This window comes from Lycium barbarum, chromosome 9, assembly GCF_019175385.1.
Source record: "Lycium barbarum isolate Lr01 chromosome 9, ASM1917538v2, whole genome shotgun sequence".
Taxonomy (NCBI): Eukaryota; Viridiplantae; Streptophyta; class Magnoliopsida; order Solanales; family Solanaceae; genus Lycium; species Lycium barbarum.
The window spans coordinates 99657418-99714838 of record NC_083345.1 but is presented as its reverse complement, the minus strand read 5'-3'; the positions used below and the strand labels follow the sequence as shown (position 1 = coordinate 99714838).

General features: G+C 39.1%; 1 long non-coding RNA gene across 7 annotated transcripts; it reads right to left on the bottom strand.

Annotated features, from left to right (window-relative positions):
- Window positions 1-8007: 8007 nt before the first annotated feature.
- Window positions 8008-45732, bottom strand: LOC132609155 (uncharacterized). Of its 7 annotated transcripts, none has more exons than XR_009570718.1 (3): window positions 45464-45659; window positions 42958-43102; window positions 8008-8024 (listed from the first exon to the last, which is right to left on the bottom strand). It is a non-coding gene; the product is annotated as an uncharacterized LOC132609155 (long non-coding RNA). The 7 variants fall into 7 exon arrangements; XR_009570716.1 differs by lacking the exon at window positions 8008-8024 and adding an exon at window positions 29526-29766; XR_009570714.1 differs by lacking the exon at window positions 8008-8024 and adding an exon at window positions 37216-37505.
- Window positions 45733-57421: the final 11689 nt, after the last annotated feature.

The window sequence follows — 57421 nt, the reverse complement described above, 5'->3', positions numbered from 1 at the left end:
AATTGATCACCACATCCCGGTCATTCTCTCGTGTATACTTACCCATTTTCCATCAGGTTTACTCTCCCGAATCCTCAACTGATCGAGGATATGTGCCGACGTTACCGGATTTGTGTAGGGCAAATTGCTCCGCAAGTATGGCGACTCGTTTATTGCATTCAGTTTCTTGCCGACATGGCCAGAGTCCCATTTACTCTAGACCATTTAATCCATATTTATATACCCCGAGTCATTCGTGGGGGCATTATACACCTGATCCCAAGGGGCCCTCGGGACCTATCGACCCCGAAGATGACTATGATCGGGGATGGTTGCATCGATTCTTCGTCATGAGAACGGCCTAATTGCAACATGCCAACCCCGTTCCTTTACCGGAGGAGTGAAATCCCGAACCAATTGTTGTTGAGCCCGAGCTCCTGCCCAGGATATTTGAATGGCTAACTGACGTGTTGGGTGCTGCTGAACACGTAGGCCGCTCCTGGAGGGATTTGGGCCCAATTGGATGGAGGGGCAAGAACCACGGTAAATCTCAGTTTTTTGCTACCATCATATAACAACTTTTTTTAATTTATTTTATTTTTTATCTTGCTTCTCCTGTGTCAGGGCTTCTGGTGAAGAAAGCTTCGAAGGCAAGGGCTGCTCAAGTAAGATCCGAGAACACAATCGAAGGAAGTTCATCTGGTTCGACTAGGGTGCCGAAGAGGAAGGACATACCGGAGGCATCAACAGGAGGTTCGAGAATTGGTGCTAGGGTAAGATCTCGAAGGATCTCTGGAGGGGGGTCCTCCGGGAAAGGTCCTACACCGATCGTGGAGATCGATGATAAAGAGGATGTTGTGCCCCCGACTGATGCTCCCCCAGCTCGAACAACGGAGATTATTCTCAAAGTGATCGCCCGCTTTCGAGCAGAGAATGATCAACTTAAAGCGGCCTTATTGGGGAACAGTGATCAACCCAAGACCAATGAGGCATAAAGCTCGGGATTTTTAGCTTTTGCTTTGTTCGATCTTTTCGACCGCTAGTTATAATTTTGTACGGTCGCTTAGATCGGCGTAGATTTGTTAATTTCCTTTGTACGATCTTTCAGACTGATGTCAACTTTTCTACTCGAATGTTCAATGGAACCGTCTTATGAATTTATTAGTAGTTCAATTTTTGTCACCGCACTTAATTATTTTTCTCGGAGGGGCTCGACTTAAATGCGATTCATCGGGAATATGCGAGAAACCCAAACGTTGCATCACGTCATTTCACTGACACGAGGGATGCTTCGGTTCCTAGTTGGTCGCTTCGCGGCACGTGTCAACTTGTGACTGGTCGGGCAAAAGGTGTTAAATGGGAAGCATTTTGCTTCTCTTATATATAACTTTGCATTCCCTTTCCTTCTCATTTCTTCCTTCCCAATTTGATTTCTTACTAACAGAATCGTTCTAACACAACAATTCAAAGATTCAATACCACATTTTCTCCAAAAGCTTAAGAACAAGCATTAGTTCTTCGTCAGTTCGTGAAGAAACTGTCAAAAATAGCCTCTTGATCTTCATCCCCTTCTTGTTTGTTCTTTCCCCTTCTTCACGTCCCTTTCTCCGTTTGGTTTAATACTCAAAGCTTCAAAATATGGCCTCAAGTCCTAGGCGTTCATCATCACGAGAAAACACTCCATCCGATTCCCTTCGTGCCCCCAGTGTTGCTACCTGTGCAGAGGCCGAAGTAATCCTTTATGAACCCCGGGGATAAGATGCAATGCCATCAGCTTTCAACTTCAATTTCGAATTTACTTTAAAAAGCCCCCAAAGGGAGACAACGCGGACCGAGGATATGACGTCCGATGTTATCCTTTGGCTATCACTGAGGCTCTTATACCATAAGTTCGAGCTGACTGTGGTTGGGACGTAAGTCTGACACCTCCAGCTACTGGCGAGTGGCGGTACGGCCCTACGAATATTGTGATCTCAGGCCCTGAAGAAGACATGACCACGTATAAGGAGGGGTATTCGAGTGTGTACACCTTCCTCTTTACGTTTAATCTGGACTTTTCAATTGACGAGGTCATTCTAGATATGTGTCGAACATATGAATTATGCCTTGGAAAAATTGGACTGAATGTTTGGCATGTTGTTACATGCATTCGGCTCTTGGCTAACGAGTTCAATGCTCCGTTTACGCTTGATCATTTGATCCGGCTTTACTCTCCTCGTTTCTTTCACGGGGGAAATGTGAAAGTGCTAAAGCGTGCAAAGTACCCCATACTTTCTAGTGTGGATGATAAGGATCGAGGGTGGTTGGTGCGATCCATCCGTGTCAAGACCGAGGAGATTATTTCTCCGAGCCATCGCCCCTTCCCCGAGAAATGGAACAAATGACGTAAGCTATTTTAACGCTATACCCCGTTAGTTTATTTTTGCATTTTTATGTATTTGTTTTGCCTTGCAGCCTGAAAGTGGATTCCTCGGGTCATCGATGACCTCGTGGACTGGCTTGAGAATCTCATGGCTCAGTGCCTGCATCAACTACGATGTTGGGCCAAACTGTCGAAGGGCAGATGGGTGGTGAAAAGTCACGGGGGTGAGTTTTTTTCGGCAAACTCATTTTTCTTTTAAACTCCATTTTTTTGTAGTGAAACGGAAGATGACCCAACTAAGGGATCCTCCACCCACCTCTCCGAGAGGAAGTTCAATGTTCGACCCAGCTAATTCTGAACAGCTCATAGCCGAGGTAGCTCCAAGTAGAAAACGGAGTAGATCTTCCAAACCCTCTACTTCTAAATCCCTTAAAATAAAGAAACCGGCCACGAATTTAGGTGGGCCTTCACGGACTCTAAGAGACGAGTCGGACGAAAACTTCCTGGTCACTGTCCGAGTGCGCCAAACCGCACCACTTGCACCTGCGGCTATTCCTACCATGACCGGCACAGAGATGCTACCTGTAACCCTTCCATAGGGACTACCCGATGCTGCCTTCGAACAGCCCGTCCAAAGCCCGATCAGGATTGCCGGTGATGTCATTACTGTCGACGATAATCAGTCCGGAGGGGAACCTGTCGTGGATATTGCAAATGTCCCCGGGACCTCTTCCCCCACATAGGGAGGATCTTGAGCGAATGTTGGGTGAGGCTTTCTCGATAAATGTCGTTAGGGCTGCCCCTTCGGGTTTTAACCTACCAATTCCCCAAGGCAGGAGACGGCCTATGCATGTTACTGAATCAGGTTCTCAGCCCCATCTTGTAGGCACGTTCCCTGCCCTAAGTGTCGACCCGAGGAGGATACGGTCTGCCGTTGTTTCTGTGCTGGAGGACACACATTTCCTCTCTCGTCTGGTTGGTGTGGCCAGATACCTTCGTCCATTAGTCTCCCAAGAGGATCATGAAAAGATGAACGAGGTATCATGGCTATGTCTCTTAAACGAGAGCATGCATGCTAATAACCAGGTATGTACTGGTTATTTTCTCAATGCCCCACATATTTTATTTTGCCTCCCATTTAACATGTTCTTAAATACAGGTCGTGGTCTTACTTCATGAGGGATTTCTTCGGGGTTCGAGGGAGTGTGCTGAGTTGCGGAGTCAGGTGGATGATGCTCGAGGTCAATTGGATGTTCAGGGCCGAGAAACTTAGAAGTTCGAAACCCTGCTTCGTGATGCCGAGAGGAAGCTCTCGGAGTCCTAGAATGCCGCCGTCCTTAAGGTTGAAATCGATACTATTAAAGATGATCTAAATGTCTCCAAAGCTGAACTCGAGTTGGCAATAACTGAACTCGCCATTGCCAGGGAAGAAACCCTCCGAGTGAGAAATGAACTGGCATCCTTGGGTGAAAAGTATATCATCCTTCAAGTGGAAAAGGACCGGCTGGCCATGAAGGCCGATATCTCTTCCAAGGCTTTTGAGGAGCGGGTAGCGGCCATTTCCGAGGTGAGGCAGGAGCTTGACACTCTTAAGGCCAGATTTGGCAGGCTAATGGTTGATTCCTCTACACGGGGTGAGGCTCTGAAAGCGTCCCAAAAGGCAGCGGATAAGCAAGCCAAGGCTACGAAGGATCTTGCCACTCAACTGGAACAATCCTTGGTTGCTCGTCATCGTATTCAGGAGCAGACCGTTGCCAATGTAGAAGCTGCCACTACCCGTTCCATCCTCAAGGCTAAGCACATGAAGTGGTTGACTCAGGTTCATACCCTCCGTGAGATCCAGGAATAAGGCCCCGAGTGTATTGGGGACAAAATCACTAAGGCCAAAGAGATGGAAGCAAAAATGAACAGGGCCCTTAACGATGAAAGCTCCGGAGAAGACCCTTTGAATTCTAAAGAACTTGCCTCCTCGGGAGAGGAGTAATATAACCTTTTTGTTTTGGACTCGACATGTTTCAAGCCAATAGGATTTTGTAAAAGGTTTGGCAGGATTTGGGCCGATGTAAAAAATTGACTCGGCGTATTTTGGCCGGTATATATAACTTTTTGTCTGGTTATTATAAATTTACATTCACAAGTTCGGTCATCTTCGCATCAATGTGTTGAATATTTTTGGCCGATATGTTTTGGGGCCTTGACTTTATTTTTACTCCGAGTTCCTTAGGTTGTTTTGGTTCGGTCGCGCCTTTTTTGGAAAGTTGTAAGATGCATCGAAGTTCAATAAATGAAAAAAAATTAACCGAAGTGTTCTTATTTCGCAATCATAATGGTTACATAGTCCGAGATCGACTCATTCGGTTGTTTGGCCTTCACAAATAACCTATCTGGGCACGACTCATTTGGTCGTTTGGCCCTTACAAATAGCCTATCCGAGCACGACTCATTCGGTTGTTTGGCCCTTACAACTGATATAATAATAACAATGCCCTTGGCTCAACCTATCACGGGGTCATGCAAAATTTGGAACACTTTCGTTGTTATCGGGGAGTCCCCAGTCCCAGCTTGTAGCCAGTCTTCATCATAAGTAACACGTTGTATATTATTGCCTCAATAAAAACCTCGCCGGAAAACCCAAGTTGGGACAAAATCGGGCTTAAGGAAAAAAGAGTGCAACATGTGTTTTCTGACCCGTTATTAGCTCATTGTACCATTACCTACAAAGGTAACTAAGAAATTCGAGCAATTCAACAACGATGTTAAACCGTACCTTAGAAATAGTATCTCTTCAGGTGTGCTACGTTCCAATTGTTCGGCACCTGTTGTCCGTCCATTGCCTCGAGCTAGTAAGAACCTTTGCCCGTTATTCCGATGACCTTGTACGGTCCCTCCCAATTTGGTCCGAGTTTTCCTTCGTTGGGGTTTTTCGTATGCAAGGTCACCTTTCGAAGGACTAAGTCCCCGATTTGGAAATGTCGGATTTTTATCCTTTGGTTGTAGTACCTGAACATTCATTGTTTTTGGGCCGCCAAACGGACTAGGGCGGCTTCGCGCTTTCCCTCCATTAAATCTAGCTTTATAGCCATTGCTTCATCATTCATATCCTTTGTGGTATGTTGAAATCCGAAGCTGGGCTCGCCTACTTCTACCGGGATTAGGGCCTCCATGCCGTATATGAGAGAAAATGGTGTTTGGTAGGTGCTTGACTTCGGGGTTGTTCTGTACACACATAATATCTCGGGGAGGTCTTCCCTTACGTTCTGAATGATGATTTTGTTTGTGGATTCTGCTTGTTCGTTTGCACTCGGGTGATACGGAGTTGACACTATTTTCTTTATCTTCAATCCTTCGAGAAAATCGTTTACCTTGGCCCCTATGAATTGACGGCCATTGTCACATGTGATCTCGGACGAGATGCCGAACCAGCAAACGATGTGCTCCCATATGAAATTGATGACCTCTTTTTCTCGGATCTTTTGAAATGTCTGTGCTTCAGCCCACTTAGAAAAATAGTCAGTCATAAATAATATAAAGCGAGCCTTACCTGGTGCTGATGGTGGGGGATTAACTATATCTAATCCCAACTTCATGAACGGCCACGGGGAAAGTACCGGGTGAAGCAATTCACCCTGTTGGTGTATCATCGGGGCGTGTCTTTGACACTGGTCACTTTGCAAACGAAGCTTTTCGCATCCGTTTCCATATGTTCCCAATAGTATCCATCCCGAATCAGCTTTCGTACTAATGACTCGGCTCCGGAATGATTGCCACATGTTCCCTCATGTACCTCTCGCATAGAATAGTCAACTTCATCGGGACCTAAGCATTTGGCGAGGGGGCCATAAAAGGAACGCCGGTACACCTTACCATTGACTATGCAGTACCTTGCCACTTTAGTCCGTAATGTACGTGACTCCTTCGGATTCGAGGACAGCTTTCCATCCGTCAGATAATCCATGTGTTTATTTCGCCAATCCCAAGTCATGCTTATTGCGTTGACTTCGACCTGATAGCTTTCAATAACCGAACTCATCAACTGCACCCGATTTTAGTCTTTCGGCTTCGACCGAGGAACCAAGGTTTGCAGGTTTTCCAAAGCATCTGCCTCAATATTTTGTTCTCTCGGGGTATGTTGTACCGTCCACTCTTTAAACCGGTGTAAGACCACTTGAACCTTCTCCAGATATTTCTGCATTCTATCTTCTTTTACCTGGAAAGTCCCATTAATTTGGTTCACGACCAGGAGGGAATCGCATCTTTCTTCAATGACCTTAGCTCCCAGTCCTCGAGCCAACTCAAAACCTGCAATCAAGGCCTCATACTCGGCTTCATTGTTAGTCAATTTCGAGGATGTTTTTATGGATTGTCGTCTTACATCTTCGATTGGGCTTCTCAGCATGATCCCGGGTCCGGGCCCTTTTACGTTGGACGCGTCATCCCTATGTGGGGTCCACACTCCGGTTGTTTTACCCAAGGCTAGTCCTAATTCTTTTTCAACCTCGGGTATCATTGCGGGCGTGAAATCTGTCATGAAGTCTGCCAAGATCTGAGACTTTATGGCTGTTCGGGGTCGGTACTCGATGTCATACCAGCTGATTTCCACCACCCATTTTGGTAACCTATCGGATAACTCCGGTTTATGCATTATATTTCATAACGGGCAAGTTGTTATTACACATATGGGGTGACATTGGAAGAATGGTTTCAACTTTCTAGATGCACTCAACAATGCTAATGCAAGATTTCGAGGTAGGGATAACACTTTTCGGCGCCCAAAGTCCTACTAACATAATAAATCGGAAATTGTGTACCTTTTTCTTCTCGGACAAGAACACCGCTTACCTCTATTTAAGGTACGACCAAGTATAGGTACAACTGCTCATCGGCCTTCGGTGTGTGCAACAAAGGCGGGCTTGACAGGTGGTGTTTCAATTCATCTAAGGCTCGTTGACACTTGGGTGTCCACACGAAGTCATTCTTTTTCTTGAGTAGGGATAAGAAACGGTGACTTCCGTCGGAGGATCTGGAAATGAATCTACTTAACGTCGCGATTCTCCCGGTCAGTCTTTGCATACCCTTGACATCTTCGATCACTTTGATGTTCTCGATGGCTTGTATCTTGTCTGAGTTGATTTCTATTCCTCGGTTGACACCATGAACCCCAGAATCTTCCCAACCCTACTCCGAAGGCACATTTCTCCAGGTTCAGCTTCATGTTGTACTTGCGCAGGACATCGAAGGTTTCATGCAAATGCTTTAAATGGTCCTCTGTTTCCAGGGACTTAATGTCACACCCTAATCCCGCTAGGGTGTGATGGGCACCCAACCCTTACTTAGAGCCGAGCGAACCCTCTGACTCTTAATACACACATAACCTCTTTGAACCTTTAAATCAAGTAAACATGAAATACATAGTAGGCTTTCAGAAATATTCTTTTTCTTTGTTCTTAAATCAACAAAATCTGTAATCATATGGAATTTATCACATAACACAAAATGACACATCGGCTGATGGAGCCGCTTACAAAACTGACATTCTATACCCACAACTCTGTCTGCAAAGTCTCTAACATTAATCAGACATCATAGCACACACACTCTGACTCGGCAGCACTCCAGGAGCAAGTGGAGCTTTCCAACTCCGCTGGAACATCTTCTGTAATAGCTTCAACTCATGTGGGTGTACCTGCGCGGCGTGAAACGCAGCCCCCGAAGAAAGAGGGGTCAGTACGGAAAATGTACTGAGCATGTAAGGCATAGAATACAGAAAACGGAACCATAATCGAAACAAGCAGTACAAAGGTAAGTACATCATTCAGAGTACCAACATGCTTATTTTCCAAACACAAATCGTATATGCCGAAGTCATATGTCAGAAGGAGTACAGCAAGTAAGTAAATCATCCAGAGTGCCAAAATGCTTACTTTCCAAACACAGACTGTGCGTACTGACATCATATGTCATCACCTACATATCATCATATACAGATATACATATAACTGATAGTGCTGTGGAACGTACAGCCCGATCCATATGTAATATAATAGTGCCGAGGAACGTACGGCCCGATCCATATATATATAACATATACTGCCGAGGAACGTTCGGCCCGATCCATAAATATAATATATACTGCCGAGGAACGTTCGGCCCGATCCATAAATATATTATATTGCTGCGGAATGTGCAGCCCGATCCATACATATATTATATTGCTGCGGAACGTGCAGCCCGATCCATATATATATTATATTGCTGCGGAACGTGCAGCCCGATCCATATATATTATATTATTGCCGACATCATATATCAGAAGAAATACAGAGGGTAAGTAGCTTATCCAGAATATCAGAATGCTTACTTTTTGAAACACAAATGATGCATATCAAAGTCATGCATAGGGCACAGGAACATGGTCGCCACTCCTGTCTCTGGCGCCATAACACATCATACTCTAGAAGACTTCATATCTCTGAACATCTTCGTCACATAACACATCATAGCATATACACGGTACCCGGGACATATCATACTCCGGGGAACTGGACACATCATACTTCGTAACATATACACGGTACCCGGGGACCGGACATATATACACGGTACCCCGGAACCGGACACATCATACTCCGGAATATATATATGGAACCCGACCCTCAAGCAAGGGACTCAGCGAACCATACGCACGATACATACCGGCCCGGGACTCGATGAAGGAGCCAATGACACATGCACAAGCAGAGTAGTGAGAAACTATATGCATATAAATCAATTTTGAGACTCGATGGACAAGTACGCTTACCGACACCTGAAGGCTCAGAAACAGGTTTCGGATCAATCCGATTTAGTATAAGAAAGTTATGAGCGTTTGAAGTACAGAACCTTCTATGAACGTTTCAGAAGCCGTTTTTGGAAAATCAAAGCAACAACCATATCAAGTACCTTTCGGATATCGTTATGGATCAAATCAAATATAACTTTTGGAACCATATGTACGTGAAAGTTACGGACATTTTTACCACAGAACTTTTACAAACATTTCAAAGCAAATCCGAGATCTTTTACGAAAGTTAGGGACATTAAAACTTACAGAACTCTTTTAGAAACACAATTCTTTATGCTTATCTCGTTATTCAATCATATAATAAGCTCGATCATATCAGACATACTTATATCAGAAGTGAATCAGAATCATAGAAAACCTCAGAAACATATCAAACAGAGCTTCGGAATCATGGATACATATCAAAACCATATGAAGTAGCTTATTTATTTATTAATCATACAATAGACTCAACCATACGAAACATTCTCATGACAAAAGAGAATAAGCATCATAACCGAGCTCGGAATCAAAGAGTAGAGTTACCCCAAGGCGCGTGTCAGGTCATACCTTACTTAGCTCTAGGACATGCCAAAAGAAAGAAGGGGTAAGTCTTACATACCTGTTCGACCGCTTATAAGCTACGCTTATTCGTCCAAGCTTGTAAGTCTACATTTAAAAGGAATTTATGCTAATGTTATCCTTTTCATCGCACATTTGTACCATATTTCAAATCATACTATTTTATATTCTGCCGAAAATCGGGCAGCATCTCCCCTGTTTATATGCCTAGCCCGAATTCTCAATTCAGCAACCAACAACAACAACAACAATACCAACATTAATCATAATATTTCCAATACCAACGTATGCCATAAAACAACCCACACATTATTTTCTAAATTCCTCAACCAACCAAATTTGCGATATAACTATTTAATAATTTTATTTCCGTAAGGGAGTCGAAATTAATACTAACAACATCAATAATGACATCCTCCACATTCTACAAGTTGCATACTTTTATTTTCATTCAAAATTCTCTTCAAATCTCATTCCATAATTCACAACGCCAACAAACGAATTTATCACACTATTTTCTCCGTTCTAGTTCGGTAGAACTCTAAATAAACTTATTAGCAATGAAAAGGAACCTTAATCTTACCTCAAGTGTGCAGCCACCACGTCCACCCCTTCTTTTTGGTTGATTTTTAGCTCAAATTGGAGCCAACGCAACGTAGAACACTTTTCTCTTCACGGGCTTCGGGATTCGGGGCTCAGATTTTGGTCAAAATTGATCTTTTCTCTCTAAGCTCTCTTCTCTCTTTTTCTCCAGAATTTTCTGGGTGTTGTGTCCTGAAAAATGAGGAGAAAAGGCTGATATATCACTTAAATAAACATGGGTCATGGGCCTAACCCGGTTGGGCCTAACCCACTGACCTTTCTGACTTACAACGTCCATATCTCCTTATCCCGACGTCGCCTGTGGACCCACGACCTATGGTTGGAAATATAATTCAATTATATACAACTTATATTTCTTGGTATTTTTTCAAATTCCAAACTTATGATACTGTAGTTTCCCCTCGAAGTCAGATCACCCGGAAACGTTACTTAAAAATATTTGTTTGGAGGACTTTCACTTTGATTTGGATCAAGGGTCCTTCTTGAGTTGTGTTTGACTTCACATATGTGATTCATATAACTTGTCACGTGTTCCTAAAAAATCTCGATGTGTGGGCCCCATCTCCGCTTACGAATAATCCGACGTACAAAAAATACGAAATATAATACTATCAACGTGAGTTTAAATTATGTAGTAACAACGTGATTGTCAATGTTTGAGGAAGCACGTGTCATGCTCAGGATCTGAAAATGCGGGGTATAACACTTAACTAGCATGTCGTCAATATAAACTTCCATCGTTTTCCCTATTTGTTCTTCGAACATTTTGTTAACTAGGCGTTGATAGGTAGCTCCGACATTTTTTAATCCGAAGGGCATTACGTTATAACAACAAGTTCCATACCGAGTAATAAAAGATGTTTTATCCTGATCTTCCGGGTTCATTTTGATCTGATTGTACCCAGAGTATGCATCGAGAAAACTCAGCAGGGCGTGTCCTGCCGTCGCATCTATCATACGATCGATGTGTGGCAAAGGAAAAGAATCCTTCGGACACGCTTTATTTAAATCTTTGAAGTCGATGCACATTCTAAATTTGTTACCTTTGGTACGACGACTACTTTGGCTAACCAATCCGGGTATTTGACCTCCTGAATGGATCCTATTTTTAATAACTTTGTTACCTCTTCTTTGACAAATGTGTGCTTGACTTCCGACATTGGCCTTCGTTTTTATTTGACCGGGCGGATACTCTGATCCAAGCTCAAACGATGAATGGTCACTTCCGGTGGGATTCCTGTCATGTCTAAATGGGACCATGCAAAACAATCTGAATTAGCTTTAAGAAATTAAATTAACTTATTCCTGATCTCCGGGGTGAGTCCCGTGCCTAGGATTACCTTTCTAATCGGGAGATGAACGAAGAGGACAACTTGTTCCAGTTCTTTTATTGTTGACTTCGTTGCATCAGATTCGTCCGGCAGTACGAAGGATCTTGGCACACCGAAATCATCTTCCTCGGCCACCTCATTCTGTGATTTTTATTTGGTCTTTTTGTTCGCAGCCGAAGCCTTAGTGCGGTTTACTGTATCGCCTTTGGTGCCAGTTCTTTCGGTACAGCTTCCTTGACTGCGAACATTTCTTTGGCAGCGGGCTGTTCTCCACGTATTACTTTTATCCCGTCGGGGTTCGGGAATTTTAGCATTTGATGTAATGTGGAAGGTACTACTCTCACCATGTGTATCCAAGGTCCCCCGAACAGGGCGTTGTACTTCATTTCTCCATCAGTGACGTAGAACTTGGTGTGTTACACGACCCCGACTATGCTCACGGGTAGTGTGATCTCTCCTTTATTGGTTTCATAGGCCATATTGAATCCGTTCAAGACCCTGGCCATTGGTATGATTTGGTCTATCATGCCGAGTTGTTCGACGACCTTCCATCGAATGATATTCGCCGAGCTACCTAGATCAATTAAGATATGATTAACGTGAGCTTTAAAAATAAGTACTGAGATTACCAGGGGGTCATTGTGAGGCTGAGTGATGCCTTCTACTTCCTCATCATTGAACGAACTAAATCCGTCTAGTATATAGTCCCTACTCCTTTTTTCCCTCGTGATAGAGAACTTTATTCTCTTCATGACAGGTCCTCGTGGTGTTTCGACCCCGCCTACAATCATGTTGATTACGTGTTGGGGTTCTTTCGATTCAGCCTTTTTTTTTATTTCCCTGTTCCTGTAGTTATTGTTCCCCCATTCACTCAAAAATTCTCTAAGATGTCCGTTCTTGAGTAATCAGGCTACTTTATCCCTTAACCCTCTGCAATCATCGGACCGATACCCGTGGGTACCGTGATAGTCACATATCAATTTTGGATCCCGCTGTGAAGGGTCGGTTCGAAGTGGCTTCGGCCATGTTGCTCCTTCGATCTTTCCAATCGCTTCCACCGGGGTCGAGGGGTCAACATTAAAATTATATTCCGAAATCCTCAGATTTTACCCCGTATGTGAGGCAGTGGTGGAGTTGGTTTTATACTGGAGTCCCCTGCTTGATGAACCTCAATCAATCCGTCTGTCTCCTCGGTTGATCCATCTGTCTCTTCGGTTCATATGAATACCGGGGTTGCTGGTGCTTTTCTCTGATCGGAAACCAAGCCTCACGGATGGGTATGGATGATACCTGTCCAGTGCGTTGTATTCTGGTTCAAATGCCCTTTTTGATTTATCGCTTCTTGTCCGAGTTACCGGACCTGGGGGAAGGCCAAGTTGATCATCCTCTACTCTGATTTTTGATTTGTACCTGTTGTGCACATCGGCCCAAGTCGTAGTACATAATTCTAACAAGTTCTCCTTTAGTTTGAGTAAAGCGTTTGAACTTCTTAGATTAAGTCCCTTTGTGAACGCTTGGGCGGCCCATTCGTCAGGGACTGGGGGTAATAACATTCTTTCCTGCTGGAACCTAGTAACGAACTCTTTGAGCCGTTCATCATCCCTTTGGAAAATCTAGAACATATCGGCTTTCCGTGCTTGTACCTTTCGTGCCTCTGCTTGAGCCTTCACGAAGGCATCCACAAGTAACTCGAAGGAGGGGATTGAGTGTTGAGGTAGTGAACTGTAATACTGCATTGCCCCTTTGGTTAAGGTTTCACCGAACTTTTTCAAACTTACTGATTCGATCTCATCTTCCTCGAGATTATTGCCAGCAATAGCACTCATGTATGCACTAATGTGTTCTTGGGGTTCGGTAGTTCCGTCGTACTTAGGTATATCTGGCATTTTGAACCTCTTCGGGATCAACTTCGGTGCCGCGCTCGGGGGAAAGGCCTTCTCACGATGTATTTTGTTTCTTGACCAGTGAGAATCGGAGGTGCTTCCGGAATTTGATCCACTCGAGAATTGTAGTCATCCATTTTTTTCTCGTTGGAGTCTATCCGTTTAGTCAAAGCTTCGAGCATCCTTATCATCTCAGATGACTCATTGATCGGCCTGTCCTGACTGTCACCGACCTCGATTTCTCTTCGAACCTGTTCAGAAACCCTATCCAGTTCAGGTGACAGCGCATCGCTAAGATCCCTTTGGATTCGGATGATAGCCTTCTGTTGTTGTTGCATGGTGACATGGTGTTCCTACAACAAATTATAAATCAAACGTAAGTTAACTTCCTCCGCCTCTCCTCCGGGTACTCCATGCCTATCCGCATCATCAGCACGCGGGTTTTGGACGAGCTGATTGTTGACTGGATCGATGGCGGGTGCGTTATTGAGTGGCACCGCATTGAGGTTAGTGTTGTGTTCACTGGATTCATCTTCGTTGAGGTGAACGGAGTGGCTAGGGTTTGACATGGTGTAGCCTGAAATCACAAAAACAAAGAAACCAAGCGAAGGTTGTTTATATAAGCCGTCACTATTATCCTTAGCCCCACGGTGGGCGCTAAACTGTTTATCCTCAAAGAGAAATAATTGAATTTGTACGCGGTTTAAAGAATATGTGACTTGAACTTAACATCAAAGGAAAGATCTAACGAATAAGAATTAACGAAAAAACATTATGAAAATCAAACAGAGTAAATGAGCCTGAGTTTTGAGATGTCAAGTTCGGTGGGGAAAAGATCCTTGCTCGGATTACGCTCGATAGGTTCGATTTGGGGAAATTCCTTCCCCGAGCTGTTGAACGGACAGTTGAGTCCAAAGAACGAACAACAAAATAATACTAAAAACAGAGGCTTAAATGGAGAGAAACTTTTATTACCAACTCGAATGTATTGTTTAAGACGATTGTGATGCCCTCTAGTGGAGTTGATACATGCATTTAAATAGTGTAAGTGTCCTACTAGTACTAGGATACACGAGCCCTCAAGTGGGTTAATGCGGTTCCTATACAATCGGACACGTCTGTTAGTGGCGCGATCTTCGGCGATAAATCAGGGGAAGATAACCTTCTGTTGATTCGGGCTTATCCTTTTGAACATTATTCGGGTGCAACTCCTCGGACTCGCTAGCTCAGATTCAACAACGGTACCATTTCACGGACTGTTACCTAACGAACCCTCGATGAAATCGGATTGAACTTTTTATTAGGTTCTCACCGTACACACTCATGTCTGAGACCAGCAATGTTTTGCTGAACTAATTTTTTTCCCCTCAAAATACCACTTCCAGTGAGTGGTTAATATCATAAATAAAAAGAATTGTTTACAAAGAGGATGAAATAAAGAAACATAAGAAAACCTGCAGAATAAGAATACTGCAGCACAAAATTCTACCAAACAACTAAAAGGAAACCAGCAAGATCAAATGATCAACTAATCCTTGGAAGCAATAGGATGATCATGCCAATCAATGTTGATGCCTTGGACTGATGCCATGCTTGAACACCTGAAAGCTCTCGCCAGGTGCAATGTTATCAAATCCAACTGAAAATTCTTCAGGCAATCAAATGCTGGTTAGCAATCTGCAAACTATAGCTTCAATAATCTGTGATGTAGCTAACTTAAACTTAAGGACAATTGTATGAGAAAAAATAAACTCTACTATCATGATCTAGTGGAATTAACATCATAAGATGTTGATACCACCACTAGTTCAATCTATAGATTTTCATCTCACTCATACGAGCCTTAGAGCAAGCTACTTATGTACACTAGAAACACAACCGGTCTTGATTTGTAGTAGTGTTTCACTCAACTGCCCCTTTCCTAAGCACTGCTTTCTTGATATTTGGAGTCTGTTGCTTGTCCAAATTAATAAGTCTTTTTGCTGCAGTTGGCAATTGTTGAAAATCATCAAACTGATAAGCACCTGCAAAATCAAAAACCAGGTTAGTAAAATAATCTGCCAAGGAGTTGCCCTCTCTTAGCACATGCGTGATTTGCACTGTGTTCCCATCTCTCAATATATTGATTGCTTTTGTCTCCATTGCCACATGCCAAGGGACCTTCCAAATGCCATCTAAAATGTTCTTCATAGTTAATGAATCAATCTCCAGAATTACTGGAAGCAACTGTCTTTCAATGCAGAAATTTAGTCCTTCCTTAATAGTCACTGCTTCTGCAACCATATTTGTTGTATCAGACAATCTCCTACCTCTAGCATGAATCAGATTCCCTTCATGGTTTCTAATACAAAAGGCCGCTGAAGATGGACCTGGATTCCCCCTAGATGCTTCATTTGTATTACATTTGTACCACCCATTAGGTGGAATATGCCATTGCACCAACTTATAGCCCATGATAGGTTTGTAACTGCCCAAATATTGTACCAGTAGAGGCCATGATACAGGAACTTTTTCCAACCATGGAAATTTGTATCTTATCAACAAGTAAAGAGTTTGGCTAATATCATGAATTACTCTGCTGAAAGAGTAAGATCCACCATACAATATTGTATTCCTTCTCTTCCATATAAACCACAAGACCACTGCTGGTGCTGCCTGATACACTACTTTCCCCATCTCATTAGCCTTTGTATCCCACCATTTGTATATTTTTTGTTTCACTTGTATGAAAGGGCCTTGGATACCTGCTGCAGCTGAGAAATACTTTCATACATTCATGGCAAAAATCCCATTAAGGAACAAATGATCCAAAGTTTCTAATTGTGGATTAGGACAGCATAAGCATCTAGATACAACACAAAATCCACACTTTGCCAGAACTTCATCTATAAGTAACTTTGCCTTTCATAGTCTCCATAAAAAGAAAGCAATTTTGAATGGCAATCCTTTCACCCAAATTTGTCTAAAATGCTGCTCCACTTGTTGTCTAGATCTCATCAATTCCCAAGCACTACTAACTGTGAATTTCCCAGTAGAGGACTTCAGCCACCAAGGATGATCACATTCCTCACTCATTATAGGATCAGGCAACTGTTGTTGTACATGTTCCACCAGATATTCAGGAAACAAATGTTGCATTAGGCCACAATTCCACTCTTCTTCTATCATAATATCCTGGACTTCAACATTTGCATTAATGACTTGCAAACTATCAAGTTGATACAATGGTCCCAACTTAGACCAATTGTCATACCACAAGCTAGCTGTTCCATTTCTTGGTTCCCACCATATTTGTTTCTCTACTAGATCTCTATTTTCCAACATCATTTTCCACACCTGAGATCCACCTCTCCATTGAACCAGTGAAGGAATTTTCTTTTTTTACAGTATTTGTTCCACATAAATGTAGTCCATAAAGATTTACCAGTCCTAAATTTCCACCATAGCTTGAAAAACATTGCTTTGGACACATCAAACATGGATCTAAATCCCAATCCCCCTTCATGTTTAGGCAAGCAAATATTAGGCCAAGAGGACCAATGTCTGCTTTTCCCTTCTTCCTTGTTGCTCCAAAAGAACTTTGCAAACACTTTATGTATCTCATTAATCACACATTTTGGAGGTACCACTGTAGACAGTAAATGAATGGGGATACTTTGTAATACAGATGTAATTAGTACTAATTTTCCTCCATATGAAAGTATTCTACCTTTCCATGCTTGTAACTTATCTTTCACCTTTTTGATGATCTCAGCATAATAAAATCTTCTCTTCCTAGCATGAATAATAAGACAGCCCAAGTAGATAAAATGAAATTGTCCTCTAGTCATACCAATTCTTTGTTGCACCAGATGTACCAACTCATTAGACACATTTGTATGTACATAAAAGGCACTCTTCTGCTGGTTTATCTTCTGACCTGATTGTTGCTCATACTCCTGTAGTGTCTGCATTATCATATCTAAAGAAACTTGATTTGATGAGGTGAAAATGATTGTGTCATCTGCATACACAATGTGATATAAATTGACACTCCACTTTGGCATACCAAATCCAACATACATATCATTTTCAAACATAGAATTCAATGATCTTGTTAGAACTTCTGCTGATAGAAGGAATAGTGCAGGTGATAGAGGGTCCCCTTGTTTCACTCCCCATGTTGAATGGAAGAATTCATGAGCTTGACCATTAATCAAAATAGAATACCAATTATTAGCTAATAGTCTCCATATCATATCCACAAACATCTCTGAAAATCCCATTTTCTTCAAAACTTCAATGAGAAAAGACCATGACACTCTATCATAGGCATTTGTCATGTCAAGTTTAATTATAACATTTACTGGTTTACCCCTTTTTCTGATATCAGTCACTATCTCCTGTGTCAACAACACATTTTCTATAATATTCCTTCCCTTCACAAATCCAGACTGATTTGCAGAAATAAGATCTGGCAACACTTTTTCTAACCTATCATGCACCACCCTTGATAATACCTTATTGATGAAATTGCTCAGGCTTATGGGCCTCATATCAGAATAGGTTAGAACATCATTTTTCTTTGGAAGAAGAACCAGGTTTGTATGAGTTATTGACTTGGGACGAGATTGACCATCAAAGAAAGCCTCAGTGATCTTTACTATATCTATACTCACTATTTCCCAGCATGATTGGAAAAAATATCCTGTGAAACCATCCGAGCCACAAGCACTATCCCCATGCAACTCAAAAACTGCCTTCTTCACTTCCTCTAAGGTAGGAGAATCACACAACATTAAGTTTTCCCCAATAGAGATCATCTCAGGGATATGTTGCAAAAAAAATAATCTGTGTGACTAGTATCTTGAGAAAATTGGCTCTAATAAAACCTGATTGCTTCATCTGCTATTTGTTTCTCTTCCTCTAACCATACTCCTTGTTCATTCTAGATCTTTTTCAGCTGCAACCTCCTCCTTCTTCCATTCACTAGATTGTGAAAGAATCTAGTATTTCTTTCTCCTTCATAAAACCATGTAACACCATCCTTCTGCCTCCAAAACTCCTTTCAAAGTGCAAGTACCTCTTGTATTCTACATGTGCCTGATGTAGCACCATTCTATTAATATCAGTAGGAGAATCTTCAAATAATTGCTCTTTGATCTTTATAATGCCCTCCCTGATAATCAGCTGTTTAAACATATCTCTAAATGTATCTTGACTCCATCTCTTCAAAGCTAATTTGGTATTCTTCGTTTTCAACTTAAAATCCAAAAATGGATCTCCAGTTTCTGGTACCTTCCAATGTTGCAATACCACTTCTTTGAATGATGCATTATCTGTCCAAAATTTCAAAAATCTAAAAGGCCTAGAAATATATTGTCCTTGAACACCACAAGAAATAAGAAGAGGAGAATGATCTAAGCATGTTCTTGCTAAGTGTTCAACCTCCAATCTTCCAAACCAATTTTGCATCTCCTGATTGATAAGGATTCTATCTAACCTTTTAAATATACAGTCATTTCCAGCTCTGCCATTCCACCAAGTTGTTACACCTCGAAAAAATATTCGTTGATACACAGTGGATAGAATAACGAGGGGCATGAAGTATACAGTGTTTCAATAAGTAAGAAATAGCATTGGATGATCCTAATTGAGATTTTGAAGGCATTCGAGGTAATAGAAGAAAGTTTGCCAAGAAAGGCAAGGCATACGTTATGTATCGGAAAGGATTTATGAGTAACGAATTAATGATGACTTGATGATATTTTGGAGAAGAGCTATAACGTCCCTTATATTGTTAATGGGGTGTTAAACAAGTGTTAAGAAGGTTCCATAAGAATTGGAGATCAAACCAGTCGGCGAGAACGAAATCGAAATAGCTGGGCATTATACGGCCCAACATACTGGCCGTATAAATTATACTGGTTGTATTTTAGGCCGTATATTTAGCCCAGATTGGCAGCATTCACTGGACCAAATCTACGGCCAGACATACGGTCAGTATAATTTATACGGACCGTATGTTGGTCCGTAGAAACAAGACGGGACAGATTGTGTATTATTAAAAAGGGGATCAAGTTCATTTCATTTCATTTCCCCTTCACTCCCCTTCTCTCTAGAACTCTCTAAAACATTTCTCCACACTTCATCTACAAGAATCCAAGAGAGAGTAAGGATCAACTTCATCAAACCAAGGAAATCAAGTGTAAGAAACTCATTAGAGTTCATCCAAGTCAAGAAATTCCAATGGAAGTGAACTAGGGTTTTGGTGTAAGAGGAGTATTTCCGCTCAAGGCTTATTCCTACACTATCTAAGGTAAGTTTTATGATCATTCTATGTTGTTTAAGGTATTGAGAAGTTGAAACACTTGGATTGTAGAAGGATATAGAAAATGGGTCACAAAGATGAGAATAATGAGATTTTGAGTAGTAGTTTAGAATGAGTCATGAATATAGATATGTTGTGATTGTAAGTATATTATAAATGACATTTAGGACAAGGTATAGGTATTATAAGCAAGAAAACGTACTAGTATACTACGACTACGATTATGGATGAATTGAAGTGAAATTGTGGAATGTGGGTAATGTAGATGAATAAAGATTGTTGGTTATAATGTTGTTAATATTACTACAGACGTTTGGGAATTGATATATGATACGAGGAAAGTTTTATAAACTAAGGAAATGCTGCCAAATTTTCTCTAGCTTTAGTAAGCACGTTCATATAATCGGTTAGCTAATGTTAATGTGAATTCTCTTGAAGGTAGAAACGTGAGCATTAAAAGAGAACAATCAAGTGATGGAATTGTTAAACGAAAGAGGTATGTAAGGCTAGTCCCTTCTTTCTATGGCATGAATCCTCCTATCTTTCCATGATTTTCCTACATATCGCAAATTATGAGTCTACGATTTAAAGAGCTTCATACAAGATAAAGAAAAGAGATACGTTACGAGCATGACAATACTGACGATGAATCTAAGTCTAGAAGTCCTAAAGCTCATAATATGACATTCCTACGAAGCTAATGATCCTTATATGATTCCTATGATATTATTTTCCCTACCTCTCCATGACTTTCTTACATTCCGGGAACTATGAGTCAACGTTGATAAAGAGATTCTTATGAGATAAAGATGAGAAATATGTCATGAATACGATGATAATGATGACGATGAGCACGTTAAAGAATCCTAAAGTGAGATATGATACCCATGAAGTTAATGATTCTAAGTATGGTTCCATTGATGCTTTTTCTTGTGTACACTCACCTTAAAACGTTAGTCCCTTCAAGGTGAGATATGATGATTATGATTACTTCATAATGTAATCGGGGGTCCACGACCTCATGTCACCCCGCCATCGCCATAGTTGCCTTTAATGTTCTAATGTATGCTTTAATGATGGATGTATGGTAATGCTAAGGATGATGTTGATTTCATTTATGTATTTTTTTTATGTATATGTATGTATGTATGCATAGCACTCCCGCTGCACAGTTACATATAGCATCGAGTCCCGGAAGGGTCGAGCCCGGATAGCATCGAGTCGCGGGAGGGCCGAGTACGGATAGCATCGAGTCCCGGGAGGGCCGAGTACGGATAGCATCGAGTCCCGGGAGGGCCGAGCACGGATAGCATCAAGTCCCGGGAGGGCCGAATACGGATAGCATCGAGTCCCGGGAGGGCCGAGTACGGATAATATCGAGTCCCGGGAGGGCCGAGTACGGGTGATACCAAGCCTATATGGCCGGGTACGTGACTGAAATGCATTGTAAGTTATTGCATATGTAAGCATGTGGATGTAACAAGTGTATCTCTAGGAGAATAAAGGGGCAACTACGTATGACGAATATTTAAAAAGTATTATGATAAATGAACGGTTCTTTTATCTTATGCTATCCCTCACGCTCTTATCATGTTATTATCCATGCCTTACATACTCAGTACATTGCTCGTACTGACGTCTTTTTTCTTTGGACGTTGTGTTCATGCCCACAGGTAGACAGGGAGGCGATCCAGATTCATAGGAGCTTCTAGCAGACTTTGAGGGCAATCCATTGTTCCGTAGGTGCCATTGATTTATTATTTTGTGTACATATATGTTTTGGGAACGACGGGGTCCTGTCCCGTCCATATGTCTAGTACTCTAGTAGAGGCTCGTAGATACGTTTGTGTGGGTAGTATGGTCTCACGATTTCCCACGTGTATATATGTATTATTTTGATAGCCAAAGGGCTTATGTATATATAAAGGTAAATATGTTTGAAATGAAAATGGTTTTCCTATGATTATGAGCATAAGAAATACGATTGTACGCAGAATGAGTAATAGAATGAATGGTGCTCGGTGGTTAGCCTCGGGTACCCGTCATGGCCCTAGCCGAGTCGTGACACAAGTAAATGGACTCCCTTTAAAACCAACCTCCAACAGTTCACATGATCCAATGCAATTTGCAAAATCTTCATAATCAGGGGAAATAATAGGAGTTCCACCTATCTTTTCCTTTTCATTTAACACTACATTAAAGTCACCTCCCGCAAGCCAAGGAAGATTCATATTATCATCCACCTGATACATATTTTCCCACAATTCCAGTCTCTCCAATGCATCACACTTGGGATACACAAGAGTAATGATCATTGATCTATTAAACTCTTGTAAGTGCAACTTAAGAGTTATTTGTTGCACAATGTCCAATATAACTTCCACATCTACAGCATCATTAGAAAAATACCATATTTTCCCATTGCAATTCGCAGCAGCTAAAGGCATATTCAATTTCCTCCTGCAACTCTGGATGTGCCTAACCTCTTGAAAAGGTTCCAGTAGAGCAATAAACATAAATTTGTTATGTCTATGTAGCATTTGAAGCTGATGAAAGGCTTTCTGAGTCCTTACAGATCTTATATTCCAGATAAATGATTTGATCATCATTTACTAGAACTCTTTGTAGCAACCCTCTTTGAAGCAACCCTGGTGGACTGCACAGTTTCACTTGCTACCTGTTTCTTCCCTTTTCTTTTCGATTTGTTAGATGCTCTTGGAGAAGTATCAACATGAACCTTAGGCTTTTCTCCTGATCCCTCACTTTTTGAACTCTGTCTGGTACATCTTTCTTGTTTCTCAATCTCCTTCAGAACAGGAAAACTATGAGAGACTAGCTCATGTAAAACCTTATTAGGAGAATTCTTTTTACTTCCTCATACTTCATCATGTTGACTATTCTTATTTAATATATTCTCTTTTTGAGCCTCATCTACACTAAGAACATCAACCTGTTGTTCATCTTGACCTGTATCATGCAAGTTCTTATCACTTGAGTCTGCAGTAAAATTGTGATCATCACCTTCCTCTGAAATTTGTGGATCCCCTATTTGTTCTTGTATCTGCTGATCTTCTATCTTCTCTGACTTGGTATCTTGGATTTTCTCTGATTTTTTACCCTTGTTCACTCCTACCATGGTTTCCATGTTAGTATGATCTTGTTTTTGCAATGAATCAAAATTTCCAACTTTGTCTCCTGAATCTGCTAAAGTACTTTGCACTTCTTCCTCTTGAAAAATGATATCCCTAACAACCATGTCATTGTTGGCAGGGATGGGATTTATGTTACTTCCCTCAGAAGATGTCAACTCATGATCTGATGACTGCTGTGACTTCTCAACTACACTGTGCTCTATAGAATCAATGTTGATTTTCGTCACTTCCTTCATTTCTTCTTTCCTCTCATTCCTTGATTCCAAGACTTTTATTTTCTTCAAGACTATGCAACTTCTCCCCTTGAATCTCATGACTTACTACGTGTGAAAATATTGAAATCTTGTTTGCTACTTCCTTTCCTTGTATCTGATCTTTTGTACCCTTTGAATTATTCCCTTGATCACTAATGATTAAACATTGTTGCTGTGCCATGTCATCCTCAGTTCTATCATTATTTCCATTAATTACAGCTACCATATCATTGTTGTTCATTTCCTTTGGCATCTCCATCTTATCTTCATCAGCAACATCACCACTGCTTTGTCCTACTATGACTTGATCAAAATTGCTTTGATCAGTGCCACACAGAATTTCCTTTGTACAACCATCTCCACCAGTAGCTTGAGCCCCTTCTTTATTGTTACTATCATCTTTTCCGCCTTGGCTCTCCTTGACATTAATCTGAACCACTGAACCTTGCCCCCCTATCTCTGCTGTCTTTTTATTATCCCTACTATCCACCTGTTGGCCTTGAGATCTAGGTAGGTCACAACCTTTCCACTTGATAACACCTTAGGTACAAATATCTGGACAGGATAGTGTCTATTATGAAATCTTCTGGTCACATCTTTCTTCCTTGGATCACCATGTTTAGCATTTTGGTCCTCTTTCTTGGCATTTTGCTCCTCAGTAACAATGACCTCTTCCTCCACTCTCTTCTCTAGGTGAAGAATTCTACATTCCTCTACGGAATGCCCTTGCAGTTTGCATTCAGTACAATACTTGGGTAACTAATCATACTGGATTTTAACAATGACATGCCTAGTCTGCTTTTACTCTTCATCCTCAATTTGCATTACTACAGATTTTGGAAGATCTCCCAATAAATCAACTTGCACCTTAACCCTAGCACAGCTTGGTCTGGTTTTGTTAATAGTAGCTAAATCCAATTGCAATGGTTTACCAACTGCAGACGCAAGAGTGAATAAAGACTCTTTGACAAAAAATGTATCTAATAGATTCGGAAAGGAAATCCACGCCATGGCCATCGATGTTTCTTCATCAACTTTAAACTTGGAATCATAAATGAGGGGCCTCATTTGATATGTGAATCCATCCGAAGATTTCAAATAATATGCACCTTTTGACATGATATTGATATAATCTTCTAATAATGAACACCTAATCAATAATGTCCATATCTAAGAAAGCCTATTTGACATACTCCTTTAGCACCACACTGCAATGGTATAATTGTCCTCAATTCCTCTAATGCTGGCCAACCTTGAGAAAACTTGCCCACAATAGCGTAACGTAGTTTTTCCATAACATCCATTTGTGTAACTTCTGCTTCTATCCACTTTACGTGTGGAATCCCATCAATATACGTGATTGTCTTAATGGGAATGGGATCACAGGTCTGCTCAACATTAACTTCAGAATTGCCCGTAAGAGCCTGCACAAAGTTATTGGATCTGGAGTCTCGCTGGGTCTTGGGATTGTTATCGGTAAGACTCGTGGAATTTAGAGGTGGGAATTGAGATGTAGAAGCTAAAGCCAAAGGCTGGCCAGCCACCGGAGGCGGCCGGCCAGTGGCCAGGGTCACCATGATTAGGGTTTAGTGAGTTAGGGTTTGCATGGAAATCGCATGGGAGAAAAAAAAATCATGTTTTGCTGAACTAACATAATGGACATAGTGAATTAATAATTTCAAAAACCAAAAGACCTTATTGAGAGGAAAATTGAATCGTGAAAGGACCGTATATATCATGGCTTCTAAACGTTACAGACCTTTTTTTTTAAAAAAAAGAACGTTACAGTTCTTATAAACTCAAAGTAATTAGAAGAGCAATAATTTAGAAAGAAATTAATGAGACTAATAAAGAATTAAAAATAATGAGACCTATTTAGAAGATAAAAATATAATACAGATTGCTGCGAGGAAATTCATAGGTTTCTATGTTTATGTTGTTTTATTGCAATAAATGATTACTAAATTAATGTTAATGACTTTTGGGCTTTCTAAACTGAAAATGAGATAGGTAATTATTAAGAGAATGTAATTAATAAATAAATTTTATATCACATAAATAGAAAAAAGTAAGAAAAATGTCAAAAATTTGAGAAGATTATAAATGTCAATATATTTTAAAGGGTTTTACTCATTTACATAGAGAGAGGAGGACGGAATAATAAAGAAGGTTACCTCGTTACGTAAATTCGTTATTATAGTTTTGTTTGATATTTTCTTAATTTTTTCGTCATAATAAGGTTTGTGTTTTCTCACACGTGGAGAGTCATTTTTTTCAAGAAAATACCTAATTAATGAAAGATCACAACTATTTAGAGAAAATACGAGAGTCCGGCGCTGAAATGGCACAAAATTGGACCAAATTTCCATAAGGGGTTGTGGGTTACACGATTAACCAAAACGGGCTAATCGTGTAGCCCTACACAATTTACCCCAATTCATTAACGGTTTCCTCTGTTTCCGTCTTCACAGAATGTTAAATATATATATATATAACTTAAGGTAAATCGTGTACCCCTAAACGATTTACCAAAATTATTTTTGTAAATTGTGTAGGGGTACAAAAATAATTTTGGTAAATCGTGTACCCCTACACGATTTACCTTAAGTTTTTTTTTTTTTTTTCATCTTCCCTAAATCTTTTTTTTTTTCCCAAAAAATTTGATACTCCATCTACTTTGTGGAATCCCTTTGAAATAGTTTCTTCGTCACATTGTTATCAACAAATTTATATCTTGAGGTATTTTCTTTAACCCAAATTATTTTTGTTTTTTTGAATATATAATATTATTTTGTTACGTTAGATGATATATGCTATTTTCTTAGCTTTTGTTTGTGTTGGAATCGAGCCCTTATGATATTAATTTTGGTCTTGAAGTTTAAAATTGGTAAATTTCTGTTTTCATTTGTTAATCGAGCCATCCTTCCAGTGTCACTTGTTGTATGGAAATAAACTAAAGTTTTTAATTTTATTTGGAATTTTTTGTTTATTGGTTTGATTTTGTTTTAATTTATTCCATTGATGTTGTTTTGCTTCTTGATTAAAAAGTTTAAAGCTTTCATTAAAAAGTTTGATTTTGTTGGAATCGAGTCCTTGGGGTATTAAGTTTTTAGTTTACTAATTTTTAGTTTCTTTAATTTTTTAACAGGTATGGATCATCCATGGGTGTCCCTACATCCCTGTCCAGAAGTGTACGATGTGTTAACACTTCAACAGAAGCATCGATCACAGGGTGTGTGGGGTGGGACCTTAACAGGACCTAAAGCGTGCCTATTTCCACTTCGTGCGGTAACGACCTATCATTTTACTCCTGTTGACCAATTTCCTAGACTATTAGGTGGTTCTAGTAAAAACTGAAGGATTTAGAATCCTTAAGTGAAAGTATTTGACCAATAGTTGATTTTTGGGTAAATGGACCTTTTTCGAGTTTTTGTCGATTCAGTGAGGTTCGGAGGGTCGATTATGACTTGGTGAGGTGGATGGTTCGGTTCTCGAGGCGTTTGGTTACGTTTCGGGTACTTGGTTGAAAACTTGGTCTTTGGCCATTAGGTGTTGACCCGGTCAAATAGGCCTCTGTTGGGAATTCTGAGACCACAAGTGAGGTCGTAGCATGTTTTTATGTGTGTATGCATGTTTGGTTTGTATCTGTGAGGTCTCGAGTGATTGTCAAATTTCGGGGTTGGACTTGTGAAAACAAAACATACTTTTTTGGTATCTGGCGTCAGCTGTAGCGGCACCAGGCCCGCCATAGCGGGACCGTTATAGCGGGTGATCGATGTTTGGGATTGGCAGCAGACGGATATCTGTTGTAGCGGATGCGCTACAGCAAGCCCACTGTAGCGGACTCGGGACCGCTCCAGCGGGATTACGAGATTTCCAAAATCATTAAAGGGTAAGATAAAACCCTTAAACCCCTATCATTTCATTCATCACTTTCTGAGCATATTTGGGGTGAATTGGGTAGCTCTTGGATGAATCTTCATTGTGGTAAGTCTTCTAACCTAGTATTCATTTATTTAATCTTCCTAAGCTTGAATCCATGCTAGAAATCCATTAGAATCCAAGAGATAAAATGGGTTTTGATGATAACTTCTTGAAATGAGTTCTAATCCTTCTAAAAGGGAAATTGTTAGTGGATTTGACGAATCAATTCATAGAATTTGATGATTTCATAACTAATAGGCTTGAATCTTTCATTTTGTTGATTAATTTGAAGGTTGAAAAACTAGGGTTCATACCCAAATTGGGGGTTTACACTTGAATCGTGAAATTAGCCTATTCTTGAGTTATTTTAGCAATTGTTTAGTAGGATTGAACTCCTAGAACATGGAATTGCATATTTCACTTTCGAAATGACCGTTTACCTTTGTGGGACCGTTTCCATCTTTCTTCATAGTGGAATTTGACCCAAAGGATAAGTATATCAATATGGGTGTTGTTCTTCATGATTTCTACTATAGAATTCAAATATGATTAGACTTTGAGTATTTGGAGGCGCAAGGAAAGGGCAAGGCAAAAGTTTGATTGTTCATGGCCACTGCTCGGCTACCACGTAGGTTACGACTTACTTTAGTTAGACTTTGATTAGTGAAATGCTTGTATAGTAGAATTGACGGGAAAAGCATGATTAGGTCTTGAGACGCGATGTTGGGATGGATGTACTCTTAGGTTCGTATGACTTCTGATTATGTGGGCTTGTCGTCGTTACTTTACGCATTGAATCATAAGGTGTATGTGTTATACTTGGAAAAAAAGGGTTTATATAGACTATTTGTGTTGATTGAGGTGGTTTGATTGATTCATATTGTTGTTGAGCTAATTTATCTAAATCTTGTTGTGGCATATGGCATCATGATTTCGTACTTCCATTGGCATATGATTTCATTGATTTACCAGGTTTGTGTTTATTCACTCATTCATGGGACAGATATGGTTGATGAAAGCCTTATGATGATTATGAAAGGAACTGTGACACCTTTGAGGTATGTATGGTATATGAATCCGGGTCCGAGTCCCTTTCCGGAACGGAGGGTATGAGAATCCGGATCCGAGGCTCTTCCTGGAACGGAGGGTACGTGAATCTGGGTCCGAGGCCCTTTCCGGACGGATGGTACATGGACACCATAGGTCCCTTGCGGGTCATGACTATTGTGTGGCCGAGGCCTCTAGCATGTGTGTACATGTGGTATTACTGATAGGATCATTTCATTATATTGGATATCATCATTGCACGGAATAAGTTACTATTTATCGCATTTACTGGTTATTCTGTGTGGATGTTGTGCCTATCTGTTTATCTTATTGATTCTATGTATATTTGTATGAGCTATTCTTAGTCGGCCTATGATATCTACCGGTACACAGTGTTTGTACTGATACTACCTTGATGCATCCTTTTTTAGTGCAGATTGTGTGCCAGAGACATCTTCTAGACCTCACATCTAGCCTGAGGCTACTTCCTGACCAGATCCGAGGGTGAGCTCCTACCCGTGCCATGCCGCCTGAAGATCTCTCCTTATTGATGTCTATTTCATTTCTAGACATTTCTATTATTTTCAGACATTTATGTACTTCTTAGACAATTTTATGATTAGAGTCTTTGTACAATGACTTTCGGATTTTTGGGTTGTAATATGTAGTATTCCGCATTTATTTATTATCTATGGCATGACTTAGACTTATTATTATTGGTTTTGTTGTTCTTTAAGTGTAAATCAGATAATTGGTTAATTAATTAGTTAAGGGGATGGTTCGCCCACCAGGGGGGTTAGTGTGGGTGCCATCACAATGGATTGGGTCGTGACAGTGCGGATCGCGATTTCTGGAAGCACGTGAGGCTTCATCCTTTGCATCCCCGCATCCTTGACTACTTTGGTAGGCGTGGATTTAAGGGAGTACTAGAGGTAGGATCTGTCTCGTATGACTAGGAAGTCGTCACTGCACTTATAGAGAGATGGCGTCCTGAGACGCACACCTTGCATCTCCAGGTGAGGCGACTATCACATCACAAGATATTGAGCTCATGTTTGGCATGGTTGTAGATCGTTACCCTTTGATTCAAGCTAATGCTACAAATATAAACCTTGTGGGGTGGCAATAGTTGATCCACGAGCTTACTGGTTGGGCACCCGGTGTCACGACCCGACTAATGGGCCATGACGGGTACCCGGAGCTGACTACCGAGCACCACTCATACTCCTAGTCATCATACTTATTCTGCATTTAACTATTACTTCACGCTTCTAGACATAAGGAAAACCATTTTTAATTTCAAGCATATCTACAATGAGGAGAAATCATGAGACCATATTACCCACACATACGTATCTACGAGCCTCTACTAAAGTACTACACATAAAGACGGGACAGGACCCCGTCGTGCCCAAATATGTACACAAAACCATAAATTAATTAGCACCTCCAAAATAATGGAGTGCTCTCGTGACTCTGCTGATCAGCTCCTATGAGTCTGGGTCGCCTCCCTGTCTACCTGTGGGCATGAACATAGCGTCCAAAAAAAAGGACGTCAGTATGAACATTGTACTGAGTATGTAAGGCATGAATAAAATGAACATAACAAAGGAATCATAAGACATAAGATGAAGATATAACCTGTTTGACCTTTTAGAGTAAACACGTGTTACACATCATACATATATAAACATATCATATGTACCATCGTCGTTAATCCGCGTCCGGGTAACCATCATACGTCGCCCACTAGTGGTGTCATGTCCGGCCCTCTAGGCATGATGTAATCATAAGCATCCCGCCTTAGCGGTGACATGTCCGGCCATCTAGGCACGGTGGAATCGTATGTAGCCCGCCTTCGCGGTGACATGTCCGGCCCTCTAGGCACGGTGCTATCGTATCATCATATACATCTCATAACTTATCATGACCTTATCATAAACTTATCATAAAACATGTATTAGAATTCCAAGACAATCTATAACTATACCGAGGTGACATAAGGTCGAGAACCCCCGATTCCATTATAGAGAAATCATGTTCATCATACCTCACCTTGAAAGAACTAACATCATGAGGTGGGTTTAGCAACAATGAGTAACATCAAGGAGTCCTATGGGGATTATTGGCTTCGTATCAACATCATACCATGGACTTTAGAATCTCTAAACTTAGGCTTATTATTACCATTATTGTATTCATGACATATCTCTCATTTTATTGTCTCATAAGAAGCTTATATAACGTTGACTCATATTTTCCGAAATGTAAGAAGGTCATGGAGAGATAAAGGGAATTCGTATCATGAGAATCATGCCTTAGAAGGAAGGGACTAGCCTTACATACCCTTTCGTTTCGCTACTCTATCACTTGAACGTTTCCCTCCAATGTTCACGTTTCTACCTTCAAAAGAGTTTGTACTAACATTAGATAATCGATAGCTTAAGCACACTTGACTAAAGCTAGAGAAAATTGGGCATCATTTCCTTTGTTTATACCACTTTCTCCATATCATATATCAACTCCCAAACGTCAATAATAACATTCATAATATCATAAGCAACAATCTTTATTCACCTACATTATCCAAATTTCCCAATTTCACTTCAAATCATCCATAACCATGGTCAGAGTACAATATTACGTTCATCCCTATATAATGTTTATCCCATGTTCTTAATGTCATTTATAACATATTTATAATCACAACATATCAAGAATCATGATTCATATTAATCTACTACTCACAAACGTCACTAATCTCATATTTGTAACTCATTTCTATTTCCTTACATAATCCAAGTCTTTCAACCTCTCCATAGTCCAAATAACATGAAATGATCATAAAAATTATCTTTGATTGAGTAGGAATGAGTTTTGGATAGCAATACTCCACTTGAGGAAAACCCTAGTTTCACTTCCAAAGAGATTTCTTGCCTTGGATGACCCTAGTGAGCTTCTTGCACTTGATTCACTTGAATTTATGATATGAACTTTTGATTTCCTTTGTATTCTTGAAGATGAAATGTGTAGAACCCTCTAGAAGTCTTGAGAGAGATGGAGAAGTGGAAAGAATGAGAAAGTAAGAGTGGGAACATGTATTTATATTTGCAACTTATTCAGCCCGTCGGGTATTATACGGACCACTTATACGGTCCGTATAACATTGTACGGTCCGTATAAGTGTCCGTGGTTCACCATCAGGGAAAACATCTTCCTATTTGGTGTTATACGAACCGTATAATGTTATACGGACCGTATAAGCGGTCGTATAACCCCACCTCCCGAAAATTGTTTCCATCGTTCGTTTGATCTCCAATCCTTATAAAACCTTCTTGACACTTGTTTAACACTTCATTAGCAATCTAAGGATCGTTATAACTCTTCCTTAAGACACCATTAAGTCAACATTAGCTCGGTACTTTACGAAACTTTTCCAAAACACAACATATGCTTTGCCTTCCTTAAGGAACTTTCTCCTCTTACTTCCAGCGTCTTTGGAATCTTAATTAGAATCATTAAATAACCTTTCTTACTTATAGGAACATCGTATACTTCTCGCACTACGTTGGTCTATTTACTATGCAATGACATGAAATTTTTCGAGGTGTAACATTCTTCCCCCCTTTAAAAACATTCGTCCTCGAATGTTAAATTCTCGGGAATTCTACGAAAATTTCGCCAGAGTTTCCCCTGTAATAGGGCACTACCATCCTATCACATCAGCCCACAATAACAATGCCTCACAGGGCCACAACATAATAGCAATAAAGCTTGGCCACACACGACCCAAATGCATAAAAGGGAACATACACACCTTATAATCTTGATGTTTCATCTTGGATATCTTTTGGGGGTTGAAATAAGTGTGGGTACTTAGAATTCATATTTTCTTCCACTTCTCAAGTCATTTCTTCTCGGTTATTATTTCTTCATAAGACTTTGACAGAAGCTACCTCTTTATTTCGAAGTCTCTGCACCTGTCTGTCTAGTATAGCCATAGGTACCTCTTCATAAGCTAGCTTTTCTGTCACTTGAACATCATCTACTGGCACAATCCTAGTAGGATCTCCGACACACTTGCGAAGCATTGAGACATGGAAAACTGGATGGACTGATTCATGTTCTGAGGGTAAGTCCAATTCATAGGCTACTTGACCCACCTTGCGGACAATCTGGTAAGGGTCAATGTATCGAGGACTCAATTTCCCTTTCTTACCGAATCTCATCACGCCTTTTATTGGTGATACCTTCAGGAATACCCAATCATCAACTTGAAATTCTACGTCTCGCCGACGGTTGTCCGCATAAGACTTCTGGCGACTTTGGGCTGTTAACAGTCGATCTCGGATAACCTTGACCTTTCCCACTGCTTACTGAATCAATTCGGGACCTATTAATTGTGTCTCCCTGGCTTCAAACCATCCAATTAGGGATCTACACTTTCTTCCATATGAAGCTTCATACGGGACTATTTGAATACTCGAATGATAGCTATTGTTGTATGAAAACTCGATAAGGGATAAGTGGTCATCCCAACTACCACCGAATCTAGCACAGAGGCCCGTAACATATCTTCCAAGGTCTGAATAGTACGTTCGGCTTGCCCATCAGTTTGTGGATGAAATGTTGTGCTAAGTTTTACCTGAGTATCCAAACCTTCTTGGAAAGACTTCCAGAACTTAGCTGTAAACTGTGCTCCACTATCTGTGATAATAGACATCGAAGTACCACGGAGTCGCACTATCTCCTTAAGATATACCTTGCGTAATCTTCTGCTGAATAGGTAGTTTTGACTGGGAGAAAATGAGCTTATTTCGTGAGTCTGTCCACGACCACCCATATGGAGTCATACTTACTTCGGGAACGAGGTAACCCCACAATAAAATCCATGTTGATTACTTCCCATTTCCAAGTAGGGATTTCCATTGCTTGCAATAATCCTCCGGCTTTTGATGCTCAACCTTCACTTCTTTGCAGTTTGGACATTGAGCTACAAATTCTGCTATGTCTTTCTTCATTCCATCCCACCAATACATGAGCTTAAGATCGTGATATATTTGTCGCTCCTGGGTGAATAGAATACCGAGAATAATGAGCTTCTTCCAGACTCCGACGATGTAGTCCCGCAACATTTGGAACACATAGCCTATCTCAGTACCCTTAAGAACTCCATCTATAGAAATTTCAAACGGAGACTTCTCTTTCTCATGAAACGTACCTCTATAGTGGCTCAACTGAGGATCTTCATAGTGACGCTCTTTCACCTACGCGTCTAAAGAGGAAACGGTTGGATTATTAATATTAATTCCTGCACTGCCTGAATCAATTAGACGAACTCCAAGATTAGCTAGTTGGTGGAGCTCATGGATTAGTTCTTTCTTCTCCGAAGGAACTTCACATAGGTTGCCCATTGTTTTGCGGCTAAGTACATCAGCCACTACATTCGCTTTCCCGGGGTGATACAAAATACTCACATCATAGTCTTTCAACAATTCTAACCACCGCCTCTGCCGAAGATTTAATTCCTTCTGCTTGAAAATATACTGGAGACTCTTGTGATCCGTATAAATGTCAACATGAACTCCATACAAATAATGTCTCCATATCTTTAATGCATGAATAACCGCAGCCAATTCAAGATCATGAGTCGGATAGTTCTTTTCATGTTTCCGCAACTGCCTTGAAGCATAGGCAATGACTTTGTTGTGCTGCATCAACACATATCCTAACCCTACACCAGAGGCATCACAATATACAACATAACCATCTGGCCCTTCTGGAAGTGTCAAGACTGGGGCCGAAGTCAGTCTGTCCTTTAATTCTTGGAAACTGTGTTCACAAGCATCAGTCCATTGAAATTTCGCTAATTTCTGAGTGAGTTTCGTCAATGGTGCCGAAATAGTTTCGTCAATGGTGCCGAAATAGAGGAAAACCCTTCCACAAATCTTCTATAGTAACCTGCCAATCCTAGAAAACTACGAACTTCTGTGGGTGTTATGGGCCTTGGACAAGTCTTCACGGCTTTAATTTTCTGAGTATCAACTCGAATGCCATCAGCTGAAATAACATGGCCCAGAAAAGTCACAGAATTTAACCAAAACTCGTATTTTGAAAATTTTGCATACAATTCACGAGTACGAAGAATCCCAAGGACAATGCGTAAATGGCCTACATGCTCGGATTCTGTCCGAGAATATACCAGAATATCGTCAATAAACACGATCACGAACAGATCTAAGAGAGGTCTGAATACATTGTTCATCAAATTCATAAACACAGCTAGAGCATTAGTCAATCCAAATGACATTATCCAGAATTCATAATGGTCATACCTCGTTCTGAAAGCGGTCTTAGGAATATCTTCTTCTCTAACTCTCACTTGATGATAACCTGATCTCAGATCTATTTTGGAAAATCACTTAGCATCGTGTAACTGGTCAAACAAATCATCTATTCTCGGGAGAGGGTATCTATTCTTGATTGTCACCTTATTCAGCTGCCTATAATCAATGCACATCCGTAGGGAGCCATCTTTCTTTCTCACAAATAGGACAGGTGCTCCCCACGGTGATGAACTGGGCCTAATGAATCCTTTTTCAAGCAAATCCTTCAGTTGTGCCTTTAGCTTTTTCAATTCTGCAGGAGCCATTCGGTAAGGAGGAATAGAGATAGGCTTGGTGTCCGGTAACACATCAATAGCGAAATCAATTTCCCTTTCCAACGGAATACCTAGGAGTTCATCCGGAAATACATCTGGAAATTCATTCACTACCGGGACGGATTGAAAAGTCGGTGACTTTGCTTCGGTGTCATGAACTCGGACTAGGTGATAAATGTAGCCTTTTGCTATCATCTTCCTTGCCTTAAGGTAGGAAATAAACCTACCTATAGGTGACGCTGTAATTCCTTTCCATTCGAGCGCGGGTTCTCCCAGAAATTGGAATCGAACAACTTCCATTCGGCAATCGACATTGGCATAACATGAGGTCAACCAATCCATACCCATAATCACATCAAAATCTAACATCTCCAGCTCAACTAAATCAATTTTTGTCTGACAATCACATACTACAATTACACAATTCTTGTACACCTGCCTAGCTATCACGGGATCACCAACCGGAGTAGATATCTCAAAAGGTTTAACTGGCTCGGGTTTCACCCCAATACGGCCAGCAATGTAAGGAGTAATATAGGACAACGTAGAACCCGGATCAATCAACGCATAAACATCATGAGAGAATATAGTCAATATACTTGTAACCACATCCGGGGAGGACTCAAGATCCTGGCGTCCGGCTAGAGCATAAATATGAGGCAGGGTGCCACCTAAACTGGACGCGTCCCCTCTGCCTCTACCTCAACCTGCTGGGATCTAGGGAGTCAGCCCTATCGGGCGCACAGAAGAAGAACCAGCCGCTAATCCTGTGGGCTGAACCCCAACTGTACCGTACCTCGAGGGACAATCACGCATCACATGCCCAGTCTGTCCACACACATAACAAGCATCTATACCTTGACGACATGGCCTCGAATGTAACTTTCTGCACTGATACATCGTGGGACCGGTGGTCTTCTTTGGCTATAATCACCCCCAAACTACGAACCTGAAGCTCTCGAGCTTTGTCCTTGTCCTGACTGAATGGAGCGGTCAAATCTCCTACCTGCAAACCGTGGAGGTGCACTAGTCGCTGACTGGCCTGAGTATCTAGAATATGACTGTCTCGGTCCCCCTCTATAGTCGTTACCGGTACCCATAGATCTGGCCCTCTTACTCTGCCCCCTTTCACTGTCACGCTCACCCCTTTGCGGATGCTGCTGCTCTTCTAAGTTTTGGGTATGGGCCTGAATACGGGAAATATCCATCCCCTCTTGCAACGAAGTTGTCAAGCAATCTTTGAACAAGTGTGGCCCTAGGCCACTCACAAACCTGTGTACCCTGTCTCCCATGTCAGCCACCATAGTCGGAGCATATCTAGCCAACGAGTTAAAGTGAAGGATATACTCCCGGGCACTCATATTTCCTTGCTTCAAATTTAAGAATCTGTCTGCCCTAGCTCGACGGACCTCAGGTGGCAAGTAGTGGCGGATGAAGGCACCTATAAACTCTTGCCAAACTGGAAGAGGTGCATTCTCTTTTCTTGAAGATATCCAATTGTTATACCAAAGAACCGCCACATCCCGGAGTCTTTAAAATGCTAACTCCACAGATTCAGTTTCGGAGGCATGAATAATTTTCAACGTTCTCAACATCTCATTGATAAAACCTTACAGGTCTTCATCCGGCTTTGACCCGAAAAACTCTAGAGGATTTAAACTCATAAAATCACGAGCTCTAGTACTAACTGCCCTGTTACTTGGACCCGAACTCTGCCATTGTGCCTGGGCGCAACTAACTGTGTCGATAAATGAATAGCTTCGGTCATTTGTTGACCCGAAGCAACCGGTAAAGGAATTGGAGGCATAGGAGCTGGGACTGAAGCCCCCTCTTGTTCTTCAAGAACAGGCGGAGTGGAAGAGGTATTAGATGGAGCCTCATTATGTGATTCACCTTCTTCTACATTAGTTGGCGGTTCCCTTTCTATCTGTCTTTCTATCGTAGCCTTGCCCTTCTAGGTAACGGTAGATTTTCTCTTTACCAGCATTTCTGAAATCATAATCACACCATTAGGGAGGAGTAAATCTTATAACATGACTCTATCGCACGATCTGGTAAGAAGAATAATGGTTATTTTTCTTAAATACCCTGTAGCCTCTTGTTTATAGATGTAGTGCGCAACACACCATAAACAAGACTCTACTAAACACGGCTCGTAGACACTTCCTAGGACTGAACTGCTCTGATATCACTTTTTGTCACGACCCGACTAGTGGGCCATGACGGGTACCCGGAGCTGACTACCGAGCACCACTCATTCTGCTAGTCATCATACTTATTCTGCATTTAACTATGACTTCACGCTTCTAGACATAAGGAAAACCATTTTTAATTTCAAGCATATCTACATTTGTATACATAAGCCTTCCGGCTATCAAAATAACATATATACAATGAGGAGAAATCATGAGACCATATTACCCACACATGCGTATCTACGAGCCTCTACTAGAGTACTAAACATAAGGACAGGACAGGACCCCGTCGTGCCCAAATATGTACACATAACCATAACTCAATTAGCAACTCCGAATAATAGAGTGCTCTCGTGACTCTGCTGATCAGCTCCTATGAGTCTGGGTCGCCTCCCTGTCTACCTGTGGGCATGAACACAGCGTCCAAAAAGAAAGGACGTCAGTATGAACATTGTACTGAGTATGTAAGGCATGAATAAAATGAACATAACAAAGGAATCATAAGACATAAGATGAAGATATAACATGCTTGACCTTTTAAAGTAAACAAGTGTTACACATCATACATATATAAACATATCATATGTACCATCGTCGTTAAGCCGCGTCCGGGTAACCATCATACGCCGCCAACTAGTGGTGTCATGTCCGACCCTCTAGGCACGGTGTAATCATAAGCATCCCGCCTTAACGGTGACATGTCCGGCCATCTAGGCACAATGGAATCGTATGCAGCCTGCCTTCGCGATGACATGTCCGACCCTCTAGGCACAGTGCGATCGTATCATCATATACATCTCATAACTTATCATGACCTTATCATAAACTTTTCATAAAACATGTATTAGAATTCCAAGACAATCTATAACTATACCGAGGTGACATAAGGTCGAGAACCCCTGATTCCATTATAGAGAAATCGTGTTCATCATACCTCACCTTGAAAGAACTAACATCATAAGGTGGGTTTAGCAACAATGAGTAACATCAAGGAGTCCTATGGGGATCATTGGCTTCGTATCAACATCATATCATGGACTTTAGAATCTCTAGACTTAGGCTTATTATTACCATTATTGTATTCATGACATATCTCTCATTTTATTGTCTCATAAGAAGCTTATATAACGTTGACTCATATTTTTCGAAATGTAAGAAGGTCATGGAGAGATAAAGGGAATTCGTATCATGAGAATCATGCCTTAGAAGGAAGAGACTAGCCTTACATACCCTTTCGTTTCGCTACTCTATCACTTGAACGTTTCCCTCCAATGTTCACGTTTCTACCTTCAAAAGAGTTTGTACTAACATTAGATAATCGATAGCTTAAGCACACTTGACTAAAGCTAGAGAAAATTGAGCAACATTTCCTTTGTTTATACTACTTTCTCCATATCATATATCAACTCTCAAACGTCAATAATAACATTCATAATATCATAAGCAACAATCTTTATTCACCTACATTATCCAAATTTCCCAATTTCTCTTCAAATCATCCATAACCATGGTCATAGTACAATATTATGTTCATCCCTATATAATGTTTCTCTCATGTTCTTAATGTCATTTATAACATATTTATAATCACAACATATCAAGAATCATGATTCATATTAATCTACTACTCACAAACGCCACTAATCTCATATTTGTAACCCATTTCTATTTCCTTTCATAATCCAAGTCTTTCAACCTCTCCATAGTCCAAATAACATGAAATGATCATAAAACTTACCTTTGATTGAGTAGGAATGAGTTTTGGATAGCAATACTCCATTGAGGAAAACCCTAGTTTCACTTCCAAAGAGATTTCTTGCCTTGGATGACCCTAGTGAGCTTCTTGCACTTGATTCACTTGAATTTATGATATGAACCTTTGATTTCCTTTGTATTCTTGAAGATGAAATGTGTAGAACCCTCTAGAAGTCTTGAGAGAGATGGAGAAGTGGAAGAATGAGAAAGTAAGAGTGGGAACATATATTTATACTTGCAACTTATTCAACCCGTTGGGTATTATACGGACCACTTATACGGTCCGTATAACATTGTACGGTCCGTATAAGTGTCCGTGGTTCACCATCAGGGAAAACATCTTCCTGTTGGGTGTTATACGAACCGCATAAGCGGTCGTATAACCCCACCTCCCGAAAATTGTTTCCGTCGTTCGTTTGATCTCCAATCCTTATGGAACCTTCTTGACACTTGTTTAACACTTCATTAGCAATCTAAGGATCGTTATAACTCTTCCTTAAGACATCATTAAGTCAACATTAGCTCGGTACTTTACGAAACTTTTCCAAAACACAACATATGCTTTGCCTTCCTTAAGGAACTTTCTCCTCTTACTTCCAACGTCTTTGGAATCTTAATTAGAATCGTTAAATAATCTTTCTTACTTATATGAACATCGTATACTTCTCGCACTACGTTGGTCTATTTACTATGCAACGACATGAAATTTTCCGAGGTGTAACACTCGGTGAGGATTGTTTTGACGGTGTTAGTAGGTTGCAAGTAAATTTGTTAAATATATGAATGGCTTACATGCCATTACAGATCAGACCACCGAAATTGATGTGCAAAAACAGGTTAGATTGTACTTGTTATAGCTCTGTGGCGTCACGATATTTCTGGATAAGTCTGGTGACTTGCTTAATTTAGACTATTTGCTTGACATGTGTGAGCTTAACGCAATGAGTACACAAGCTTGGGGAGTGGCTGCATTGTCATATTTGTATAATTCTCTATGTCGCGCTTCGATGACCAAGGCCAAGGATGTGTGTGGATTGATTTCCTTGTTGCAAGTACGTGACTTTTAAAATTATGTGATTTTATTTAGTTGTCTTATTTGATAGTTATAATCTTTATATTTTTTTAAATTTTTTTAATATAGATCTGGGCTTGGGAGCAAATTATACCGATGCAGCCACCACACACAGCTCTTCAGTCACACCCGGCTCTTGCACGAAAGTGGACTCATCATAGAGTCAGCGAAAATGAGGCATGTGATGTGCTAGCCATATGTAGGGATGTATTGGACAACCTAACAGATGGTCAGGTATTTTATCATAACTATGCTTGTTATTGACATTTTGATATAATAGTTACGCTTATGCGTAATTTGTTTCTTTTATTATCATGTAATTTTATGTTCTTTCTATCATAGTTTGTGTGGTAGCCTTATTCAGAGGCCATCATTAATGGACTCCCCGAGTGGTGTCGGCGTGGCTGAGATATTTGGATGGCGCAGGTACTACGTATCTTTCCCACTATGAATATTAGGTCTCAAAGAGGTACACTTCAACAAGAAATAATGGTAGGAGTTGGTAGCCAGTCACATAATACGAGTAACTTTGACACACAATATGACGGTGTGGCTCCAAGGCGCTATCATAACTTTGGTTGGACTATGCAAAGTTGTGATATTCCGGGACCGAGTAATGCTCCAAGTACAAGTGAATTAGGTGGCGACAGTATCGTTCGACATTGCCCTGCTCAGGCGGAGTCATTTATGGAAAGGTAAATATAACGAAGTTTTGTTCACTTAAATTAGGAGACTCTAACTAATTGTTTTTTAGATTTGAACGCCTTGAATTTTGCTATGTTTGTAGGTGTAACGATTTTGAACAAAACCCCATATTGACTCAGCTCACACAAATTGTGAGCAATAACAATGTAGCTAATGATCAATCAGATGAGTTAGATAGTGATATCCCATTAGATCATGACGAGACAAACGATGATCAATCGTCTGGTGATGATGGTCATTCTTATAAAGACGTTACTGCCCGAGGTGAACGTAACATTGGCTATTACTGCCCGGATGATTTTGCCTTCATGAGAGATGACGGTCCAGTTCAGCCTACACTTTAGGATCATAAAAAACCAGAATTTATCAATTCAGGTTAGTATGGTGGCAATGAATTTTCAAAATATATCATTTTGTTTGTTGGCCCATTTTTAGGGGTTGATAATTTTCCTTATATTATACAATTAGGTATGTTATTTCAGAACAAACAGCAAATGAAAGGCGCATGAGATTATATTGTCTCGAAGAAAAGAAAGAGTTCATTTCTGATCAGTCCAAAGCTAAATTTTGGAAGGTTATTTGCAAGCATCATATGTTGGGATGTGAGTGGATGATCCGTTTAAGAGAGATTTCAAGTGGTATGTGGAAGGCAGGAAAAATGGTCAAGAAACACTTGTCTCACGGATGATTACAAGGAGGATCATTTTAATTTAAACAGTCAATTGATTGCTACTACGTTGATACTATGTATTATGGTCGACCCACACATCAATATTAAGGCTGTTTAGGAAAAAATAAAAGGGTTGTATACGTTAACTCCTAGTTATAGAAAAGCGCAAAAGGGGCATAAGAAAGCTTTTAAAATGGTATATGGAGATTTTGAAAATTCTTTCAAGTAATTGCCCCGATACATGGCTGCCCTACAATATTTCAATACGGGGACCGTTGTTGAGTGGGAGCACAAGTCAACTACAATGCAACGCGGTCACATCTTCAAGTTTCTTTTATGGGCTTTTAAACCAATCATTGATGGATTCAAAAATTGCAGGCCGGTCAACTCAATGGACGACACTCATCTCTTTGGTAAGTATGAGATGAAACTGTTAATTGTTGTTGGAATTGATGCAAACAATAGCATTTTTCCACTTGCATATGTTGTTGCACGTGAGAGCTTCGAGTCTTGGACGTGGTTCCTTATGTTATTGTGAATGTTACGGTTCACTTTTACGCGAGGCATAAAAGCTACTACAAGGCTGTAGACTCTATTCGGATTTTATACTTTTTAGAGTCGCCACCTAATTTTATAAGGGAAATTAGGAAAACCGAATTAAAGAATTTATTCAAACAAGAGAAAAATCCTCTAAAACCAGAATTCGAAGTAAGGGTTCTGGTGATCCCCTAAAGAAGGTTCTAAGCACCCTAATATTAAGGATCAGTAGAATACGATTGACCTACGAACTTCAATGTGTAATTAATTATGATTATTTGCTTTCTTTAGGAAAATATTATAAGGAGATTAAAATCACTTCATTTTCGGATCAAAACACACTTAAATTTTTCTCTTAAGTAGAGTTCCTACTAATTTGATCAAATGTCATGATTTTTTCCTTATAAGTTTATATATATATATATATATATATATATATATATATAGAGAGAGAGAGAGAGAGAGAGAGAGAGAAAGAGAAATGGAGTATATCTCCCTTTTGAAAATATAGAATAGGTTTTTTATAAGTACAAATAAAGAGAAAAAGAGTTTAATTATTTTATTCATTTTAGCCCATCTTGGGTCAATCAATATTTTACTCCAAAGCCATCTTATTTCAAAACCATAGTCCAAATATATCTCCTCTTGTTTTTATGCCTTAAGGTTTGAACTTGAACCCAACAGGTTTGAAACAACCTTAAGTCGAAATTGGTATTTTTGAAACAGTTCAGTCATTTTTTCTTTGAAATCAGTTTTTTGTTTTCTTTTTATTCAAGATCAGCCCAAGAGTATAGAGGTTAAATTCCGATTTTTGGTCCAAAATTGAAGGTTCAAAACAGTCCCATTTTTAAAAGTCCGCATACATGTATATACATATACCGTATATCAATTTCCAGTTTTTCAAAGACTTTACCAAAATCTATTTACCAATTTCATGCATCATTTGTCCTTACTAAGTTTGATTTGAAAATTATTTGAGAAATCACTAATTTTCTACGCAAAATTCCTAAGTTCTAACACATCCGGGTTTCAATATTTTACAATCATTTGTTTACATATACATATACAAATTATATAAAAATGGAAAAAGAGAAGAGTTAGGCTAGTGGGCCTACCGAAGCTCACTAGTTGCCATTTTCACCCGTTGGGCCTTCAATCCGCGGCTGGTTGCTAGAAATGTGATGGGGGCTGACTCGATGAAGAATGACATGTTGGGCTGGTCCCAACAGAGAATTTGGGAGACGAAATCCATTGGGACTCCTTTGGACATCACATGCACAAGGAATAAAGATAAAAATTAGCAAGTGATCCTAAAACCATACAAAGTCGTTAAATAACCATTCTATTGTTAAAAATCCAAATTCACACAAACTAGTTAACAAACAGCTACCGAAACAGAACTGAATTCTTTAAACTCAGATTAGATACCTAATGAGGAACTGGTTAAACAGCTTGTTCAATATCCAAACAGAAAGGAACTAGTTATCACACACAAGGAAAAGATATTTAAAGTCATGTAGGTACATCAGCAGCAAAGAATGATTTTTGAACAATGTCTAAGAATATGAAATTTGTCCAGTTTAGAAAAATAACCTTCTAATTTTAGATAAAAACTTTAGCCTACAACTTAACTAACCAATACTTTGAATGGAGATAAAAACCTTAAGTAGACATGCCAATCTATCAGCTTATTTCCTTAACAGATTTGTAGAAAAATAGGTGATGCTACTGGACTTTAACAAAGCTAATTGTACCATCAGACGAACTTAGTTAAGACATAATGGAACTGGGCACTTAAACCACTAAGGCAGGAATACTTTAACTACAAAATCTAAGCCAATTGCTTAGTAGGCAACGTATCAAGTAAAAAGGTCTTAAAGGAAATTCCAGGCTAGCTTGTTAATTTCAAAGGGACGCAACTGAAAGGATAACTAAGCCTTTCATATCCAGGTTACTAGAGACTTATTCTTAAAAAGCAGTTTGAATCAAAGGAAATAAGCAAATCTAATTTTTGGAAAGAGGAGAAGAAGCCTGAAAATCATACAAGAAGTTAAGCTGAGCTCAGAGGCCACCCAAAACTTAAGCTAAATAAACAAAGTCATTTCTCAACCTCTAAAGGATAAATGGATCAGAAAGTATTGACAAACCTCATAGACATAACTGGCATTTGAATACCACAAAGAGCACTGATTTTAACACTAGGCAGCAGTTCATTAGTTGACTATTCTTAGCAGTTCTGAATGTAGGAAAGCTTGAAAAGACATATTTAGGTCCCAAATAAAACTAAAAAAATGTCACTTTGTCATACATCAAGAACAAGAGGAAACTAGAGTTGTGTTCAGTTGTTTTGAAAGAGAATTTTGGATAGAAATGAAGGCAGGTCATGCGACAAACAGTATTCAAATTCAACTAGTGTTTTTTAATCCCTTCTTTCTTATTTCAGAAACTTCGTACACTTAATGAAACATCACTGACCACTGGAGCAAATTCCACATTTAGCATGGATTCTGGACTTCAAAACACAAAGAGAACTGAATAACCAGAAAGGGAGGAAAACATCAATAAAGGGAATAATAATGAAACACTATCCCTCTTAGCTATCTAACTTTATGTTCAACAAGACAATGGCTAATTGTGAAGAACGGACTTAATCTTCATTTTTTGATTAAAACAGTAAAGGAAAATGTCTAAACCAGCAGCCTTAAATAGCAACAGACAAACATACTAAATTCTGAAACTTACTAATTCTTATCAAAAACATATAATTAAATCTTTATACTCTATCATATTCATATTCTTACTTCCATAAAAGTTCAACTACCTTCATCCTTCAATAGTCACGACTCATATTAACTAAAAAATACTAATGCAATAGGTAAACTGTAATAGGGATTAATGAACCAACAATCTCTTGATTAGGATCCATTCAGAGACAAACTAACGTACAACCACACACAGGGATTTCTTAAACTATATCAAAGGTTAGTCAGGAAGCTAAACTTGATTTGAACTAAATTGATTAGCGTGCTGATTTTATCTGAGTTTAACAGTGGAGGGATAGAGTTATACAAGTCCATGTTTCAATACCGTAACAACGAGACAACATAACAGAACTAAGGTGAAAACACAAAACCCCAAAAATCAATAACATTGCATATTGATTTAAACTTCTTACTAATATAAACGCAGAATAGGCAATCGGAAAAATAAATAAACTAAGACGAGGAAAGAAAATTGCGCTGTTGTCGAGCAGCGACGGGGGCGACTAAAGTTGAGTCGATCACCTTCAAACCAACGCAACAACTAACTCGAACTTGAAAAAAAAAAAAAAAAACTTGTTCCGATGATTCAAAACTCAGCTTCTAAGAGAAAATTTCTTGTTTAAAGCTAAAAATTGAAAAGTTCAGAACTTGGGGATGTGAAAACCTTGTTTGATAATGAAGAAGAGGGTTCTATTTATAGAGCCCTAATTCTAGGGTTTGAGATGTTCAAATTCGATGTGGGACTTTTTTAAAAAAATTGAAATTTGTTTGTATTTTGTTTGAAATCCGAATCTTGTCAAGAAAGTTTTAATTCCAATTCAGAAAATGAAGAAAAGGAAAATGGGAAAAGGGGTGTTACCGCTTGAATTGGAGAAGATGACAAAGAGCAATAAATTTCTTTACCCAAAATGTTGAAACAAAGCCTGTTAAGGCTGAAAATGCATGATCTCATGCCAAAAATGGCCGGAGACAGCTCATTTTGAATGAGCTGTGCGCGGTAGGATTGAGCCATTAGGCTTCGTTTGGGGCTGTTGTGTTAAGGAAAACTGAAGGTCCTGAGTTATTTTTGGGGAATTCAAGCTCAGATTGGGTCGGGTATGCATATAGTTGGGCTGGACCAGATTTGAAAAATTATTAGGATTGGGTTGATCTTTGGGATTAATGAAGTGACCATAATTGAATTTAAAATACAACCTATTTCATGCCGAAAATAGCCAAATCGATTTAAACCAAATGTTTTCAATTAAAACCCTTTTCTAACCAAATTGGAATAAAACCGAGAAGAATTAAATGATCAATTAATTAATTAAGCTTCTTGACTAAATAAAGTAAAACAATTACTTGCAAATAGGACTAATTATAATAATTTAGTCGTGGAAGACTAAATCAATAATTAACGATACGTTCTTAACTAAACACTCATTTTTTTATATATAAATTGATTTTTCAATTGATAAAATAGTCATAATTAATACATAAAATTATATGTAAAATATACAATATATATATATATATATATATATATATATATATATATATATATATATATATATATATTAGGGATTTTGTCAAATGAAATGGCAAAATGGCTCCAAATGTTAAGTGGCATTTTGGTCTATTTTTTGTACTGATAGTGGCATTTTGGTCTATTTTTTTTAAACTATTTGGTGCTTGCTGGACATACTATGGTTTTGCTGCTAATCAAATTTGGCCATCATCTCTGTTTATGCAATATTATTTTATCCATGCTTGTTTTATTGATTGCTTATGTTGTGTTGCCTAGTGGCCCTAAGTTAATGTCACTGACCTTGTTGTGCAAATGCTTCGTGTTTGCTCTTTTTAATTATGCCAAAAGGGGGAAATAAATGAAAATTGATTAGGGAAGTCAGGGAGTTTGTTTAGTGTTTGTTGGATAAGTTTGTTGAGCAATGAGTTTGACTCTCAGGGGGAACAAGTGGGGAATCTAGTCCTCAGGCGGCATACAATTGTGTGTTCTCATCATCGAGGGGGGGAATTGATGAGCTATGATACCTTGTGTTTTGATGATTTGACAAACCTCATTTGTGTGGCATTCTGTGTTACGATGTTTTGACAATGACAAACAAGTGGGACATCTGGTCCTCAGGAGGAATACAACCATGTGTTTGTCATCATGAAAGAAGGGAAAATTGATGAGTTATGATAACTTATGTTTTGATGATTTGACAAACCTCATTTGAGTGGTACTATGTATTATAATACTTGAAAATGACAAACCTTATTGGAGGGACCAGATGGGATCAGGTGTTCTCACTCATGATACCTTGCAGTGTGATTAACCTTATTCAAGGAACCAAATGTGTTCAGGTTCACTCGATAGGGAGAATGATGAGATATGATACCCTGGGTTGTGATGATCTGACACATCTCATTCAAGGAACCGGATGTGATAAGGTTCACTTGATGACTTGGTTAATCTTACAATACATCACGTACTGATGGGATAACATTCTCTTCTGAAGAACAAAATCCAATCAGCCACACCACTCCTCTGAATAACCGGATGCAATCAGCCACACCACACAAGCTGCAAGATATGTTTATGAAGGGACCAGATGAGGAGTTGGATAGGGACCAGATAGGCTTTCAGAGGGACCAGATGGGATCAAGTCCCCTAGTCGTTGCTCGATCAACTCTACAGCTGTAAAGCTGCTACCACTGTACCGACTGGACAGTGTAGCAGCACAGCTGTGGATAATGCAATGTCCCTTTCATCTCAACACTTATCTCTTATAAATAAACAACATGCTGCTAGAGAAACCCCAACACTTTGCAAATCAGAAAATTTCATATATCTCAAAGTGCAAGCAGCCGCCTCTCAAGGTGCTCTCAAGAACAAAGCTCCAACAAACAGAAGGACCAATTCCCAATCACTGAAGATATCCTAAGTCCATAGGTTTGTTGAGTCTTTGTATTTTTTTCTTAACTTGTATTCCTACACGGCTTTCAAGAAGTGTAATAGCAGGACAGTTTTACAACCATTCTGAGTTTGTTCACTTGGCTAGAGTTAGTCAAGGTTTGTTTGGGTTCTTGGCTAGAGTTAGTCAAGGTTTGTTTGGGTTCTTGGCTAGAGGTAGTCAAGTTTTGTTCTTTGCAATAGAGTTATTGTAAAGGTCTTACAATAAAGTTGTTGTAAGGGGTGAGGGATTAAGAGTTTAATTTCTAGGTTGCAATAGGTTATAATCTGAAGTTGCTCAGTTAATGAAGTTGGGAAATCCTAATCCGGTAGATCATGATTTTTAATCCCTTGAGCAAGAAGTTTTTCACGTAAATATCTTGTGTTATTTACCTTATGTCTCTACACTGTTTGGTGGACTCGTATATTCTATCATAACCCCTGTACTCGACTTTTCCATAGTCGTCGTTACCTCCTCAAACTACTACCTGACAGAGAAAGGTATTTCAAATGACCGTTGGCGCGTGAGAGTGTAAAATAAAAGTTACATATGTTAGTCTAATGGGTAAAAAGTCTAAAATACCATGTCCTTTTATTTGTGGGAAAAGGTATAGAAACACACCTAAACTATGACGAAATTGCCAACTACACACTTAAGACGCAGCATGTGCAAACACGTATTTATTCAAAACTAAAACATCGGGTCTTAATTGAACAAAATGCCGGCTCAGGGGGAGATATAGCTGAAGAATCAAGTAACCCATTCTACTAACCTTGTAAACCGACAAAAAACTGGATACTCTTCTAATTGTGACAATGAATGTCTTAGTTTATTTAAGCATAATTATCTCATAAGGTATGGTATTCTTTGCGATAAATTATACAAATTAATATTGATAATTTGTTGGAATCAAATGAAGTTTAGTGAATGAACACTCTGCTAACTTGTGGCATAAATTAAAGGCTTAGGTAACATAAACAAATAAAAACTGAAGAAATTAGTTAAGAATGAAATTCTTCCAGAATTGAATTTTATAGGCCTTAATATTTGTGTGATTATATTAAATTAAAAGAAACAAGACACACACAAAAAAAATGAGTCTACATCCCATGTATAGTAAGAGTCTTTCCAACGAGGAACTGAACTCTTAGACTGGCTCAACCACAAGAAGCACACAACTCCTTCAAATTATACACAACGATAAATATGGTACTTTATCACTTTTATTGACGATTTTCCACGTTATGAATATTTCTACTTGTTGCAAAAAAATCAGCAGTGAATGCCTTAGAGGTATTTATAAATGAGGTTAAAAGGCAACTAGATAAAAACAACGAAAATAATTAGGTTAGATAGAAGAGGCAAGTATTATGAAATATATGATGAAATTGGACAACACACCGATCAATTTGTTAAATTTCTAGAAAAACGTGGCATATGTGCTCAATATACAATGCCTGGCGCACCATAAGAAAATTGTGTGGCAGAAAGATGTAATAGACAATCCTATGTGGCACATCTCAATGGCCTCCATTGACATTTATCTTTTTTCTCCTTTTTTTGACATTTTTTCCATCATTTTTATCATTAACTATATTTAAAAGTCCATATAAAGACAATTTTGAAAAAAAGGAATTGTAGTAATAACTTAAGAAAATGAAGAGTCAATAGCATGAGCATTAAATACGAAATGAATATTAACTTGTAAATGCAATAAACATATGTATTAAATGTTTAATCAATGACCTCATTTTTCTAATAAAAAAATTAATAATTAATGATCAACATTCACAATGTTAATATAGCAAAATACGTTAAACATGATATAATGCAACCATAAAGAAATTACTTTTCCAATAATAGTTTTCAACCTTTCATATTCCTTCTTTATGGAAATGCCTGGAGTCCTCCTCTATTTTTGAGTATTAACTCCCATTATTTGCTCCCTCACTTGTAACATATATCGCATTTAAATTCATTAAACCTCTTTAATTACCAAATACTACATTTAAATATGAAGATAAAAAAACAAGTGTAGACAACTCTATGTTGATTAGGAACGACTCCTATTGCCTTGCATTTTTCTCCCTACACATATTTTATGTTTCAATGTCATTATACTATGTTCATCCATTTTAGCTTTTTCTTATTTTCAGACATCAAATTTTTCCCAAACTAATGAATATGAAGGTTGGAGGTTTCTGAGATGAGAAGGTAAGCAAAGAATTATTTTCTATGAAAATACTAATTACTTTTATTTAACTATCTGTAAGCTTTTTTTGGTGAGGCTATTCAACTCTGTCTCTTCACCTTAAGAATTCTAATATTTTTGTTGCTATTTTGGATTTGGTATACTATAACTCTCGTTTGTTCATAATTTTCACTTTTTTTTTAAAGTAATTCAAAATAATGTTTGGTATATAATATTAGATTCATTGTTTAAAATTTTCTTTGAAGGCAAAGAGCAATTCAAAAAATCAGGTAATGCTTCGAGTAAGAGAAATCCTAAGGTCATGGAGACAAGCCTCTTCTAAAGTCGGCTGAAGAAGATAATCAAACGGATGAATATAGTAATCAAGCCGCTAAATCATGTAGAAGAAAATTATCTAGAGATGGAGTCCATTTTCTTTGTAAGCTATTTTTTTCAAGTTTTTTTTTTAATTTGCTTTTTCCCTGTTTAGGTTTTTACTATAATAACCTAAACCACATTGGTCATTCTCCTATCCTTTGTAAATTTGTACAGTTTCTCAAAGCAGTAGTTTCCTTTGATTAATCCTGAAAGCTAACATTAGTACAAAACTATATAGAATATTATTTTCCAAAGCTATTATGTATAATATTGTTGTTTCTTACTTCATAGTATAATATGTAGATTGTAGCCTGTCAGCTATTGTATATGAATGTGATAAACATGTCATAAAACTAAAAAAAAAATAAAAAAATTATGATCTTAAATATGCGATGAATTTCTTATTGGGTTAAAATAATGTCATTAAGAGTAAAAATAAAAAATTTAAACTGAATCATATTTATCGATCAAACGTTTTTAATGACATCCAATATTACAAAAGAAAAAAAAACGAAGCATTGACACCAACATGAATTTAAACTAAAAATCCTATTTAATTGGATTGAAACACTGAAAAGAATCTTTAGAATATTTTTAGAGCTAGAATATTTAAAAATTTGTTTTGTGAATTTAACGAGGTATTTTTATGACTGCGCGAAGCGCGGACAAATGCACTAGATAAGTAAATAAAAATATATAGTTCAGAGAATGCACTCGTACTAATAAATGCAAAATATGCCTCTTGAATATCCATTTCTTTATTTCAATTTATGTGATTATTTTTTGCTTTTCGAGATTCAAACTGCATGAATTTTTGCTTTTTGAGATTCAAACTGCATGAACTTTCACCAATATTTTAAGATATATTTTTTCACTAAACTGATATGAAAAAATTACAACTTATAATACTTTTTTATGTGGTGTTCAAAAATATATAAATTTTAATCTTAAAATATTGAGTTAATATAATACAATTTAGCTTCAAAGTTTAGTCAAATTGGCTCTCGAAAAGGGAAAAGTATCACATAAATAGGGACGGAGGGAGTATGTTTTATTACTCCCTCTTATGTGGCACACTTAATAATACTTGCATATACTATTGTTGAACCGACAATCCGCGACTTAAGTAGCACAAAAAAAGAAAAGTTGAACCAAAGTAGTACAGAAAAAAAAAACACATAAATAGGATTCACGCACGAATTTCATGCGTGAAAGGACCAAACTGCAAAAATGCAGCTTGACCCTTTCACGCACGAAATTCATGCGTTAAAGGACCAACTTGCAATAATACCATATACTCCTTTCACGCACTAATTTCATGCGTGAAGCAACACAGTTTTTTTTTTTTTTTGGTGTTACCTTTCAAATCACATTTTTTTCCATACTTTGGGCAAAGATTAGTCATGTTTCAAAATCTCAAAATATCAATATTTTATATAAAACTTAATATCTTTTTTTGCGTACAATAATGTCGGCTCATTACATCAAGTCCACCTAAACGTTTGGATAACCGTTTTAGGGGTTCTAAGGTGCCCCGAAGTAAGTTTTGAAACTTGTCTATTTATAGGGTTTTGATTTAAGTGTTTTATTATATTTGAATGTACAAATATAAATATTTGATTTAATAATAATTCATCTAATACGAGAGGTTTATACTAATTTAAAAATAATTCATTCCATCTAATTACAATACTAATTCAAAGTAATACAATAATAAATTACAATAATAATACAATTTTCAAGTTCTAGAGACTCTATTACTTCGAGAGGTACTTGTACTACCACGACCTTGTTGCCCACAGGAACGCTTGTCATGGCCATATTGCTTACAGGTAGAGCACTTGCGAGAATAAGTTCTTTCACTAACATCCATTTGATTGGATCTACGACTTCGTGAGTTAATGCCCAATTTCCTGATGTAATCCTTGTTAGCAACCATCGAAAATGGCTCGTTTGGCCAATAAGCTTCATTACCAAGTGGGTGGAATTGGCCGGAATATGCTCTAAGGTAACTGTGGACCTTGTATTCCCCCGCCACATAACTTATTACCGTTTTTCTCATTCTCTCGAAGCACTTGACAGCATGAGAACACGGCATGTGATACGTTTGCCACTTACCGCAAGTGCATGTTCTTGTTGCCTCATAAACGTTATGCACGTTTCCACCCTTACCGTTGTGATAACCCGTCCTAACTTCATAGACATGTCGAATTGGGTCATACTCGGTCATTTGGTGGTGCTCACATTTTTTTCTATAATGCTCCATAATTTTGAAGGGCTTTGGCATCCATGTCCCGCCGTCGGCTAATATCGCTCTAGCTTGCCTTGTCCTAACAACAAATCGCTCCACAACCTGCTTGAAAGTCATTCTCACCATTGCGGTGACAGGTAGTCCTCGAGCCGATTTCAGCAAGCCATTGAAAGATTCTGAGCTGTTTGTTGTGAGCATGCCCCATCTTTTGCCTCCATCAGCATGAAGCGTCCATTTTTCAACTTCGAGCTTCATCAACCAAATATATGCGGGTTCACTCACTGCCCTGATCAGATCCATTTTTGCAGCCCATTTTCGTTGTTGATGCTCCATCGCAGCCCCCCACATCAATTTGTTTAGAGTGCCATTGTGAAACGTTGATTGCAAATTTGCCTTCAAGTGCCTTAAACAATAGCGATGGTAAACAAAGGGAGGCTGCCACCCTGGTAAATTAGCCATATTGTGCAATATGCCTTTATGACGATCAGACAACACGCATATGCCGGTACGATCCTTAATAACATGAATTTTCAAATGGGTCAAAAAGATCCCCCATGTGTCGTTGCTCTCGTTAGCGGCAATTGCGAAAGCAAGAGGAAATATTGACCCATTGGCATCCATTCCTATTGCAATTAGGAGCTTGATGTCGTAGGCACCATATACATGCGTACCATCTATGGATATCACTGGTCGGCAGTGAGCAAAACCATCAATGCATGGTTTGAATGTCCAAAATACGAAGTTGAAGATTTTACCCTCTATAAGCCGCCACTCTACAACAGTACCATTATTAAAATGTTGTAGAGCTGCCATATACCTTGGCAGCGATTGAAAAGAAGTATGCCAATTTCCAAAGACCATCTCAAAAGCGCGTCTACGCCCGAGAAATCCCTTTCTGTTGCTTATAGTTTTACTATATATGGTTTGAACGTTTCGAATACAATCTTTGATGGGGATCCTGCACAAGTTTAAACAAACAACATTTAGTAATTGATCTTTTAATCGATATAAGACATATAATGTACTAGGTAGGATAAGTTACCTTGGCGTTTCGGCAATGTCCTTAAGTAATACTTGAGCAATCATGTTTGTATCTAAATTATAATGATCTGCTTGATTTTCTTCCATATCACAAGTGTGTCTTTCGCGGAATTTTGTCATAGCCCACATACCATCAGGCTTAACAATTCCCCGAAGCAACCACTCACAGCCTTGATACCGTCGTTTACAAACTAGTCTCCATATCTTTGAGGTTGAAAGATCAACTTTAAACTCCCTCATGTCCTTAAAACAATAAATTTTGACAGCCCGTTGCAACGCCTTTTTGGATGCGAACAACATTCCCTTTGCAAGGTAGCATCGATCTTTGTTGAGATCCTTTGGTTCAATCCAGGTTTTTTGGCGACTATCATCATCTTCTCTTGTGAAGACAAATGCATCATCACGACCCTGCAGGCTGTCAAGATAAGGGATATTGTTAGAATGCCACTGAATTGAGCTTTCAGAAGTTGGGTTTTCAGCTATCGGTGGTGGTACGTGGTGGTGCATTGGTTCTTGTTGGTTTTGGCTTTGAGGAATACTGTTGGTCATACCAACTTGAACATCATCATCATCATCTTCATCATCGGTTACCTCTGCATTATTAGCTAGTTCATCGTCATCACTTGATGATGACTCATAATAATTAGGAAAATCTTCATTATCAAGTGCATTCATCCTCCTACACGAAAAGTAACATATTTTAAATACCAAGGTGATGAACTTACTGTCGTTCATAAGCACTGTCATGGTGTGGAGATTGATCAACTCCACCGAACTGAGAGGATTGACCAACATCCATATTTGATACCACTAGCGAGTTTTGAGAATAGTTCCTATAAAGATTTAAAAACTGGTTATTGACCAATTCATACAACAAACACGTGCTATAATATGAAAAATTCATATTTACCAATTTTCATTGTAAGCTTGATTAAATTGCTGGCTTAGATTTTCCAGCGGCACTTGACCACTCAAAATGTCTCCATAAGAACTAAAGTCCCCATAAGTGTTACCATGAATAGGCTGGACTTGAGGGACTTCTTCTCGAGGTATCTTTTCAACATACATCTCAATAACATTAATGAATACTAAACCACAATATTCTTCCGGCGATCCCAAATAATCACTCAAAGATTCATCATCGTTGATATTGTGCATGCCATAACGCACTACACCGTTTGATATTGTTTGTGGATATCTGCCAGTTATTGAGATTTCAAACTCAGTGGGTGTAGTTTTCATTCTTTTGTGCATGTAACTAACTAGTGTTTCATAATTTAAAGTTATTGGAAATTTAACATGGGCTTTTGGTTTGATACTATAATGAATGGAGTAATTGTCCTCGACGATATCTCCATCCCAAAATAGTGAAACCTTAACATTTGAAGCATTTTGAGACATTTTTTCTATGAAGTTTGGTTTTTTTTTTTGAATGACTTGTAAGACTTAGAAATTGATGAGTTTCTCACTCGTCAAGCCTTCAAGTTAAATAGACCACTCAAAATTGTAATGCGTGGTAGATTGCGCATTAAAATGGTGAGCAATACAAGTCGTGTTAAAACGGTCAAATAATACAGCAACGTATTGTCAAATCATGCCTTTATGTGTCATAGATTCCTGAAATTGACATTGCGCATTAAAATGGTGCGCAATACAAGTCGTGTTAAAACGGTCAAATAATGCAGCAACGTATTGTCAAATCATGTCTGCAACGTATTGTCAAATCATGCCTTTATGTGTCATAGATTCCTGAAATTAACTTTGCGCATTAAAAAAGTGCGTAGTAGTAGCCGTGTGATTTTCACGCACAAAATCTGTGCGTGAAAGCGTAAAACTAAACTTACCTTTCACGCACAGATTTTGTCACGACCCGACTCGGGGCCGCGACGAGCACCCGGTGTTGACCCACCCGAGCACCCTCTTAACTTACTCTTATACTTACATCTAGGCGAGCCACATAATTATACATGCATTTCCATTTATTCGTCAACTAGTCCCATATGGACAACCGCACATTTATATCATCATAGGCATTTATGCCACATCAATATTCATGGGCCAACGTGGCCGACAAAATGATATACAAAACATAGGCCGACAAGGCCAAACACATCTACCCACACACACACATGTCTACGAGCCTCTAAGAGTATAACATATCACATTAGCGGGACAGGACCCCGCTATGCCCATAATTATATACACAAAAGAATGAGTACCCAAAAGATATGGCTCCGAAGGAAATGGAGCTCTCTATGTAATCTCCGAATAGGCAGCTAAGGATCAAGTCTGTCTCCCTGTGCACCTGCGGGCATGACGCAGCGTCCACAAACAAAAGGACGTCAGTACGAAGAATGTACTGAGTATGTCAAGCATGATCAACATCAATATAGAAGCATAATAGATATGATATGAAGATAGCATAGGAGGGGAGACAATAATATCATCATCATCATGTCGCTTACTTGCATACGTCGTCGTTCGTATCCCATAATAATACTCGTACCATACTTGTGCTCATATTCGTATACATGTCCTTATTCGTATTCTCATACATAGTCTTATCGCATTCATATTCATATTATATACATAGCCATACACTTATATACATACATAGCGTACCCGACCATAAGGTTCGGTGTTTCATACATACTTGGCCAACCAAGGCTCAATGTTATTTCTACCTGGCCCTACCAAGGCTTCAGGGTTATCCGTACCATCTGCAGAGGTGTGCGCGCGTTACGTAATCGTATACATACTTTATACATAATCATATACATATATCCTACCCGGCGTTATAAGCTCGGGGTATCATTATAGCCCTTCATAGGCACATATACATATATCATAGCTCGTAAGCATCTTTAATCTCATTTTACTCTCATCATCATTTCTATCCTCATCACTATCGTTACATCTACATTATGGACTTACTCGTCAAGCGAGGAACATAGTATAATCATAGTACATATCAAGGGTCGTGAGCTTATGAGCTCGGAATGCCAACCATGTGAAGACAACATACTCATATAGGGGAATTTAGGAATTTGGCCAAGAACCATGCCTTATGAAAGAAGGGTTAGCCTTACATACCTTTCCGTCGGACTATTCTACACTTGCACGTTTCCTTTCAATGCTAGCGTTTATACCTTCATTAATATCACAACAATGGTCATTAGTCATTCACATTATCCACATTATCTAGATTCCTCAATTTGCCTCTAATTCACCCACATTCATGGTCATAACACCCATCTTCGTCCGTTCGTCTAAAGTGTTTAGTTCATGATCTTAATACCATTTATGACACATTCATATCACAACACAACAACATTCATAACTCAATTCAAACTATTTCTCAAAATGTCACTATTCATCTTTCATGACCTAGTTGACCACATTTTCTATAATCCATGTATTTTAATTCTCCAATACCTTAAACATCTTGTAAAAATCATGAATCTTACCTTAGAAGTTGTAGGAACAAGCTTTGGTTGATAATACTCTTCTTTGAGCAAAACCCTAGTTTTTCTCCATTTGGATTTCTTGACTTGGATGATCCTGATGATTCCCTTATCCTTGATTCACTTGTCTTAATGTTATTGATGGCTTATAATCCTTGAAAACTCATATAATAAATATAGAGAGAAGTTCTAGAGAGAAGTGGTGTAATGTTGTAATGAAATAAAATAAGTCTTGATCCTCATATTTAATGAATTGGAAAATCTGTGCTGGGTGAACAGTGGTCGTCCATGGAGGTTTACGGTCCGTATTCCACTTTACGGACCGTCCCTCGTGGTCGTCTTTAAGCTTAAGCAGGACCAGAGACTTTGGCCTGCATGCATGGTGATTTACGACCATGGTTTACGGACCGTAAATCACTTTACGGTCCGTCCACCAGGTCGTATTGTACCTCTTCCTCAGCTGGCAGAAAGTTGAAGTTGGACATGCCAGTTTACGACTTCAAGTTTACGGACCGTATTGCACTTTACGGTCCGTATTTTTCACTATACGACCACT